The sequence below is a fragment of the Meriones unguiculatus genome (assembly GCF_030254825.1).
Source record: "Meriones unguiculatus strain TT.TT164.6M chromosome 13 unlocalized genomic scaffold, Bangor_MerUng_6.1 Chr13_unordered_Scaffold_40, whole genome shotgun sequence".
NCBI lineage: Eukaryota > Metazoa > Chordata > Mammalia > Rodentia > Muridae > Meriones > Meriones unguiculatus.
This window is the reverse complement of record NW_026843649.1, coordinates 1,593,259-1,665,347: the sequence shown is the minus strand read 5'-3', so window position 1 is coordinate 1,665,347 and position 72,089 is coordinate 1,593,259. Positions and strand designations below refer to the sequence as shown.

At 38.2% G+C, this 72,089-nt stretch overlaps 1 protein-coding gene across 1 annotated transcript; it reads right to left on the bottom strand.

Annotated features, from left to right (window-relative positions):
- Window positions 1-38,652: 38,652 nt before the first annotated feature.
- On the bottom strand, window positions 38,653-57,603 carry LOC132651114 (vomeronasal type-2 receptor 116-like; the record flags this gene model as incomplete). Its single annotated transcript, XM_060376408.1, has 5 exons — window positions 57,319-57,603; window positions 55,755-56,564; window positions 53,579-53,806; window positions 48,865-48,988; window positions 38,653-39,539 (listed from the first exon to the last, which is right to left on the bottom strand). Coding segments are annotated over exons 1-5 (2,334 nt in total), but the record flags the coding sequence as incomplete, so codon positions are not given.
- Window positions 57,604-72,089: the final 14,486 nt, after the last annotated feature.

The window sequence follows — 72,089 nt, the reverse complement described above, 5'->3', positions numbered from 1 at the left end:
GTCATGATATTTTATATAGCAACAAATGAGATGTGTTGATCAGGGGACACTGAACAGATGGGTAACATCAGTCAAAAGACAACATGGTACTGAATATTATGTTTTGACCAGGGCTCAGGGATGTGGCATATCAGTATGTGAAGAGGGGGGCTCATATATTTGTGGAAGGGAAAGTGGACTACAGTGAATACATGGATAAAAATAATGTGAGTGGCAAGCAACAACAATCATAGCCAATAGCACCATATTTCTGAGTGACCAGACAAAAGAAAAGGAATATAACACATGATTATTCTTTGATCATTGTTTTGTACATCCTCCTTACTAAATAATGTAGTATATAGATTAAAAATAAAGATTAAAACTTTTCTATTAAAAAAGAAGTGTTAATGTTATCACTAAGTCATTTTTGAAAACTGAATAACAAAGTTTAACTTGTCAAATCTGAACTTTTTGAATAGGATATAGCTTTGAAATAGTTATGGCAATTAATGTGGACAAAGACAAACAGAGAGGAGAGTGAAATAGAAAGAGAAAGACAGAGAGACACAGAGAGAGAAATTAAGAGATGAACAGTATTAAGTAACACATCAGAGAAATTTATGAACAGTTACTAACGACAAAAAAAATATGATGGACAAGCTGGGTGTATTCTGTCATGCCTTTAATTCCATCACTCAGGAGGTAGAGGCAGGTGTATCTTATTGAATTGGATGCCAGCATGATCTATGCAAACAGTTATAGGACAGCCAGACTTATATAGTAAGACAGAGCCTCCCCTAAAAGTCAATCAAACAAACACAAAAGATTGAAAGAACTCAGAGATCTTTACTGAAACTTCTAGAAGGAATTATACATTCACTCCAGTTGTGTATTAATTTTCCAGAAATCTGCACTGCCCTAGCTTAAATTGTAACTTTTATAAGATCTTACTAAAAGAGAATGCATGTTTAAACAGCTAAAAATAGAAAGATGAAAATATTAGCAATGTAAATGATGATCATAAATAAGCAACATAAGACAGGAGAGATGGCTCAGCAATGAGGAGCTCTTGCTGCTCTTGCAAATAATTTGGCTCAATTGTCAGTGTTTAACTGGGACCCACTACTATCAATTGCTATAAGTTCATGAGTTCTGAACACATCATCATACTACTGTGAGGATCAGGCACACAAGAGGTTCATATTCATGCATACAATCAAAATACTCATATTCAGTAAAATTTAAAAACAGATCCCAAATGGCAGGGATTGATCAGCAGGGTAACAGAGACTGCACCGTGACAAATAGTTGGAACTGTTGGCCTCCAATCACCATTGACTGAGTTTACCAAGTGATAAGAAACCCAATGATGAGAAAAACAATTGGTTTCAGCCTCAGAGCACCCAACTAATCCCTGGAAAATTTCCTGGGCTATTGTGGCAGGAGTAAGTTTTTCAAGCAAACAGACCCAAGAATCATGTCCTGATCACCTTCCCAGGCTGAACTTTGCTCCCCAGGGCACCAGATACTGGGAGTCCCAGTCTCAATAAAACCCCCACATGGAAGGAAACAAGTGGGACTGACCGAATGTCACCCAGTCTATCCCTGGAAAAGGTCCTGCAGACATGTGGGAGCACGGCAGGCAGCACTGGGTGGGGCTCCAGCCATGAGCCCCACACACACGACTATCCATCACAGACAGAACTGTGTGCCCCAGGGCACTAGAGGCTGGGTTTCCCTATTAGAAGAAAACCCCACAGGGAGGGAAACAGCAGGTCCCAGCTTAGAGCATTCAGCTGACCCCACCACCACCACTACCACCACCACTACCACCACCACATATGGGAATATTCTTGGAAAAAGTTCCAAGGTTCCTGTCCAGTCACCAGCTTGGAGCCACCATTCGAAAGCAAGTGCCTATGCACTCTACACGCCCCCCCCAACAGTACAGACTGGGTCTTCCTGTTGGGAGAAAACCCAAAGATGGGGGAAATATCTGGCCCTACCTCAGGACACCTCGCTCCAGAAAAGTTTCTGATTATCCACAGGCTCTAGACTCTAGCCTCTTGCTGCACACATGAGAGTAATGCTCATGTGCCACTGATTACAACTTGGGTACAGGGGAAGAGAGCTCCAAACTCAGACCTCCAGAAGCCTGGGTTCCCTGAGATCAACCCCCAGATACTGCCCCAAGGGACAACCAGTTATCCCTAACTAAACTGACCAAACCCTGGGGCATTCAGGTTACAGCAGCAGCTCACTAAATTTACAGCAAGAAACCCAGCAGCAGGGCAGCTGTCTCCAGAACTTCTCTGGGTGAGAGAATAGCCCCCTTTACTAACAAAGGCCAAAATTATTACTCAGGTCTGTACATCTGAGGTGAGCTGTGGCAATTATTAAAAAACACCTGCCATTCAGTGACCATACCCAAAAAGATGAGGAGGCCTCCTTTGGGAAAAATCATCTTCCTGCCAAGGGGATTCGACCCACCATAGGATTCTAGGAAGTACCAGAAACTAACACCCAACACCCAAGATATTCCAATGGATAGAGGCCAGCGTAAAAGCTCAACCAACAAAAGACAGAACGATATGGCATATCCAGAACCTAGTCATTCAGGAGCAAGCAGCACTGGATACCCCAGCATAAAAACAATTTCAGGCCAATCTCCCTTATGAACATTGATGCAAAAATACTCAACAAAATACTTTGCAAACCCAATACAAGAACACATCAAAGATATCATCCAATACAACCAAGTAGGCTTCATGCCAGGTATGCAGGGGTGGTTCAGTATATGGAAATCCATCGATATGATCCACCATATTAACAAATTGAAAGAAAAATAAACACATGATAATCTCCTTAGATGCTGAAAAAGCATTTGAAAAAATCCAGCATACATTCATGTTTAAAGTATTGGAGAGATCAGGGATACATGGCGCATACCCAAACATAGTAAAGGCAATATGCAGCAAGCCTATAGCCAAGATCAAGATAAATGGAGAGAAACTTAAAGCAATCCCACTGAATTCAGGGACAAGGCAAGGCTGCCCACTCTCTCCATATCTCTTCAACATAGTTCTCAAGTTTTTGCTAGCGCAGTAACACAATTAAAGAAGATTAAGGGGATACAAATGGGAAAGGAAGAAGTCAAATTATCACTATTTTCAGATGGTATGATAGTATACATGAGTGACCCCCAAAATTCTACCAGGGAACCCCTAAAGCTGACAAACACTTTCAGCAATGTGGCTGGATACAAAATCAACTCAAAAAATAAGTAGCCCTCCTATATACAAAAGACAAAAGTGCTGAGAAAGAAATTAGGTAAACAACACCCTTCACAATAGTCAAAAAGGACATAAAGTACATTGGTGTAACCCTAACCAAGCAAGTCAAAGACTTGTATGAAAAAATTTCAAGTCTCTAAAGAAATAAATAGAAGATATCAGAAGATGGAAAGATCTCTCATGCTCATGGCTTAGCAGGATTAACATAGTAAAAATGGTCCTCTTACCAAACACAATCTACAGATTTAATGTAATTCCCATCAAATTACCAACACTATTCTTTACAGACCTTGAAATAAAAATTCCCAACTTCATATGGAATAACAAGAAACCCAGAATTGCTAAAACAATCTTCCATAATAGAAGATCTTCTGGGGGTATCTCCATCCCTGATCTCAAGCTGTACTATAGAGCAACAGTAATAAAAACTGCATGGTACTGGCATAGACACCAAACTAGTGGATCAATGGAATCGGATAGAAGTCCCAGAAATACACCCACACACTATGGACTCCTGATTTTTGACAAAGATGCCAAAACCATACGATGGAAAAATGATAGCATCTACAACAAATGGTGCTGGTCTAACTGGAAGTCTACATGTAGGAAAATGCAAAAAGATCCATATTTATCACTCTTCACAAAACTAAAGTTCAGGTGGATCAAAGACCTCAGTATAAAACCAGACATAATAACTCTGTTAGAAGAAAAAGTGAGGAAGAGCCTTGAAATCATTGGAACAGGAGACAACTTCCTGAACAGAACTTCAACGGTACAGGCTCTAAGAGCAACAAGCAATAAATGGGACCTCATGAACCTGAAAAGCCTCTAGAAGTCAAAGGAAACTGTTGTCAAAACAAAACCACTTCCTGCAGATTGGGAAAGGATCTTCACCAACCCTATATCTGACAGAAGGTTAATATCCAGTATTTATAAAGATTTCAAGAAGTTAAACACCAACAAATCAAGTAACCCAAATTAAAAAATGGGGTACAGAGCTAAACAGAGAATTCTCAATAGAGTAATATAGAATGGCAGAGAAACACTTAAAGAAATGTTCAACATTCTTAGTCATCAGGAAAATGCAAATCAAAACCACCCTGAGATTTCACCTTACACCCATCAAAATGACTGAGACAAATAACTCAAGTGACAACTCATGCTGGATAGGATTTGGAGAAAGGGGAACCCTCCTTCATTGCTGGTGGGAATGTAAACTTATACAACCACTTTACAAATCAACCTGACACTTTGTCAGACAATTAGGAATAGCACCTCCTCAAGATCCAGCTATACCATTCCTAAGCATATATCCAAAAGGTGCTCAAGTATACAACAAGGACATCTGCTCAACTATGTTTGTAATAACTTTATTTGTAATAGCCAGAAGCTGGAAACCACACAGATGCCCTTCAGTTGAGGAATGGAAACAGAAACTGTGGTATATCTATACGATGGAATATTACCCAGCAAGAAAAAAATAAAATTTGCAGGTAAATGGTGGGAAGTGGAAAAGATCATCCTGAGTGAGGTATCCCAGAAGCAGAAAGACTCACAGGGTATATACTCACTCATAAGTGCATATAGGATATAAAATATAGGATAAAAATACTAAAATCTGTACACCTAAGGAAGTTAATCAGGAAGGAGTATGCTGGCTAAGATGCCCAAACCCCATGCAGAAAGGCAAAGAGGATGGACATCAGATGAGGGAGAACAAAGGGACAGGACAGGAGCCTACCACAGAGGGCCTTTGAAAGGCTCTACCCTGTAGGTTGTCAAGGCAGATGCTGAGACTCATAGCCAAAATTTGGGCAGAGTGCAGGGAATCTTATGGAAGAACTGGGAGATAGTAAACCTTGAGATGACAGGAGCTCCACAAGGACAGCAACAGTTCCAAAAATTCTGGGCACAGGGGTCTTTTGTGAAACTGATACGCCAGCCAAGGACCACTCATGGAGATGGCCTGAAACCCCTGCACAATAGGTAGCCTATGGCAGTTCAGTATTCAAGTGGGTTTTATAGTAATGGGAACAGGGACTGTCTCTGACAGGAACTCATTGGCCTGCTCTTTGATTACCTCGCATTGAGGGGGGATCAGCCTTGCCAGGCCACAAAAGAAGACAATGCAGCCACTCCTAATGAGACCTGATAGACTAGGATCAGAGTGAAGGGGAGGAGGACCTCCCTTATCAGTGGACTGGGAAAGGGACAGGGGTGGGAAAGATGGAAGGTGGGATCGGGAGGGGAGGAAGGAGGGAGGTATAGGGGGGATTCAAAGTGAATAAACTCTTATTAATAAAATTTTAAAAAGAACACAATAAAATGTTGAAAGATTTTTTAAAACTATGCTGTTACACATAGTTTCAAACTATGAAAATATTGCCTGATACCAGTTATTGCTCCTAAATAATAAATAAACAAATAAATAAATAAATAAATATGAGGAAGAATACTTCATACACATCAAAGGAAAATTCCACCAAGATGGCATCTGTATTCTGAGCAACAATGCACCAAATACAAGGACACCAACATTTGTAAGAGAAACATTAATAAAACTTAAAAAACATATCAATCACCATACATTAATAGTGGGAGAGGTAAACATGTCACTATCATCAATGGACAGAGCAATGGAAAAGGACTTAAACTGAGAGATAATGACACAAATTGATGTCATGAATCAAATGAACCTAAGTGATATCTAGAGAATTTTTTAACCCAAACAGAAAAGAATCTATCTTCTTTCAGCACCTCACGGACCCTTCTCCAAAACTGAACATACAGTAGGTCACAAACCAGGCCTCAACAGATACAACAAGATTGAAATAATATCTTGTATCCTATCAGACCATGATGGGCTAACGATGGACCTCAACAATAACAGACATAACAAAAGCCTACACACATGTGGGAACTGAACAACTCTCTACACAATGAAATCTAGGTCAGGGAAGAAATAAAGAAAGAACTTCCTACAATTCAATGAAAATGAAGGTACATCATACCCAAACTCATGGGATGCAATGAAAGCAGTCCTAAGAGGAGTTTTAATAGCACTAAAGGCCTTCATAAGCTATTGGAGGCATCCCATACAAGCAACTGAATGGAACACATGAAAGCCCGAGAAAAAAGAAGCAAATACTCTCAACAGGAGTAGACTACTAGGACTAACCAAACTCAGGGTTGAAATCAATAAATTAGAAACAAAGAGAATAATTCAAAGAATCAACAAAACCAAGAGCTAGTTCTTTGAGAAAATCAAATACATAGACAAACTCTTAGTCAAACTAAGTAAATGGCAGAAAGACACTATCCAAATCAACAGTCTGAAAGGAAGAGAGAGATAACAGACACTGAGAAAATCCAGAGAACCATTAGATCTTATGTCAAAAACCTATATGCCGCATAATTTAAAAATCTAAATTAAATATACAATTCTCTTGTTAGATTCCACTTACCAAAGTTGAATCAAAATCAGGTAAAGGTATTAAATAGTCTTTTACTGCCTAAGGGAATAGAAGCAGCCATCTAAATACTTGCAACCAAAAAAGCCAAGAGTGAGATGATTTCAGAGCAGAATTCTACAAGACAGTCAATGAAGAGTCAATATCGATATTCTTCAAATTATTCCACAAAATAGAAATGGACGCAACATGACCAAACTCCTTTTGTAAGACCACAGTCACCTTGGTAAATCCTCAAAGACCCCCAAAAAGAAAGAGAACTTCAGATCAATCTCTTTTAAGAACAATGATGCAAAAATACTCAATAAAATAATTGCAAACCAAATCCAAGAACATATCAAATATATCATCCACCATTACCAAGTAGGCTTAATCCCAGGCATGCAGGGATAGTTCAATATAGGGAATCTTAATCTGTCATATAAACAAATTGAAAAAAAAAACAGGATCATTTCCTTAGATGCTGAAAAAACATTTGACAATATCCAATAGTTATTCTTGTTTAAAGTCTTGGAGAGACTGGGGACAGAGGCACAGATCTAAAAATAGTAAAGACAATATACAGCAATCCTATAGCTAACATCAAACTAAATGGAAAGATAGTTAAATCAATTCCACTGAACTCAAGGACAAGACAAGGCCACACACTCTCTCCTAATCTCTTCAGTACAGTACTCAAAGTCCTATCTAGGGCAATAAGACAACTAAAGGAGATCAAGGGGATACAAATTGATAAGGAAGAAGTCAAAGTATTGCTATTCACATATCTGACAGTATATAAAAGTGACCCCAAATATTCTACTTTAGGGAACTCCTACAGTTGAAAAATACTTTATCAAAGTGGTTGGACATAAAGTTAACTAAAAAAAAATCAGTAGCACTCCTGTATGCAAAAGACGAATGGACTGAAAAAGAATTAGGAGAACAACACCCTTCACAATAGGCAGGAAAAAAAAACGTAATGTACCTTGGAGTTATCCTCAACAAGCAAGTGAAAAACCTGCATGAAAAAAAAAAAAAACTTTAAGCCTATGAAGAAAGAAATTGAAAAAGATACAAGAAGATAGAAATATCTCTCATGCTGATGGGTCAGAAGGATCAACATAGTAAAAAATGTTATCATACCAAAAACAATCTATAGATTAAATGATATTGCCATCAAAATATCAACACAATTCCTTAAGGAATTTGAAAAAAAATTCTCAGCTTCATATGAAAAAGTAAAAAAGCCAGAATAGCTAAAACAGTCCTGTACTATAGCAGATCTTCAGTAGGTATCACCATCCCTGATCTCAAGCTCTAATATAAATCAATAGTAATAAAAAACTGCACAGTAGGGAAATAAAAACAAAATGGTGGATGAACGAAATTGAAGTGAAGACCCATAAATAAACCCACACACCTATGGACACTTGATTTTTGACAAAGAAGCCAAAACCACGCAATGGAAAAAGGACAGCACCTTCAACAAATGTTGCTGGTCTAACTGGAAGTCTACATGTAGAAAAATGAAAATAGATCCATATTTATCACCCTGCATCAAACTACAGTCCAAGTTGTTCAAAGACCTCAAATTAAAACCAGATACACTAAATCTGTTAGAAGAAAAAGTGTGAAAGAGTCTTGATCTCATTGGCATAAAAGGTAACTTCCTCAACAGAACACCAAGAACATTGGCTCTAAGATCAAGAATTAATGAATAGGATCTCATGAAACAAAAAGCTTCTATGAAGCAAAGAACTCTGTCAATAAAACAAAATGACTGCCTACCGACTGACAAAAGATCTTCACCAACCCTTCATACAACTGAAAGAGCTAATAAACAATATATATAAAGAGCTCAAGAAATTAAACTCCAACAATCCAAATAATCCAATTTAAAACTGGGGTACAGAACTAAACAGAGATTTCTCCACAGAGGAATATCAAATGGTGGACATTAAATGCTCAATATCTGTAGTCATCATGGAAATGCAAATGACATTCCATCTTAAACCCATCATGGCTAAGATCAAAACCTGAAGTGACAGCAAGCTAGTGAGAATGTGAAGAAATAGGAATACTCCTCCATTGCTGTGGGAGTGCAAACTTATACAACCATTTTAGAAATTAATCTGATGCTTTCTCAGACAATTGAAAATAGTGTTACTTAAAGACACAGCTCTACCATTCCTGGATATATATCAAAAAGATGCTCCACCATTCAACAAAGATATTCGGTCAACTATGTTCATAGCATCTATATTCATAATAGCCAGAATAGGGAAACAAACTACATGTCTCTCAAACAAACCATTGTTTTACAGAAATTGTGGTACATTTACACAATGGAATGCTACTATGGTATTTAAAAAAAAAAAAAGGAAACCATGAAATTTTCAGACAAGTGGATGGAACTTGAAATGATCAGCCTAAGTGAGTTATTCCAAAACCAGAAAGGCATGCATGGTATATTCTCATTAATAAGTGGATAATGGCCATAATATAGGATAAACATACTACAATCCACAGACCTAAAGGAGCTAAATAAAAAGGAGGACCCTATGGAGAATGGTCAATTCTTATTCAAAGGGGCAAATAGAATTGACACCAGAAGTGACTGAGGAGAGGGAACAGGATGAGAGCCTAACATACATATCCTCCAAAAGACTCTATCCAGCGGGGGTTCAAAGCAGATGCTAAGACTCATAGCCAAACTTTGGGTAGAGCACAAAGAATCATAGGAAAGAGTAAAGGGATAGAAAGTAGAAAGACCCAGACCTGGCAGGACCTCCATAAGAAGACCAACAAGGACAACAAATCTGGGCCCATGGGGACTTGCAGAGATTGATGCCCCCACCAAAGACCATTCATGAAGAGGAACCAGACCCCTGCTCAGATGTAGCTGATAGGCATCTCAGTCTCATGTGGGATCCATATTAAGAAGAGTAGGGGCTGGCTCTGACATGGACTCTGTTGCCTGATCTTTGATCACTTCCCCCTGGTAGAGGGGGCATTGCCACACCACAAAGGAAGAGAATGCACGCAGTCCTAGTGAGCCTTGATAGGCTGGAGTCAGATGGTAGGAGAGGAGGGCTCCCCCTATCTGAGAATTGGAAATGGGCTAAGGGTGAAAGAGGAACAGAGGAGTGAAACCAGGAAGAGACAAGGGAGGGGGCTAAAATTGGGATCTTAAGTGGATAAATTATTTTTAAATTTTATTTATTACAATTTATTCACTTTGTATATCCACTGTAGCCCCCTCCATAATCTCCTCCCAGTCTCACCCACTCTCCTTCTTTTCCCCCTATGCCTTTTCCATACTCTCCTGATAGGGGAGGAACTCGTTTCCTTCTATTTGAACCTGGCTTATTAGGTCTCATCAAGGATGGCTACACCATATTCCTCTGTGGCCTCAAAAGGGTGCACCCCCCAGGAGGAGGTGTTCAAAGAGCTGAGTTCATGTCAGAAAAAAGGTTATAAAAAAACAAATTTAAATTAAAACAAGTTAAGTGTGAATAAAATAAATAAATAAATAAATAAAGTTAAAAAAAAAAAAACAAACACAACAGGTAGAAAGAATGTCACACACCTGCAATTCAATAATTCAGAAAGCTCAAACACTGTTAGTGTCATGAGTACATGCCATTCTAAGAAATTAAGTATACTCTCTGCCAAATTTCAAGTGTAAGATGTGGATGAAGATCAGCACAACATATTCTTGCATATACAAAACAAAACAAAATTAAAAAAACCAAAATTAAAAAAATAAAATTAAAAATTAAAATAAAAAAACAAAATTAAAAAAAAATAAAATTAAAAAAAACAAGGCTCAGCAGCCAATGTTGATATTGATGTTGATGCCAGGCATGTTGGACTAAATTTAAGCCCAACACTAGACTGGAGTTACATCTGTAAGTTGAAAACCTTTTTGGTCTACATACCAACTTTCAGGACAGCCAAGGCTACAAAGAAACTTTTTCTTCAGTGTCAAAAACAGAAACATTATCTTCTCTGGGAGCTTTTTTGATTCAATCAAATAAGTTCTGACCAAATTCACTATAGGCTTATTGTCATTCCATATGAAAATGTAGTCTAACTTCAATGATCCTAAAATTCTGCCATAGCTCATATACTGTTCAAATGTTCACAGTCTCTTCTGATATACAAGAGAATCTCTTGGGTGCCACATCTTGTAACATCAGAAGTAAGTTACATCATTCCAACATAGATGCACAGAATACCCCTTTCCATTCTAGTATTGAGAATGCATATATAGTGAGGGAAGACTGGACCAAGAAAAGAAGTTCAGCAAGGAAAACAACAAATCCTGTTGCTGTTTCAAAAGGCTTAGATGGTCCTATCCCTGCAACATCTCATACATCTCTCAGTTTGGTTACTTCCACTACCTATAGGCAGCACTCTATGGGAGGTGTCTCCTAACTTAGGTATCTCAACAACTTGTAGTGTCAAGATGCAACTCAGGCTTCACCCTCACCACTTCATGCAATGAACCTTTATATTATCTTCACTGGGGATCTGACTCTGCCAAATGCAGATGGCTGGCACTGTGCTCAATTGAAGCTACAAAGAAAGAATCTATTACTTTAAATTTTGCATTTTTTTTTGTTTTTAGAACCAGCACAACATGGGTGAGCCTGTCAAGTTGGATTCTACATTGGGTTGGACAAATTGGGATGGACCATACCACACTTGGACCACTTTTGGAGCAGGTTTTATATGAAGTTCCTTCCTGACACTAGGAATCACTCTGCCTACTCTTTCCATTAACAGAAGAATTAACAGTGAGGAGTATTACTGTATGGACACCATATTTCAAATCCAGACCTATGACCTTTTCTTTGATGTTGATAATCTCCTTGAAAATTACTGTCTCTTTTTCAGCATGTGACTGCCATCTGAACCTACCTAGTGATGCTTTTCTCAACAAACCAAAAACTTTACATTTATTTCTGCTCCACTTGTCTTTTTCTTTCACCGTGGTCCTGAATGTCTCACTAAAAATAACCATTCAACAGATTTAGTATTCCAAGTAAGAAATCCAACCTATTATTTTTTTAATTCTGCCTTACTCAATTTCTCAAGGCATACATAGAGTAAGTATGATTTGCAGTTTAAATATCACACAAATGACCTCTAGCTTAATTTTCCATGGAGTCTGTTGTCCTATGATATGGACTTCCTCTGTCTGCATTATTCTCAACACTCTGATTTTCTAGGTCTTACAAGAACAGCTGATGAAGCTCTGTATACAGTTTTCTAATGCTTTTGATATCTTAAATCATGATGTTTTCCATAAAAAGAGAACATTCCAAGGTTCTGTCCAGCAGTGAAATTAGTCTTTGCATGTAATTTTTTGTTCCAATTTGCCACTTTGTTGCTGTGACTAAATACCCTAACCAAAAGCATGTCAGCTCATGAATGGGTTTATTCATTTAGTTTGGTACTGTCAGATCACAGTCCATCATTTTGGGAGCTTAGCATAGGCAAAGCCTATAAAAAGCAAACCTGTCTGAAAAGAAAATAAAATAATAGAAAATAAAAAACAGAAAGAAAAATGAAATAGCTACATGTGTCAAAGAAAATGTTAAATCTAAAAGTTCCCTACCACAAAACATCCAGGAACTCTGGGACATTATGAAAAGACAAAACATGCTAATGATCAGATTAGCAGAAGAAGGATGAGATCAAAGGTCCACATGATATCTTCAACAAAATCATACAAGAAAAATTTCTTAACCTAAATGTCTATCAAGGCAAAAGAAGCATACAAAACACCAAAGAGACTGGACCAGAAAAGAAATTACTCTTACCAGAGATTAATCAAAACTCTATACATATAGCACAAGGAAAGGATTGGAAAAGTTTCAACAGAAAAAAAAATAAAATAAAATAAAACAGACCACACAAACCAACCAATCAAATAGACAAACAAAAAACAACCAAGAAATAAATAAAGGCAGACCTTTGAAATTAATCTTGTATTCTCAGTAAAGATGCTGGAAGTTGAAGAGCTTAGACAGTGTGCTTCTGACTCTTAATAAACTACAGAAGCCAACACAAATTATTAAGCATGCCCAGAGACTTTCAATCAGCAAATGGAGAAAATAAGATGCTTCATGATAAGGTCAAATTTAAACATATGTATCTATAAATGTAGCCCAACACAGGGTGCTAAATCAACTAACACCACTACCAAAATACTGGGATTTACAATCACTGTTTGTTGATATCTCTTAATACCTTTAACCAAAATTCACCAATAAGAAGACACAGGTTCACAAAATGGATAATAAAACAGAATTCATCCTTCTGCTAAATACAACCAAAACAGCTTCACATCAATCATAGACAGTATCTGAAGGTAAAGGGTTGGAAAAAGATATTCCAAATTAATGGACTGAAGTATCAAGCTGGTATAACAATTTTAATATCTAACAAAACAGACTTCAAACAAAAACTAATCAAAAGATGGCAAAGTACAATACATATTCAAAGATATCCAGCAAGATAACATTTCAATACTTAACATCTATGCCCCAAACATAAGAGCACCCAATTTATAAAAGAAAAACTTCTGCAGCTTGCATCACATCCTGGCCCTGATAAACGGATAGGGGAAGACTTCAGTACACCACTCACACCAAAGACAGTTCCTCCAGCCCAAACTGAACAGAGAAATATTACAGCTAACTAACATCAAAAACTAAATATACCCAAATAATATTTACAGAACATTCCACCCAAACAAAAAGATTATTCCCTCTTCTCAGAAAACTCATATACTGTTCTCCAAAATTGATGAAATACTTGAACAGTGGAAGTATCAAAAGACATAAGAAACTAGAAATAACCTCCTGCATCTTATCAGACCACTATGTTTTAAAGCAGCACATCATCAATAATAAAAACACTAGAAAGCTTACAAACTCATGGGAATTGAACAACTCTCTACTGAATAAAAAAAATAGATCAAGACTGATATAAAGAAATTAAAGACTTTCTAGAAGTCAATGAAATGAATACACAACATATCAAAACTCACAGTACACAATGGAAGTGTTGACCAGAAGACAGGCCATAGCACTATTTTTTACATTCTGAAAAAAAAATCAGAGAGATCTCTTACTAGCAACTTAACACCACACATAAATACTCTAGAACAAAGAAAGTAAGCATAACCAGAAGGAGTAGACACTGAAAAACTATTGAACGGTGTCTTCACTGGTAAAACCGAATGTTTCCACAGGAAAAAAAAATGGTGGATCCTATCAAAATTGATAATGATTAGATTTGAATAGTAGAGATCTCCTGAATAAGCAAGGTAACTGTTCATCACACAGCTTGGTCATTCAGTCCAAACTAACTTAATAAAGACTAAAGTTTTCTTCTTAAATAAAAAAGGATACTTTTGTTATTTCATATTTAAAATAGTTAAAGAGGTTTAAAATGTTTTAAGTAAATTCAATAGTATAAACTTGTTTCAGTTGGAATAATTTGGAGTGAATATAACATATTTGAGCAGCGTGGTGTTAGACCATGCATGTAATCCCAGCAGAGACAAGCAGTTCTATATTACTTAGTTGTTTTCTAAATTCAGGAGTTACAATGACAGGGTGTTAGTGGTTCATAGCCTTAATCCCAGCATTTGGGAGGCACATGCCTTTTATATACCACCTGGGAGGCAGAGGCAGGCACATAGGATTTACAGTGATTTTATTTAAAAGCTGCTTGTAAAAGGCAGGCTGAAAATCAAAGTGAATGCCCTTTATTATCTAGAAATAAATACACTTTAAGGTATATTTGTAAACTTTCAAAGATTTTTTAACTTTGAGATATTATACTTTTCCTATTTCCAAAAAAAACATTTTACCCTATAAAAGATATAACATTCCTAAAAAGGTACAACCCTCATCCCAGAATTAGGGATGGGGCAGGGTTTTGATTTAATAATTTCAGGAGAATAAAATCATCCAACTAAAGAATATGGAGACCACTGGACACATGAAAATTCTGAAGAAAATGACAGATTACCAAAAGAAAATGTCAAAAGAGAAGGAGTAAACTGGCCAACTGGTATCACTCACCTTCATGTTGTCTCTTCTGCCTTCTACAGACATAAGTGCAAATTGTCTTTATGTGATTGTTAAAGAACAATCCAAAATCTCTATATCATATCAGAAAAGCCACCTTGTAAGAAACAGAGGAAAACAGAAAAATAAGGGATGATTCTATTGTCATGAATCTCAAAATTTTCTGGCATGATGTGACTTCTGTACTTACCACAAACTTCAATAATCAAGAATGTGCCAAAAAAAAGCCTAAAATATAGTCAAGTTTACATGAAAAGTTGTAAGGAAACTTTAGCATGAAAAATATGCACTGGACCAGAGATTTTCTAATTAATACAAATTAAATAAACACAGATTTCACAACTGCTACAAGACAAACACAAAGTGACACCCAAACTGTTATATTTCTGACCCTCCATCTACTATTAACCTCCTTTCCAGAGAGCCCTTTTGCTATGGAAGTGGAAAATGGAGGTGATCATAATGATAAGCTATGGCTTGCAGTCCCTCATGCCCCTTGTGGGTTCAGGCACATCCCAGCACTTGCCAACACTCACAAACAAAACAATGTTGGAGAATAGTTTAATATGTTTCCTGATGCATGGATTATGTCACAAGATGCGAAATCTGCCCTATCCACTTACCTAAAACCAGGCTCACCTGACAAAATTCTTCATCTCAGAAATTCATTTTGTACCCTGGAATTGAATTTTTCTAAAGCATGCTATTGTGCCTAGTGGTAGATGCAAAGTACAAAAAAAATCAAAAACAAATAATCAATTATTGCTGAAGGATGATCACTGCCAACTCTTTTCTGCCAGTTTCAAAACTATTTGTAAAATTTGTTACAAAAAAACGTGTGTGGAACACAACATTCATCATTTCTAGAAATGAGACCTTCAGTTTTCCAATCTGTCCACTGCAAAACCAATGCCTGTGTGTGCACACTAGATAGTGATATTATAAGCACCATGACTTTCTACTGCCCAGGCCGCAAAGTCTTCACTTCTCCGGACACTCAAAATTCAGGAAGGATCAGAGGCCAAGGGTCTGCCAAGATCACCACAGAACCACAGCCTGAACTACAGTCAGTCTCATTCAAAGCAATTCAGGCTGAGATATCTCAGCAGCCTGTTCTTCTTGGCCTGGGGACAATGTCCCCACACTCAGCATGACATGGCTTCTGGTCTCTCTCACAGTTCTTTAGAGCTACATCAGAGGAAAATCCCAGAACAAACCCATAAACTACTTCCCACTGTTGCTCCTGACTGCTGGGCCTGCCCAGAGTCCCTCATTAGCTTGAACAATGGAGCTGAGTCTCAGGATAGTAGTAGTTACTCTACCAGTGGATCAAATATCAAATAGTGCAGATAGCATAGGCATTCTAGCTTTGCCCTAACCCCTATGGGCACACAGAACACTAGTGTTTTTATAAAAGAATGAAAATCCCAATTATTTGATTTTAAAACCTGCTATCGCAGAGAGGCAGAGAAAGCACCCATCTGACCCTGTTACTCACCAAGAGGAAAAAGCCCCAAAAGCTCACCAGCTCAGATGACAGCTCAGGGGGGATAGACCAAAGGAACCCAAGGCCAAAGGCTTTCTAGATCAAAGCTCAAAAAGCCAAAAAGCTACCAAGCTAAACCTCCTTCCACTTTTAAACTCTCTCTTAAATACATTTCAGCTGAAAGTTCCTCTTACTCCTTAATCCATGTCAGGTGGTTTCTTGCTTTGCCTCTTGACCTAGGGTTAACATTATTAAATCCTATGCACAGAGAACTTTTGAATTAAAGGTATGTTCTAGGGATGAGGGAACCATACCATAATCACCTGTTTACAATAAACAGAAAGTTCTTGGAACTTTTGTTTGTGTTAGTGCTCAACCACACCAAACAGAGCAATGGTGTTTACAGTTCACAATCTGAGGGATTACACTGGGATCAAATATCCTGCAACATCCTCATCTTGGAAATGTTTTAAAATACAGTCTTCCACTGTACCAGGGCACCTGCTCATTTTCCCAGATACAAGCCATTTATGTTGCACATTCCATTACATGATCAGTGTCCAGTGCAGTCACCTCTACCTCATAGTTGGGAAGTCCTGCAGACAAAGTTCAGTCAAAGTCAAACAGTAACAACCATTAAAGAAACAAATGGCCATGAATTTGAAAGCAAGGAGTAGTTAATGGGAGCTCAATGAAAATGAGAAATAAAACAAAAAGATATGGCTGTACCTCAGAATGTTGGAGTAGAAAGTTTATTATAGATAGACGAGAGAACATAGTCAGACACAGGGAAATCTGGAATAGTCTACAGTTGGCATGACTGTGAGAAATGTGAAACAAGAGGAGAGAGGGAAGTGGAGAGCCAGAACAAAGGGCCAGGAGGATAAATGATAAATGAAAAAGACCAGGTAACCAAAAAGGTTAGAATACATAAGGAAGGACAGCTGGGAGAAGGGCAGCTCAACTCCGAGGCTAGAGAACTGTGTTTGACACCCATACCTTGTAACAGTTAAGGGCTGAGGGATACTGGGAGAATCCGACAGCCACGTCTGCTCTGATTGTTAAGCAGCCACCTTAATGGTTCATCCCAGCATTTGAGACATAAGAGTAGAGAGGAATGAGAAGGCTGAAACAATTTCATTATAATCTCAAAAATTATTTTTAAAAGTTGAAAATGGCTTCATGGTCTAATATTCTTCAGGTACTTCAAGTATATATTAGAGCACACAAAGTATTACTCACACCTCTTCTCTCAGGTTGTACATTTTCAATTGGGGTGTGGGGGAAGGAACCATGCCTGTTAGTCACTACCACAGCAGTTTATCCAGAATTTCTGTGTTGTTTGAACTCGTGCAACTATAGAAATTTGCTGTTTCCAGAAACAAGTTCAGCAACTAATCCACAAGAGATTCCCTTTGTGTATGACTCCCCCAAATGTACAGTTTTCACTTTTATTGACCATCTAAAATTGATTACCTGACTCATTGCCATCTTCCCTCCTCCCCCTCCCTTTCTGTGTTGTGAATACACCAGATTCAAAGTAGGTCAGTGAACTCTATTCTTACACAGGTCCCTCTTTATTTGTAATTGCCCACCTCCCCCCAAAAATCAGGGTGTTCAGTGGACATTCATTCACTGGTCTCTCTCACTTGGCATTCACCAGTCAGGGCCCAACTAAAAAAATCTGCAGGACTATGTTATAGGAACTGGGAAGTAGGGGCAACATTCAATGCTCAAATAAAGTATAAACTACCTAACATGTGAAAGGCTGATCTACAGGAGACATTGCTTTAAACAAAAACAAATATATAATCACTAGGGAAAAAGGAATGAAATTCTTAATGATTGGAGATTATCAGAGAATATTAACTAATAGGAGACTAGAGAAATGATGCATCAACAAAATAAAATGTAATAATACCAAGAACTGACTTTTTTGAAGATTTATTTATTTAGTATGTATACAATTTTCTGCATGCATATACACTTGCACACCAGAAGATCTCATTATAGATGTTGTAAGCCACCATGTGGTTGCTGGGAATTAAACTCATGACCTCTGGAAAAGCAGCCAGTGCTCTTAAACTCTTACTTGAAAAAAACACATAGGCATACTGACTTTGATAAACACTGGCCATTCTGTGGTAGAGGGAAAGCCATTAATAAGATACTGTTTGATGTTGCCCCTGTGTTCAACATTAGCTGCTGAGAACTGTAACCTGACAAACACAGCTTTAGCCAATAGCCTGTGTTCAAATTTGAACTGAAAAACTGTGTCCATGAGGATTGTACATACAGGCATAGGACAGTCCCTTAATTTGAATTTCAATATTCACTGAATCAAGTTACCTGACCCAAATTGTACACCCACCAATCTGGTCTGTTTTCATTGGCATTCGTGAATTAAGAAACACATGTTAGGAAATTACAAATTAAAAAATCCTCACCTTGCCACATTTCTAGATAATCCAAGATCCTAAACTCTAACAGGCCTGGTTAGCATACTACTTATCTGTGGAGTATTTTACAGACAGTCTTCCTTCAGCTAAATTCTAACTGGGACCACTACTTTCTCAGTGATAGTAAATTCTTTTTATATCATCAGTTCTACACTTCTATATCACAGCTTAATATTGGATTGCTCTCTGACACAAGACATACCATTTACAACTCCCACAAAATCCAAATGGATCTTTTAATACTGAGAGAACCTACCTGACACCCCCAAAGGTCAACAGGAACTAAGCTTAAAAAGGTCACCTAAAGGTCACCAGATTACTGACTCTACCATAAGGTCACCAGGAATTGGGCCATGTCGTAAGATTTGCTACCCAAGGAACAGCCTGAGGATAACCACAAGGATGGGAAGATATCTCATCTTAAAGTGGAGCATTTGTGCTGAGCAGCCTACCAACCTTGCTGTAGAACATTGAATGACACAGAAAATACCTAACATTCCTAGAGATAGCTCTTTCAATGTTAGTTATGTTAGCTAGCCAATCATTTTCTAAAAAGCTTGCCCTTGCTCAATGCCACCCAATCCTGTAACAGTTAAACTGGAACTTCATGGTCCTTCCTAAAACCATAATTAAAACCCTGCCGTGCAACTGCTCAGGGTTCACCTCTCTGATCCACTGTGTTGGTGATGTTGGAGAGACTCAGCTTAAGCCCAAACAAAACTCTTTGCTCTTGCATATGTGGTCCACCTCCTGGTGATCTTTGGTGACCCTAAAATCTGGTCATAACATATGGGTTCTCATATTAGATTCCCAAGTCTCCCAAGCACCCCTGGCACATGGGGCTGAATAATAGCCAGTAAGTGAGCACTCTGTCTGTGTCTGTCTCTGTGTTTCTCTAGTTTCCTTTTTAGGGCCTTGGAGCAAAATTTGCAATCTATGTGGGCAGAAAGGTTAGAGCTGATGCTTTGGACAGCTGTGGGCCAGAGGGGGCCTGGATCACTTTCCAGACCCCCCTCAAAGGGGCACGTCTGTAAAGAGTTGAGCACCGAGTTTTCTGTGATATCTGGACCTCAGAGAGGATGAATGTGCCCCTATCTGTAAAGGGTGGTGGAGTACCCAGTTTCCTGTGATCTCTGGATCTTTGGACAAGGACAATGCAGGTAGTTCCTGCATCAGAGATTCACTGATATCCTACTTACATTTTTTCCACTGCAAACACTGCAGGAGTGGTGGGATCTGTTGTCTGGCTCTATGTATTTTTTTGCTGCACAAGCAATGGGATCTAGCTGTTTGTGTCTTGTTTAACTGCTTTGTCTGTCACTGCTAGTATTTGTCTCTGGGACTGACTGAGGACATGGGACAGAATCCTTCTATCTCCCTAGACTTGATTCTTTCCCATTTCAGGGAAGCTTGAGCCATGCTCCACAGGCTCCAGTGAGAGTGCTGAGGAGGTGCCAAGGGATGGATACAATATGTGTAGTTCCAGGCTTGGCACCTCTGCCAATGTACTCTGGTCTCTGGTTAGGCAGAGCTTATCCACTACTCTGGCCTTGGGTCTGGCAGAGCTTGTCCACTGTTCTGGACTCTGATCTGGCAGAGTTTGCTGCTGCTGTGGTCTCTGGTCTGGCAGAGTTTGGCTGGTGCTTTGGCCTCTTGTCTGAAGAGATCAACAGATATGTTGCTGCTCCATTCTCTGGTATGGCTGAATGCAGGTTGCCATTCCAAACTCTGGTGTAGTTGGTTGGAGCCTGATTTGGGGGTAGCCCACCACTAATGGAACAGGATAGAGGGCCCATAGAGAGACAGGCCACTTTTCTAAGTTTTGGTGTTCCTTCTTCTTCCATGCTCTTTGTGCAAATTGTACCCAGTGCATTTTTTATTGTGTTGTTTTTTTTGTGATTTTGTTTGCTTGTATTAGTCTCAGTGGGCCAGTAACCAAACAGCTGTGCTCCATGGTGACTTTGCCTGCCCCATGCTCCCAGTGCTACAAGCTGGGGCACCTCTGGTTGCCAGTAGGAGAACACATTTCCACATTGTTTGCTGGAATTTCTCAGTTGGAGAGCGGTCTGTGTGCAGAAAATCCTGCTGGGCTGGACCTTGTTGCTTCCTTGATTCCTCTTTGAGGAAAGTTGATTACATGAGGTTAGCTCTAGATTGGAACAATGATTATCAAATATGCTCCTAGCCGAAATGTATTGTAGTTATTACTATTATTATTATTTGTTTATAGTCCCCTGTAGCCCAGCCTGGCCAGAAACTAAATAGCTATAAGATGACCCTGAGTTTCTAATACTTCTGCTCTAGCGCTAATCAACTGAGCTACATCCTTATACCTCAAACTTCTTTTTGAGCCATAGGTGGCTTCAACTAGGAAGTGGACTGAACCCAAAAGGAGTCTTGGCTCCACTGATCTCCTGGTCTGTGTCAGTATACTGGCACTGTGCCAAGAATACCCATCTGAGCACCTTGGCACATGACTTAATTGCCTGGCTGCACTTGAGATTGTTGCTTGAGAACCAAGCCAATTATTTTTAAATGAGGTCTCAGTCTGGCAACTAGAAGAATTTTGTTAGAAAATCTTAGAAAGCACATGTATGATTGTGGTTTTCATGGGTGGGTAACCTCTGTCAGTGTGCTTCCAAAAGTGCTAAAGGACATAAGCTGGGGTAGGAGGGAGGGATAGATGAGGAATTCACCATGACTGGGTGTCTACCCCTCCCCCCCCAAGAAAAATCACCCAGTTCAAGAAAAAAAATAGCTAGAATGCATTTTGTGTTCAAGGTCTAGAAGTGAGGCAACAGAGGGCCTTTGGGCAATACTTTCACAGAATTGCATCCATTCAAGTGCAATGTTTGTAAATTCACACTGAGCAAGGAAGAAAGTGAAAGGAAGGGGAAGAGAGGAAGGGAAGGAACATGTTCAAAATCTCCCTGGCAAGAAAACAGAAAGGAAAAAAATCCTGCTTAATGATGTTCTACCTTTTGTCTGTGTGCCCAAGAATTCTTAAATTGTGTTTATGTGTGCATCTTTTCATCATATTTATACACACACACACACACACACACACACACACACACACATAAGTATATACTCTAAAAGCTTGCTGAATGATGGTTTTTCATAGTCTTCCTCACATTTCAACTGAATTATGTTTGGGCCCTAAATCTAAACTTAATTCTTATTAATATTTAGGGGTTTTGATTGCTTTGAATGTGTGGTTTTATTTTCTGAGTTAACAGTGTGTGCACAGTCCCTTACACCAGGGTCATCATGCTTGGATCTATAGAAAAGTAAAGAAAAACAACAAAGAGTACTAATAATGTTAGTGACTAAAATGAAAGTTACTGAATGCATTGTACAGTGATCTCAGATGCTCTTTTCAGACAGGACATTTTATGATGATTTTTTTTCATGAGGCACAAAATGCCTGTTAAGCTTAAGGCATGTTTACAACATTTTGTTGAAAACAAGGTTCAAGATGCATCCTGAAGTCATAACATCAAATGATGTACAAAGAGGACATAATCAGCTTTCCAGATATGGTCTCCTAGGGATAAGTATGGTAGGATTCAAAGCCTAGGACATTTTCTGAGGATATGACCTCTCATAAAACCTAATAAAATATATTCTTCCAAGGAAATGAATATGTACATAAAACCAACTACATATAAAGCACTTACAGAGTGAATGTCAGGAGAGTGACCAGGTTAAAAACTAACACCAAATAAGTGGCACTGTTGCTGTATCTGAAATTTCTATCTTGTTTGGAAGGCAGAGACAGGAAGACTGTTAACCCCTGTATTTAAGGCAGTGCATCTGCATAAAGAAAAGCAATGCTTTGCTTCTCCTGTTGCTTTTTTTCTCCTCCCCTTCCTCCTCCTTCCTTACCTCCTATATGTGAAGCAAATGTTCTACCTCTGAGCTATATTCCTGGCTTTTGTACGAAACAGGCAGAAACAGATAGTCTTTAGATATAATAAAGCCAGATGCTAAAGCTCACTAAATCTTGAAGGAAGCATCTTGCTATGGGATAAATGAAAGAGAACACAGAGAAGGCAACAGGCATAGATGAGGCTGTCCTAGTAACAGCAGTAACAGAACAAGATAAAAAGACTTCAGGAAAAGTTTTTTTTTTTTTACAGAAATCACAATGGCTGGCATTAACAAATAAAATGCTATGTGCTTCCATCCTTTAGGTGGGAATTCTTTATTACTATCAGATTATGAAGACTTTATTAAAGGAATTTACTGTTTAAAAGGTTATTTGTCCTTCCACAGATAGTTAGGTATCTGTGAATTAGATACCCAATACTGTGCTAAATCCTGAACACACAGAAAATGATTCATGAAAACACCATTCTTTCTCTATAAGCTTACAGCCTTATGGGGTAATCCACCATAAACAAACCTATAGACCATGCAAAGAAATGTATACATCATTATAAATTCTACTATGAAACCTAGCGGAAAGCAAGAGGTACCTAACACCCCAGAAAAGATAAAGAACTTACATATTCAAAGGCTGAGAGATGAGAACATTTTAGTTCAGTATGGTAAATGAAAGAAGGTGAATTTGTTTGCAGTATACTAGGGAAGAAGAAAGGAATGATGATGATGATAATAATAATAATAATAATAATAATAATAATAATAAAAGATTAAAGAGGGATGGTAGCCATCCCTCTCTGCTGCTGCTGTTCTTTTCATCCTTGCACCCTCTCATGTGCCTCTATGCCCTCTAGTGGTCATGAGAGGCAACTTCTCCATCATTTCTCTCTGGAACTGTTGATCAGCAGAGCTTGCAGGGCTGGTGGCCCCCAGGGAGAGCCCAGGATGGGGAGGCTCTGTCAGGGTGACTCCAGGAAGTGACCATGCTTCCTCAGCCCGGTTCCCGATGGAACTCGGAACCCCGGTTGCCAGGTAACGGGAGGCCAGCAGCAGCAACAGCAGTCTGGACAGACCAGCCGGTCCAGAGGAGCTGGAGAGATGAGTCTGTTCTGCTTCCAGACCTCCAGGGGCTCAGGTCTCAGAGAAGACAGCGGTGGTCGCCTGTGCAGCTGCTGGAGACACGTGGTGCTCACCCTGACACATTTCTGGCCTGTTCCTCCCTAGGAGACCAAGGTAACCAGGGCCGCCCTGCAGCAGGGAAGCTTTCTGGTCCACCCCAACCCCGTCTACCATGGTCGCAGCCTGGGAGAGTGTTCCTGTTGGGACACTGAGGGGTGCTTATCATGTCCGCTTCCCGCTTCGGTGTAGGGAAAGGGGTCGTTGGTGCCCCTGGGGGTTTGCACACTTAAAGCCTCCCTCCTGCCCTGGTCCTACCTCATAGCGAAAAGGAGTGAGCCTTCCTGCATGGCATCCCCATGCTCAGCAATGATGGCTTGGACTATGTGGAGCAGATGATTCCCTGTTTGCCCGCGGCTGTGCAGAGGGACAACAGGGTATCCCTCTGCTTCTTTTTGGCCCTTTATCCAAAGTTTACCATTATCTGGATGGTTTTGGACCTGATCCTGAAAAGGTAGGAGAGCAACAGCAGCCTGGACAGACCAGCCAGGGATCTAGCCAGCCCTCAGATCTTCTCCTGCTGTTTCCCAGGGCCCGTGCCCTGTGTCCTCACAGAACTGGACATCTGAGTCCCGGACTCAGACTTTAAGGCCTGGCCCCTTAAAGTGACATGGCGATTGGGGCAGGGGTGGGACTCTAACATGTGCCATTCCCCTTCCCTAGGGAGTGTCACACACTACCCTTTCTCACTCCCTGAGCGTCCTTTCCCTGTTTGTGTAAAAGGTTCTGGACCCCATCTGCAGTGTTTGTTATGGATGGAGCCCCCAGCACCCCCAAACCCCTCCCTGGGAAGATTCTAATAGTTCCTTCTAGATGTCTGGGTGGGTTGGGGACACGGGGCCTTAGGGGTGACATCCCCGTGGACTGTCACAGGTAGATCCTTCAGGCCCAACTGTGAGGAGGATTAGCAGACGAAAACATGAGTGGGCTTGAGGTGGAGGGAAAGGTGAGAGGGGAGCGTTGTTTGGGGCGGCCAGGGTTGAGGACCAATAATGGCCAGGAGCCTCGCCTTTGGGGTTCTCTCCCTAGGGACTGTCCCCGCGACCTTGCCTGCTGGTAGAGGACAGAGGTTTCCCACAGGGATCCTGGGTTTTGAGCAGCAGAGGGAGGGACAGGAGAGGTAGGGCCTTGGGGGACACCCATGCCCTGCCCCGCAGCCCTGAAGTGAGGCCAGGCTCCCGACCCCATGTCCCTCTGCCCTGCTCTTACCCACAGGGCCAGGTTATCATTCTTGTCCCAGTGGCTGCAGAAATTCCCCCAGTTTTTCTGTGGGGCCCCGGACCTGGCCATCATGAGGTGGCTGCTAGACTATGCCAGGATCCATGTGCCCACTGCAGAGTTGGACTGCCAATCTGGGGAGATCCTCCGGGCAATGGATAAGCCTGGGATAAGCTGAAGCCCGAGAAGGAGAAGAAGGATTAGGAGGAGGAAGAAGACTCGGGGGAGGCACCTGGTGAGGCAGCAGCTGATTCCAGCCCAGTGTCCCACAGGGAAAGTTTCCTGAAGCTCTGGCCAATGAAGCAGAGGAGGACGTCTGTCAACTCGACTGTCCTGCAGGTAGGAGAGGGGACTGTGCATTCCCTGGCATGGAGAGGCCATCTTAATTTACCTCACCCCATTCTTTGTGCCTTCAGGCTGCTCCTTTATCCCGGATGATGGCTCACCCCTTTCTTTGCTCAGATTCTGAGCCACTTGGGGCCTCAACTGAAGAGCTGCCCATGCAAGACGCCTTGGTGGCACAGGAGAAACGGAGCCTGGCTTCGGGGTCAGATGCTAAGCCCCAAGAGGATGCTGAGCTCCTGAATCTCATAGCTGCGGGATATCCAGTCTTGCCAGAAGTTGGACCAGTGCAACCTCTGGCTTTAGTATCAGAGGACACACAGGCCCTTGTAGACTTGGCAGATGAGCTACTATTTCTCTTCACTGTGGTGTACTTGGGGGCACCCAATCCCATGTCCTCGCTGCCAGAGGTAGACATACAGTTGGTACAATTGCCAGCTGAGCTGCACCCAGTGCCTGCTCCCCTTAAAGTAAAGATTCCATTCATTTTGTGTATTTTTAAATTGCTGTTTTTCACTGTTGCATTATTGTTATTGGTTTCATATTATTCTTAAAAAGGTATTGCTTAAAAAAGGTATTGCTTAAAAAAGGTATTGCTTACTCATCTTAAGTGATGTATTTGGAGATGGGGCCTCCCCATCCGCCCACAGTGGGTGGAGCCACTCCTGGGCTGTGTTCCTGACTGAGCTAAGAGGTATGGAGCCTGTTTTTGTCAAGAGTTTCCTGCGAGTTGGACATGTGCATCCTTCTATAGAAGATGCTGCCAGGTTGTAGTTGGTGCCCAGGGGGTCTACTGGGATACATTGAGTCCCAGAGAGAAAGTCCAACAGAGTCAGCATTTGACAGCAGACTTTTGGGGCCACAGCTGAGCCTAGGGCTAGGCTCTGAGGTCAAGCACCAGGAACAGTACCAGGATCCAGCTCTGTGGACACTATCCCTGGGGGGAACCTATAATTTGAGATATAGAGTACATTTTGGGGGATCATTTAAATACATGATATTTCTACATAGCACACCTGTTTTAGAGCTCAATCTTTGGAGCTGGGCATGGTGGCACACACCTGTAATCCCAGCACTTAGGGAGGAAGAGGCCTGAATTTGAGTCCAGCCAGGTCTACAAAGTGAGTCTAGGACAGCCAAGGCTACACAAGGACATTTTGTCTAAAAAACAAACAAATGAATGAATGAACGAACAAACACAAAAGAGAACTCACTTTGTTGACCAAGCTGACCACAGTCTCAGAAAGAGTGGCTTACCATGGACTCCCAGGTCTAGGATGACAGGGATGCACCGTTGAGCCAAGCTAAGGTATTTTAATGACCTATTCTTGAATCAAGGAATGAAAGGATAAAATAAGATGTACAAAGGTACCATTTTTCTTTTAAGAAACAGTAATAAGTCTTCAATATCTACATTTATTGGCAATTGCAAATCATTTCTGATGTTGTCAATAAGTGAGCTTTCTCCTTTGCTTTAATTTTATACATTGAAAAATTTTTGAGTATGTACGTGCCAGTGAGAGGACAACTTATTGCTGTTTACTATCTGTTTATATCCATATATGAGTTCTCAACATGAAACCTAAAGAGTCTTTTGACCAGTGAACAAACTGGCCCTTATTTAGGTTTAAATATGTTTTTGTATGTGCTGGTGTGTGAATTTGTATATACAATAGCCCAAGTATAGAAATATTAGAAAAATCTATAGGAGTAATATGTGCTACCCAGAAATTGAACTCAAATCATCAGGCTTAAACAACCAACTATGCTCACTGAGACAATTCTGTGACATTCACTTTTAGATCTGAGACAGTGTTATGAACAAGTCTTTACTCCTAATAATGAACTAACACATTCAAAAAAAAATCGACAGCACTATATCATTTTAATTTGGAAATAGTATGTATTATTCAAATTATTTCATGTTCTTCCATCCTTATAGGACAATAGGTTTATAATCTGGATAGAAGACAATATTTTACTGATGTAATATTTCAATAAAGTTTATTTGAGTATCAATGAACTCAGTGGTGAATGTCTGTGGTAAGCAAAACTGGCAACATGACATTGAACATCATATAAAAATTACCAAAATAAACCCCACAAAGCTATCACCAAGTCTTCACACATCTGTCATGGCCTAAGAACACATAGTAACATTACACACACACAACATGCTTTTTTGAAATAAATATCATTGCTGTTACAGTATTCAGCACCTCTAGATAATTCTCTCAGAAGGTAGTACTTCAGCATTATGTGTCATGTAGTACATAATGGAACCATGAAGAATGGAACATCAAACAATACATACATACATATAGATATAGATATAGATATAGATACATACAGTCATACAGACCTACATACACACTATTAAGCATTTTAACAATAATGTTGGTAAAAATAGAACACATTGGGGGAACATCTTCCACCCGTGGACTTGTACTGAGAAGGCTGACATATGATAATCAAGACTTCAAATGTAGCTTCGCCTAACTACTGACATCCAAATCAGGCTTGAAAACAAACATCTTAAAGGTATTTGTGAAAATGAAAAACAAAAGCAACGTGCTTTCTCAGAGACCCTTCATTGAAAAGCATGATCACACCCTACCTGATATAAATAAGCAATGGATCACATAGATGATGGAGATCCCATTCTATATTTTGCAGCAGAAAAATACCTATCACCAAGGGGAAATGCATTAGATCAACAGAAGCCATAGAAAAAATAACAGAATGACCTAATAAACTTCTGTGATTGGATTAGATACACATACAGCAAACTTCAATACCTACTCCAATGTTTCAAAATATAGAACACAACCACAATTGGTGACCATTACATTATAAGTGAACCTGGTAAATAATTTACTTCCTCCAAGGTTATGATGAAAAACAGATTAAAATGTTTATTTTGTGATTAGATTCTTAGGGTATACAGATATTAGTATATTTTATCCTGTATTATGTCTAGTACCCACTTATGTGTCTTTCTGCTTCTGGGATACCTCACTCAGAATGATCTTTTCTAGATCCCACCATTTGCCTGCCAGTTTCATGATTTCCTTTTTAAATGCTGAGTAGTATTCCATTGTGTAAATGTACCACAATTCCTGTATCCATTCCTCAATGGAGGGGCACCTGGGTTGTTTCAAGCTTCTGGCTATTACAAATAAAGCAGCTACAAACATGGTTGAGTAAATGTCCTCATTGTGTACTTGAGCCTCTTTTGAGTATATGCCTAGGAGTGGTATAGTGGATTTTGAGGTAACACTATTCCTAATTTTCTGAGAAAGTTCAAATTGATTTTCAAAGTGGTTGTACAAGTTTACATTCCCACCAGCAGTGAGAAGTGTTCCCCTTTCTGCACATCTTCTCCAGCATGTGTTGTCACTTGAGTTTTTGATCTTATCCATTCTAATGGGTGTAATGTAAAATCTCGGGTTCATTTTGATTTGCATTTCCCTGACGATTAAGGAATACTTTTGAGTGGACAGGAGTTCCATAAGGAGAGCAACAGATGAAAAAATACTGGGTACAGTGCTCTTTTCTGAGACTGATACTCCAACCGAGGACAATGCATGGAAATAATCTAGAACCCCTACAACCCGTGCCCAGTGAGTTCCCTAGTAATGTGAACAGGAACTGTCTTTGACATGAATTCAGTGGTTGGCTCTTTGATCACCTCCCCCCTGAGGGGGGAGCAGGCCACAGAGCAGGACAATGCATCCAATTCGGATAAGACCTGATAGGCTAGGGTCAGATGGAAGTGGAGGAGGACCTGCCCTATCAATGGACTTGGGAGTGGGAATGGGAGGAAGTTTGGAGGGAGGGTAAAGGAGAGGATGAAGGATGGGGCTACAGTGATACAATGTGAATAAACTGTAATTTATAAAAATATAAATAAAAATTTAAAAAGTAAAAAAAGGAAATGATTTTCCGTTATTAGAAGGTTTTTGTTTATATCCCAGGATGTTGTTTTTTGAGAAAGAGATTCTCTGTATGGCCTTGACTGACCTGTCCTGCTTTCTAGACCAGGCAGGCTTTGAACTAACACAGATCCATCTCCCTCTGCCAGTCATAATGCTGGTATTAGAGGCATCTGCCAACAGTCCAGGCTTTGATTTTTTTCTTTTAATTTAATATTTAATTTAATGTGATTTAATTTTGAGGCATAGTGTCTCAGTGCATTGCTGCCAGTCCAGGACTCTCTTTTTAAACCAGGCTGACCTTGAACTCACAGAGACCCACCTTCATCTGCCACCAATGTGCTGGGACTAAGGATGTGTGCCACCATGCATGGCAAGACTTTCTCATAGCCTACGCACACTATGTGATTTCAGACATATCTAGTCGTGGGGGTGCAAAGGAACCTGTTTTTTAGACAAGGATTTTCTTGGTAGCCGTGATGTCCTGGCCTTGTTTTGTGGACCCCAGTGACATTGAACTCACATAGCAGCATGCTTGTGTTTCCTGGAGAGATGGGATTAGAGACATGTGCCAACATGCCTGGCTCAGATTTTTTGTTTTAATTTTATTTTTGCTTTGTTTTTTAAGACCGAGATTCATTGTGTAGGCCTGTCTATCCTGGATTCTCTTTGTCAACCAGACATACATTCAAGTCACAGAGATTGGTCTGTGTTTGCCTCTTATGTGCCTGTATTAAAGGCTTGTGCAAGCATACCAGGCAGGACCTTAGACATTTAAGGATTTGTTTAAGGGAGGGATTCATATATCCTAATCTTTTTTATAAGGTTTCTGAGTGTGTGAATGAGGGGACCTCTGATTATTATTATCAGTGTGTGTGTCTGTGGGTGCATAGTTGTTAAATCAGTCATTGCTGCCTTTCTCACAGTCCTTCTCAGAGCAGAGCTTTTATTCTCATGACTAAGAAATTTTATTTTATATTTTTAGAAAAAAATATCTCTCAGCCTTCCTGTTTGTGTGAGGGTGTGATATACCCTGGATCTGGATTCACAGACAGTGGTAGGTGTTAGCGATTGAACCTAGGTTCACCTCGAAGAGTAGACACTGCTTTATCCACTGTTCATTATGTAATTTTAAAAATATAGTACAATCACTGTCAAACAAAATGGTACAATTCATCAGATAGTGAAATTTTTGCAGTGAATAAAATTCAGAGACGCTCCTCCCATTGCCTGTAGGAATGCTGGGACGACAGGCGTGTGCCGCCTCATACATCTTTTATTTTTTTTTAATATTTGAAAGAGAATTATTATCTGTGTCTGACTCCCAATGACGTAATTAAAGGAGACCCAAGGACTCCTTCTCCAGCTACGAGGGCCTGGGCCTTTTTTACTGTAGTATCAGGAGCAGCAGAAGCAGAAACAGCAGCTAAGTGTGTTAACTTCCGGGACATGGGGCGGGGCGATGACATCACATCGCTCGAGGTGTTCTGGGATTTGTAGGCGGTACCCTGGCAACGGTGTAAGGGGGAGAAAGGGAGAGACGTTGATGCTTGACTGCAAGTAATCCCGGTAGTCATCGCGCGTTCCAGGCGCCATTTTGTAGTTCTCAGATACAATCCCAGAAGACCTTGCTCCGAAGCCATGTTTGTAGTTCTCAGGCTGGTGAGCCTCTGCCCCGATGCATCTTGGGACTGTTGGTACTTCGCTGACCAGCGAGCGCTCCCAAGTGGGAAACCAATGATAATGGTCGGTCTGTGACTAGAAGCTTTGTGTTTACGAACCCGTGTCAGGGAGGTGGCGGGAGTGGAAAGGGGGTGGGGGAGGGGACTCAGCCGTCAAGCCCTGAAGTCTCTGCTCTCTGCAGGGCAGATTCGGAATCAAAGGCAACAGGTGCGTCAGTAGCTTTGTGAGGTTCCTAGGTCAGCATCTTTCTTATTCAAGCTCTCCACCAGAATTTCACACAGGGGCAAGCTACGGGGTTCCCTGTCCACCACCCGCCTGCCTGGGGTCCTCGAGTGGCTCATGCGTGGGACCTACCGCAGGAAGGGGGATGTCGGAAAGAGAGAGGCACAAGCCTCCTCTCCCACTCTACCTGCGTGCATCCTGGGGAGATGGCTTTACCCCTCCCTGGCATGAGGTTGTGCAAGACCAGATACAGGGTGTTCTGGCGCCCTCTGCTGGCTTTCAGGTGCATGAGCAGGCAGGACATTGTAAATAATGCTTAGGGTGTTGGAGCCTGAGTAGATAAGGTGGTCTGAGCTTACTGGTTAGGGTGCTGGGGACTTGGTACACAAAGATCGGGCCATATCTGCTCGCCTGAATCATACACATTTGGGCAAAGAGAAAAACTAACAGGTGGAGGAGAAGGAAGAAGAGGAAAGGAAGATTTGAAAGACAAATGTCTGCGTGGGTTTTACAGAAAAATTCCCAGCTAATTAAAATGTGGGTATTATTTGGTGTTGATTTGCTGAACTTCAACATACACAGGAAAATGTACAGGTATTCTATAGTGATATTAATACCTGATGTTTTTCCACATGGTAAATATAATAGTTTCGGCCAGAAGGAAGGTGTGGAACACGGCAGAGCAACACATTATATTTAGAGTCTGTATCAAATAAGAATGATTTGATGAACGTTTTCAGAGGAAGCTTCTAATATTCAAAGACAAGAACTATCCCTGGATTAATGAATTTTCTCTAGTCACCTAGACCCTCCCAGTACCCAGGAGATTCTTACTTCCACAAATTCCAGATTGACAATTTTGATTGTTCACCTCCTGCTTTGCTGTTTGGAAATAATAAACCATACCCAGGAAATATTTCTATAAAGATTAAACCGGAAAAAATGATGTGATGACCATTTCTGAGCCTAGCTATTCCATATGGTGTGCAGTGTATGCAGTGGTGCTTGCCCTCTATAAAATGCTGTTGAGCAAAACAGAAATGAGATCTGAAGAAGATACAAATACCGACTGACTTTAACCATGGCAGGGGAGCATTACTTGTAGGCCAGGGAAGCGTTGGGATCTTACATCATTGGTAAGTAATTTATGTGGTGAAGCCAATAAAACATTTTCATCTTATAAGTAAAAGTATAAGTTAAAATGGAAAAGGGTTCTGTCACAGAGTACATACGTATGTCTGTAGTTTTCTTCATGATTTTTTTACATTTTAATGTTTAGTTGAATGAAGACTATTAAAATGATTCGCTGCTTTCCTCAGTGCATGTTGTAGTGTGTTAGATCAAGATTGATGCGGTTGACATGAAATTAAAAGAATGAAGACAGTTTCTGGCTTTAGTCCAGCCTCTGAGGTTTCATTCAGTAATTGTGTATGCCCACAATTATTCTTGAGCATGGGGTAGATTTGAGCAAAAATTTCCAGTCTTGAGGTATTTTCTTTAGTGCCTGTCTTTGTGAGGGTTTCTATAGCTCTGATCAAATACTGTGTGTGTGTTCATAAAATAACAATAAAATAAACACCATAGTTTTGCAAAGGAGCAATGAGTGGTGTGTGGGAGTGTTTGGAAGGAGGAATGAGAAGAGGATTATGATGAAATCATGCTTGAAATTACATCATAATTGGAAAATAAAAGAAATAATAAAAATGGTAAATAAAATCACTATCATTGATGTATTAAACGTTCCTTGAAGGCAGCAAAATTCTCATTGAAATTTTGTCTAGCATCTTTGCCACTTTTTTAATAAAATTGAGTCTCGTACTACTGACCTTTGTCTGAAAGATATTTCTAAATTTCCATTATTTTGTTGTTTTTTTAGTGTTTACTTAGATTTTTTTAATTTGATTATTATAGGTTACTTTCATTTCTCTGTTTACCTATAACCTAACTACAGTCACTTAGAACATTTAGTTTTCCTATAAAAGGAAATGTTGTTCAGCCCTGAAAACATACATATAGCATTATAAAAACATGCAGTTTATATTTCAAAGTACATGTGTATATAACACATGAAATAACAATAAAGAAAGAAGCCATAAATTTGAAGGTGAGCTGGAGGGGGGGGAGTATGTGGGAAGGCCTGGAGGGAGAAGAGGGAAGGAAGAAATTTTGTAATGAAATTATAGCCTCAAAACAGTTTATAATTGTAATATCCAGAAGTGAATACCCAGGGTGAAAAGACTGAGACTGATGAATTTAAGGTCAGGGACTGATATTTGTATCTTTCTGTATACCTAAACTTAATCTGTTTAGGCATCTTGATGAGGTATTCAAAGGTTTTATTTAGGCGTAAATCCCCAATTTCCAGATTTGGAGCCTGGTGCTTTACCATCTGAGCTACTGAAGGCTTTCTGGTCTCTCAGCCACAAAAATCACTATTTAAATACTTTCTGTTACTTAACAACAGGAAGTCTTAATTAGACTGACAAAGAGCTCCAGGCTTGTTTACTCAGAGACTTTGTTCAGGCCTCTAGGGGTTCAGTGGCAATCCTCTGTCCTCTCTCTGGGGCAGGGTCCCTGGGATGGTGGAGGTTTAGGGGCCCATTAACCCTCTGCAAATGAAAATGGAGAGAAAAGAAAGGATAAGGTCACATCCACTGAAAAAAAGTGGATGAAACAAGAAATTTTACCAACACATTCCCACAAGCTTACATATGATGATGATGTTGATGTCAGCTAGCATCTCCTCTGCAGAAACTGCAGCATGTTCAGGGTGCCCTTGGGGAAAACATCTTCCCTGACCAGCTGTAATGGCTGGTTCACACATACATCCACACACATACGCAAATGATCAGACATATGAAGCTGTACATATTTATGCACCTATTTCATGGATGTTACAAAAGGAGCACCTTACAGCCAGAGAATTGACATATTCTCATGTAACATCTATAAAACACAGACATATTTCATGCAAACACATCGATATACATATTCACATATTTACAACTTATTCATGAGGCAAATTCCAGTAGGCTTCAACCTGGTTTATTGTCTGGTCATAGCTTTTATATTTCTGATACAAAAGAATTACTTGTCACAGATAATGATGAATTTGAAAATGCAACAGGTTACATGTATTTACATTAAAACTAAAAATTGTGTATGTTTGTATTGATTACACAAGTTTGTAGCGAGTTCAGAATGACAAAGGGAGACAAGAATTAGAGATTAACAGGGTACAAGAAGATACATGCCTGTTCAATTAGGACTTAACTAGCTACATATTCTCCAGCTATCTCATTTTATAGTGAGTTCAGGACAGAAATTTTATCTGTCTTTCATTCCAAGATACAAAGTGAATTTAGACTGACAGTATTTTATGCCATAAGCTGACAAGACATGAGGAATTACAGTGAAACAATTTGTATATCTTGACATTAAGTTTTGTATTTAAATTAGACATTTTTGGTAGCCCCATTATAATTTGCATTTTGGGAAGAATAAAGTTGCCTATATTTGTGGTATATACAAGAATTAGTAGAGCCATTCCTCGAGTGAGAGCTTATCTGAAGTAACAAATCTGTCTTAAACCCTTTTCTTAGTGAGGTATCTGGAAATCCACAAAAGTATTTATTGCAGCCATAAGACTGTAAAATTGTTTTAGAAGTTCTAAAACAAGTTACCTTCTAAAATTGTTTTAATCAAATCAGGAATTACATGATGAGGAATTAATTCATCTGAACAGCAGAGAATCTTCAAAAAGATCCGATAGTTTATTGAATCTTAGTGGGTAAAAACCCAGAAAGTGAGTGTTCGCATAAAACCAGAATTTTTTATAATATTTTACTTTTATTAATTACGGTTTGTTCCCTTTGTATCCCACCTGTAGCTCCCTCTCTCTTCCCCTTCCAATCTCACCCTCCTTCCCTCTTCTCCACCCATGCCCCTCCCCCAGTCCATTGATACGGGAGGTCACTCCCCTTCCATCTGATCCTAGTCTATCAGGTCTCATCAGGAGTGGCTGTATTGTCTTCTTCTGTAGGCTTCTGTCTTCTTCTGTAAGGCTGCTCCCTTCTGAGGGGGAAGTGTTCAAAGAGCAGGCCAATCAGTTTATGTCACAGACAGTACCTATTCCCATTACTATGGAACCCACTTGGACACTGAGTTGCCATGGGCTACATCTGTGCAGGGAACTTTTGAAGAGACACAGTAGCACAGAATAAAGGGTTGTCAGAGTCTGGAAGCGATTTTAGGGTATGTTGAGGTACAGACCTTGCAAAATACCAGCTCTCCAGTCCAGAAAGCCAACATGACTATTGAACATGAATGGCTCTTAGTATATACTCTCAAAAATTAAATAAATAAATAAAAGTCTCATAAAAGAATTTTGGGCTAAGTAAGCACTGCAAAGGGAGAGCATACTAAATTATTCTTTCAGCTCCTCATTTTTAGAAAGACAGGGACTATATTTTTTTCCTTTCTTTGCCATGAAATTTTATTTAATCCCATCAACCAAAGATATAAGCAAAGAAACATTAATGATTTTATTTATTCTTTTAATATTTCTTCTGTTTATCAGTCATGATATAATTTCATTATTACACCTACTCTTTCTTTCTTCCAGACACTCCCATACACATATTTTTCCAGTGTAACTGTATCTTTTATGAGGAAATGAAATCTTATATCCAAATACCTGATCCTCGGTCTCTTAAACGTTTATACTCCCTCCCTCTCAATTACAAAAAAAAATCCTAAAGTTGCTGGATGAAGATCATGCTTATCTGTGAGTATAAAGATATATGCATAAAGGATGAGGTTAGGAATTGTGTAGGTTAGTTACTGCCAAGGTATGCGTGCCACTACTTCATCCTTATGGTTATCAAGTGATGCTGATCATTCTTGTGGTTCATAGGCATCATAGCAAGGTAGGACTGTTGCTTATTTCCTCTTTTGGAACTGTGCATAAGACCTTCTGATACATGATGCTATTCTTCCAGGAGGGTGTGTTCAAGACAGTTTCAGCTCAGATGTCTCTGAGCTAGTGTGTGAAGTGCTGCAATAGGGATATCCCTTCCAAGTTTGGGACAAAAAGGGAAATAGCAGTAGCATATAATGTTTGAGGAATCTGAGACAATCCCCACCAATAACACAAAAATAGACTTCTCATGCCTGGTGTTGGGAGTTTTTGTTAGGTGGAGGGACAGTTGTCATCAAAGATGGCAAAGTTTCATTTAAACTAAATTTTAGTTTTATGCAACAGCTTACATGGATTATAAATGTTTTAGGTAGATAGATACTAGTATGATTCCATATTACTCTTTCAGAAATCTTTATTGTTATTTTACCACCCTCTCTTTAGTATTTCTCTCAGTCTCACCTCCCTAATTATTATAACACCTCTTGTTTTCCCATTTTCTCTTTGAAATCACTTGTAACCTTCTACAACATACTGCCCCCACAATAACTCCATTTCACCTTGGAAATAATCCCTTTTCCATTTCAGGTTTTTGCAATTACTGCCAGATATGGACTCACATTTCAGTGCATAAATACTCAGTTTTGAGCTAGGAAGCATAGAAGAGAGAAAATGTGAAGTTTGTTTTTCTGTGCTTGGATTACCTCAGATAACATGTTTTTTTTTTCTAGTTCCACCCATTTACCTGAAAATTTTATTTTTAAACTACTGAATAGTAATTCATTTTAAAATCAGGAACGAATGAACCGATATTTAGTTCATTTTCAGTGTATAATATAATTACATAATTTTCTGTTTTCTCTTTCTTCTCTCTAAACCTTCCCAAACACTCCTCCTCTCCCTTTTTTATTAATTCATATTATGTGCATATATGTATGATGTAGACTTCTACACCATAAATTGCAAAGCTTAATAGTGTGATTTCTATGCATGTTTTCAGGGCTGATTGTTTGGGGTTAGATGACTGATTTTATGTTCTTTCCTGGGAAGAATATTTAACCCACTCTCAGCCTTTCTTAGTTCACTGTAGATTTTTGCATAGGATTGAGGCCAATGGTTTGTTTCTGGAGGAAATTTGCATATCTATTAGCATTTTCCAACTTTCAGTTCAAGGTTATGCAGTTATATTGGTAAGTTTTTTTCCTTATTTTTTATCTTGGTAATTCTTAGGGCTGTAGCTTCTGGTATTATTAGGAGACACATTACCAGAACATACTTCTGATGCTATGCCTTATATATTTTCTTTTACCACCTGTTCTGCATCATCTCTGAGCCTTAGATCTGAGAATCGTTTTGTAGATGTATCAGGTGTGACTGTTCTCCAGAATTTTGCCTTATGATTGGTTGTGGATTTCAGTCATAATTATTGTTGCCAAGAAAAGCTTCTTTGGTCAGTGGTGAAGTATACATAACTGTGTGCATTATTAAAAATATTTGGGTTGCATCATGTTTATATTCATGCATGGACTTACATGTATTATAAGGATTTTATATAGATGATTCACAGTGTAATTGCTTAAAACTCATAAATATTTACTGTTATTTCATTCACTTCCTTATTTTATATTTATCCACCTTCATATTTAGAATAACTCCCACACATTATTCCAATCAGATGACCTTTTCCCTGCCATTGTACTGCTTGCTTACCATGTTTTCTTATATCTATAGTTATTCCATGGTGAATACACACATCTGAACATTTGGAGTTAGATTCCCCAGAGTAGAGAATGAGATATATTTGTCTTCTGGGTATGGATTACCTTAATTATAATTTTTCTGCTTACATCTATTATGTGTATGATATTTTATTATCCATTTATTATGTTAAAGATATTTATGAGGTTCTATTTCTTATCTATTGTGAATAGAATAGCAATGAAGGTGATTGAGAGCATATATCTAGAGTGAGATATCGAGTCATTTTTACATATGTCTAGGAAAAGAGAGCATAATCAGGTAGTAGATTTAATTTTTACTTTTAGAAAATTTTCTACACTGATACCTGGAATGTCTCAACCTGTTTAAAAGCCCTCCCTTTTCTAGAGAATGATTTTCTTGCCTGTTCTATAAAAGAACCCCAAATGCCACACAAAGCCTTGCTATACTCCCTAAAAAAACAGAGAACAAGTAATTAGTTCATGTACTCTTTATCTCAATTACTATCATGTAATTGCATTTTGAATATGTATAGTTTCTACAAATTAATAATTAATTTGCATAACTTACTAAAATGTGTTTTTAGCAGCAGCTTCTTTTCTGAAATAGAATGTCTGTGATTGTTCTACAAAGTGAGGGACTCTTATTTTTGTTTAAAAATACATTTCAGAAAAAGTTACTTAAAAGTGGTTAAATAATTTAATTTCTGTATACTAATAGAGTTTATTAGAAAACTAGTGTATCAATTTTTATTTGCTATTTTTTGTTTTTAATACATCTCAAAGAGTTTTTATCAGGTCTTAAGAGAATAATGTAGCACTTTGGGAAAAAGATGCATCCCAGCAGCCCTGCACTGGAGGCCAAGATGGAGAAAACCTCCACAGCTACCATGGCTTTGCCCTTGGTGCTCTGGTAGACAGGGATGAAGGTGACCCAGACACTGCAGAACACCAGCATGCTGAATGTCAGGAACTTGGCCTCATTGAATGTGTCATGCAGGTTCCTCACCAGAAATGCCATAGTGAAGCTACCTAGAGCTAGGGTCCCCAAGTAAGCCAACACACAGTAGAAAGATGTAACTGAACCCTTGTTGCATAAAATGATGACATGAGAATATTCAGAGTGTACATCTGTGTCAATATAGGGAGGTGAAGTTCCCAGCCAGACTCCAGAGAGAATAAGTTGGATCAGGACACAGATGGGGATAACAGCATTATACACAACTGAGACAAACAATCTTCTCATTGTTCTCCCAGGTTTCATGACTCTAAAGGCCAGAATTACAGTTAGAGTTTTTGCCAAAACAGTGGAAATAGCCAAGGTGAAGACAAGTGCAAATGTTATTTGTTGCAGTATGCAAGAGGCTGTGTTTGGGTGTCCAATGAAGAGAAAGGAGCAGATGGAACAGAAGAGGATGGAGATGAGCAGAATGTAGCTGAGAGTTCTGTTATTGGCCTTAACAATGGGTGATTCTCGGTGTTTGAGAAAGATCCCCAAAACTGCAGTTGTGATAACAGAGCAGAACAGGGCTGTGCAGGCCAGAGCCATGCCAAGAGGATCCTCAAAGGACAAGAAGGTCACTGTCTTGGGCAGACACTTGATTCTCCCAGGGTTTGGGTACTGTTGACTTGAGCAAGATATGCACTCCTGCTGATCTGTTGGAAAGAAGTGAATCAACATTTCACCTAATGTAATTATTTAGTCATTGCACATTTAATTCATGAGAGTGCTTTCCAATGAAGCCTTGCATATTCTGCTTTCTGATACTGCCAAGATCATGAACTCTATAATTTCCATTTCTACTGTTTATCTTGTATACTTAATAATAATCTTTCTGCTTAACAATTTATCACTGTTTCTCGGGGGCATTGAAATCTATATTACTCATATTCAGATGAAGTAAAACTGTCAAGTAATCCTTCAAATGCTTTTTTTTTAATACGTTGAGTTTCTAACTACATATATACATTGTATTTTGAACAAAAATACATTTTCGTGTTTCCACTATCATGGGATCTTCTCATTTTTCTTGTTTCTCACAGTTTCAGTGGATATTTTTTACCCCACATTTATATAATTTTTCTCAGGGAACATGGAATAAGTTAGATACCACCTCCATGACCTATGGATCAATTCTGATTTGGTAGTAAATACACCACAGTTGCATCAACAATTGCAGCTACAGGGTCAGATCAACTGCTGTGGAAGTTGCCCATAAAATCTATAGTTTTGACATCCTTTGACTCAGGACAGACCCTTTGTCTTTCATCATTAATTTCAGACTAATCTTGGGAATTGTTCTAATCTTCATTCTTGTTGTTCTAGTCATCTTTTGAAGAATAAAAATGCCCTACATGTCACACAATAGGTTTATACATGTTAATCTTAAATCAGATAAGGGGAAATTCAGAGCCATATTCACTGGAATGGTGAGGCTGATGAAGCCACCTCAGCTGCTTGACGAAATTCCAGCAAAGCTGAGCAGAATAATAATAATAATTAAATCTGTTCTGTTTGTATTTTTTAAGTGTAACTGAATTTGTAACCCTTATATAAATTTTATAATCACTGTTTTTCTATCTCTTTTTTTTCTGTATGTTGCATTACTGGCGACTTTCTGCACTGATTCATTTTCTGTTTTTAGTTTTGTTTTGTTTTCTACAGAAAAGTTATGTTTTAGTCTTTTTTTTGGAAATCCTATACTTAACTATACCTTTATACAGTTTGGAAATCTTTATGCCATGGAGATCATTAAGCACAGATAAGAAGATAGAAAGATGAGGCCAATATTTCAGGAATTTTCTTGGGGTATCTGCCTGTAAACAGTACATTTCAGGTTTAGCAGAGACAATATGCAAACCACTGCAGGCCAGGATATTTGATTATAGATTTAAGACATCCTTTTATTATAGGCTTAGAGATCCCTGAAAATGTAGTTTAAAGATAAGAGGCCATAGATAGTACACTCTTGATGGAATAAAATTCAGTTAATATGATAGATTGACTAAAATAAAATTTCCTACTTCATAGCATAGATGATGATACATATAATAAAGGGAGTTATTTATTAGTATTTGCTATTCATAAAAAGATCAGTTCAGGTATTATCTGTTTATATGGACTGTGGTCATACTAAAAACACTGCCAGCCTAAAAGCAGGCTTTCATATATTAAATGTGTTTTCTTGAAGGAGGCATTCTTTAGATTCCTTAAATTAGAGTTATAGGGGTAATAATAATAATTAAATCTGTTCTGTTTGTATTTTTTAAGTGTAAGTGAATTTGTAACCCTGGGTATGTGATGAAAAAAAATTAAACACCCACTCTGTATCACTTGTATAATCATTAGACTGTGCTGTGAAACTTATATAAATAAACAAGAGCCTTGTTGATAGTAAGTTAGAGCCACAGAAAGTCCTGAATTTTAGAGTTGGCAGTGAGATTCCCCTGACTACTCTAACTAACTCACTCCCTTCCCTCATAGTCCCCTCTTCTGCTCTGTGGAGCAACCTATATGTAAAGACCCTCCAACTCTTCTTTCCCTGCTGAGGGTGGCCCCACAGAAAGGCTCCTGATATAATCTCATAGTAATGAACTGCTAGCAAGAGAGCATGCATGAAACAGATCTGGGCTTTCTGCAAATATGTAATAGTTGTTCTACTTGGTCTTCATGGGGGACATCTTACAACAAGACCAAGGCAATCTCTATCTTTTTTGCCTGTCATTGGCATTGGATCCTTGTCCCATAATTATACTGCCTTGTATAACCTCAAAGCAGAAACTGTGTATAATCTTATATCAACTTTATATGCCAAGGCTGGTTGATATCCATTGGAGGCTTCCTATTTTTTTCATAAATAAAGGGAGGAATGGCACATGGGTTGGGCGGGAAGGTTAGAAGGAAAGACTGGGAGGAGAGGTGTGAGCAGATGCTGCACTATTACATAAACAAAATAAATAATATATTTAAACAGAAATAAAAAGTTTGTAATAGAAATCAATGAAATAGAAACAAAGAAAACAATGCACAGAATTAACCAAAGGAAGAGCTGCCTCTTTCTGAAGATAAACAAAATTAACAGATCCTTGTTTCAAGTAGATCAAAGAAAGAAATAGAGGACTCACAGAATCAGAAATAACAGAAAAAGATTACTATAGAAACCAAAGAAATTCAGAATATTCAAAGGAAACATTAAAAAATACTGTATTCCAGTAAGCTTAAAAATGTACATGAAATGGATAAGTTATAGATATACTGAAACAATCATGATTCAAACATGAATTCAACAATAATTCAACAACCAAATAGACCTAAACAGACCCTTGAGGAAATTGAAAAGCTCGTAAAAAGGCTTCCAACATAAAAGAAAGGAAGGATGAAAGATCAACAAAAGGAGAATCCAAGATGGTGGAAACCAGTGTGCACTGCATATGAGGGGCAGATGATCTCAGTCTGAGACCAGTGAGTGGACAAGTGGCTAGATTCAGAGCATCATGTTTGGTGCTCCCTTTCCCGGACAGGACATTCAGGAATTGGAGTCGATCATATTCAGGCCCTCTGTGGCCATCTCACAGATCCAGGAGTATCAAATATTGGGACACCTGCCCTTCCACATACTATAGTGAGTTTGGACTCCCAGATCCAAGGACTCCTGCTCTAGCAGGCAGACTTTGTATCCCTCCTGCTCACACTGTGGACACCAGGTGAATAATAGAATAACACGTATCCCGGATCTGAGATGGCAGATATCAGAGGAATCAGAGTACAAGGAGCACAGTTTTGGGCAAGTCTGTAAGCCTCAGCCCAGCTTTCTTTTAAGGAACCCTACAGATGCCACCTGAGCCTGGAGCCCTTTGGAGCACCTACACCTGCACCATGCTCATGACCAGCACCAGTACCTGCACCCTGTACTTCAGGGCTCCAGTGCATGCACACCCTCTGATCTTCAATTCACCAGCCCACCTGTTTGTGTGCCCACTCACAGGCCTTCAAGAAACTGGTATCTAAATAGCCACTACCCATTTTTTAGCCACTGCACATTTTTCATCCCCTGAAAACTACTCTAGACTCCAAAGACAGGTGAATCCAGTCTTTGGTCTGTGTCCCAGGAAGAAACAGCTAAGGCTACAGACAGCCAGATGCTTAAAGTCCAGCATAAAAACATAGTCAACAAAAACCGTGACATCATTGCTCCACTAGAACCTCTCCCCACCAAAAAAGAAAACCAATGGCTATTCTAATGCAAGTACAACACAGGAAAATGACCTTATGTTTGTATTTATGCAGTAGGTATAGGCATATAAAGAGGAAAAGAAAAAATCTCTCCAATAAGTTCAGGCAAATACAATCATACAAAGAGAGGCCATCATAGAGAGGAAAACACAACCAAATAGGTGAAGAAAATTAATAAAGTTATTCAAGACCTAAAAATGGAATTAGAATCAATAAAGAAAACACAAACCAAGAAATCCATGGAGAATGAGTATTTAGAGAAGGGATCAAGCACCACAAAGATAAGCATCACCAACAATACACAAGTGAGAGAATCTCATGCATTGAAGATACAATTGAAGAAACTGATACATCCCGGAAAGAAAAAATAACAATGTAAAACATCGAAGAAATCAAGGACTCTATGAAATGATGAAGCCTAAGAATAATAAGAATAGACTAAAAAGATGATTCCAGGATACAAGGTCCAGAATATATTTTCAATAAAATCATAAAAGAAAAATTCTCCAAACTGAAGAAAGAGCTGCCCAGAAACATATAGGAGGCATACAGAACACCAAATAGACCAGACCAGAAAAGAAAATTCTCACAATAATCAAAACACTAAATCTACACAATGAAGAAAAGATATTAAAAGCAGCAAGGGAAAAAGATCAAGTAACATATAAAGGCAGACCTATCAGAATCAAACATAATTCTCAATAGAGATTATGAGAGCCAAAGGCCTTGGGAGGATGTCATGCAGACATAAAGAGACCGCAGATACCAACCCAGACTATTATACCCAGTAAACAGTACATTCAAAATAGATGAAGAAAACAAGATATTCTACGATAAAACTAAGTTTAAACAATATCTATGCAGCACCCATGACATAATGAAGCTGCTAGCAGGAAAACTCCAACCAAATGAAATCAACTAAACCCAAGAAACATAGGTTATAGATAAGATCACAACAAAAAAAATCAAAAGAAAAAAGCACACAAACACACTATCCACATCAACTCCACAGTACAAGGAACTGACATTCATTGGTCAATAATATCTAACAAAATCAATGTACTCAACAATCCAACCAACAAAAAGACACATCCTAACAGTACGCTTACAGAAACAGTATCCAGCATTCTGCTGCCTACAAGAAACACATATAAGCCACAAAGATAGACACTTCCTTAGAGTAAAGGGCTAGAAATGGTTATCTCATCAAATGGACCCAAGGAGAAAGTGGCAGTACCCTCCTAATATCTAATAAAAGAGACTTCCAACCAAAATTAATCAAGAGATGAGGAAGGACACTTCATCCTCATCAAAGAAAAATTCACGGTGAGGACATCAATATCTTGAACAACTATGCCTCAAATACAAGGGCACCTGCACTTGTAAAAGAAACATTCTTAAACCTTAAATCACACATCAGTCCCAACATATTAATAGAGGGAGATTTCAAAACCCCACTCTCACTAAGGGACAGATCATTGAGATGGAAGGTAAATCGAGTCATAAATTAATGAAGCTTACACAGGTCATGAGGCAAATAGACCTAATAGATGTCTACAGAACTTTTCACCCAGACATGAAAGAGTATAAATTATTCTTAGCACTCCATGGAAACTTATCCAAAATTGACCATATAGTCAGGCACAAAGCAAATCTTCATGGATACAAGAATCTGAAATAATCCCCTGAATCCAATGACACAACCATGTTTTAAAGCTCTATCTCAATTATGACAGAAATAGCAAAACACGTATACACACATGGAACCCAAACAACTCTCTACTCAACAACAGTTGTCAGGGAAGAAATAAAGAAAGTAATTAAAGATTTCCTACAATTCAATGAAAGTGAAGGCACAACATGCCCACATTTATGGTACACAATGAAAGCAGTGCTTAGAAGACAGTTCATAGCACTCAGTGCTATGGAAATTTGAGATGCCTCATACAAGCAATCTAATAACTCAACTGAAGACCTAGAATAAAAAAAGATGTAAACACACCCAAGAGGAGTAGATGGCTGGAAATAACCAAACTCAGTGCTGAAATCAATATACTAAACCAAAACATTTTAAAGAGTCAACAAAACCAAGAGCTGGTTCTTTGAGAATATCGACAACATAGACAAACCCTTAGATAAAATAACTAAAAGACAGAAAAACACTATCCAAATGACAAAATGAAAAGGGGGACATAAGAACAGATACCAAGGAAATCAAAGAATCTTTAAGTTGTACTTCAAAAGCCTATATGTCACAAAAATTTTAAATCTATATGGAATGGACAATTTTCTTGATAGATACCACTTACCAAAGTGAAATAAAGATCATGTAAATAAAGTAAATAGGCCTATCTCCTTTAAGAAAATAGAAGCAGTCATCAAAAATACCCTTCCTAAAAAACCCAGGGCCAGATGGTTTCAGTGAAGAGTTCTACCAGACCTTCAAAGAACTGCTAACTTCACAACTCTGCATACCATTCCACAAAATAGAAACAGAAGGAACATTATCAACCTCATTCTATGAGACCACAGTCATCTTGATACCTAACCTGCACAAATAGCCAACAAAGAAAGAGAACTTCAGACCAATTTCCCTAAAGAACATTGATGCAAAAATATTAAAAAAAAATACTCGCAAACAGAATCCAAGAACTCATTAAAGGTATCATCTGCTACCACTAAGTAGGCTTCATTCCAGGCATATACTGATGCTTCAACCTACGGAAATCCACCAATGAAATGCATCATAGAAACACACTGAAAGAAAAACATAGCAACAACCTATATCATCTCCTTAGATGCCTAAAACTTTTTGACAAAATTCAACACCCGATCACGTTTAAAGTCTTGGAGATATCAGGAATACAAGGCACATACCTAAACATAGTAGAGACAGTATTCATCAAGGCTACAGCCAACACCAAACTAAATGGACAGAAACTTAAACCAATCCCACTGAAATCAGGTACAAGGCAAGGATGCCCACTCTCTCCTTATCTCTTCAACATAGTACTTGAATTCATATAGCACACTGCAAGAAATTTATCCCACGGTAGCATTAGATTGTAGAATATAAAGAATTTTTAATTAATCTTTCAACATTTTATTGTTTTTAATAAAAGATAAAAAGTTCTGTTTCATATAAAATTACCTAAGGGTTGGCTTTTTGAGTATAATAAATAATAATAGATTCTCATCATTATAATAATGCTTATTCCTCTGACTTCTTATTTTTTATAAAAATAATCCTCTTGCTTGTTTCTTGACACACAAACAAAGCATATGAAGGACATATTTTAAATTAACGAGATGCTTTGAAAGTAAAGAGCAGAATCACTTCAAATAAAAAAGGGCTTCAACTTTGATAATGTCCCTTACAGGGCAGGAGCCTACCATGGAGGGCCTCTGAAAGACTCTACCTAACATTGTATCAAAGCAGATACTGAGACTCATAACCAAACTTTGGGCAGAGTTGCAGGAAATCTTAGGAAAGAAAGGGGAGATACTAAGGCCTGGAGAGGACAGGAACTCCACAAGGATAGAAACAGAACCAAACTATCAGGGCACAGGGGTATTTTTTGAGACTGGTACCCCACCCAAGGACCATTCATGTATATAACTACAATGCCTGCTCAGATGTAGCCCATGGCAGCTCAGTATCCAAGTGTGTACCCTAGTAAGGGTAACAGGGATTGTCTCTCATCTGACCACCTCCCCTGGATGGGGCATCTGCCTTGCCAGGTCACAGAGGAGGACAATGCAACCAGTTCTGACGAGACCTGATAAGCTAGGGTCAGATGGAAGGGGAGGAGGACCTCTCTTATCAGTGGACTTGGAGAGGGGCATAGGAGGAAATGTGGGAGAAAGAATGGGATTGGGAGGGGAGGAAGGAGCAGACTACAGCTAGGATACCAAACCTCCTGCGGAATGCAGGGAATCAGACTTATTTTCAAAGCAGCTGCTCTACATGGGTTCCTTACTCATACAGATGTTGGCATCACAAAAAAATTTGTTTTCATTCATTTCCTTAATGATGATTTTTCTCAGGTGATATGAGATTTTAGGGTAGTCTAAAGATGCAGTCCTGGATGCTCAAGGATATTTAACAACGTTAAAAATGTTTCCTACCTGATGCGTCTAAAACAAAAAGGGGGAACTGTAGAGAGCTGCGGAATGCTATGCCTTAAAGATGGAGCTGGTTTCCGCCTTCCACCTTCCCGATGGTGAGTGCTCTCTGTCACGAACAACTCCACATTTGGCTAAGGCCGAGGATCTGGCTTGCTTCCATGTATGTGGACCTATCTGCATTGCCCCCGTGGCACGCCTGGGTTGGCTACCCAGAGGCTATTTAAGCTGTGGGCTGGCTTTCCCCGGGGTCCGAGGATTGTTCAATGTTCCTGAATAAACTGCATTGAAAAAAAAATGTTTCCTACCTATTTGTTTTTGTTTGTTTCGAGAAATTTCTTTAAAACTCTACCTAGCTGGATGATTTATTTCATGTAATTGAAGAGAACTGAGAAATCTAAGGCTACCTTATGGTTTAATTTCCTAGGCCTTTTTTCCATATCGACTTTTAATTGGAAACAAAAGAAGGATGGAATGTCATAATGCATGAATACATTGTTGACACTTGTTACAATTTTCCTCCCAAATAATCTCCTGTAATTGAATGCAAGTTAGTTGGTCAAAGACCTTAACAAATCTTTTATCCTAACAGATTTTCTTGAGAATGAGTTCTTTCAGGTTCTTAAAGACTACTGTGATATGCAAAGGCTTTAAGATGTTGCTCACACACCAAACTTTTGCTCTTCTATAACGGTAGCATGAAGTGCAAAAATTTACCATACTGACTACATTCATAGGGTTTCTCTAGAGCTTGACTTTTTCTTCTATTTTCAAAGACAACTCCATGAAAAGGATTAACCACATTGCTTATCCATAGGGTCTTGCTGAAGTATGTGTTCTTCTACGTATGTGGAGATAACTGCATTAATAAAAGGCTTTATCAGATTGAAAAAAAATTCATTTTTAAATTAACATAATTGCCTCACTATATCTCTTGTCCTTCTTTCTAGACCTTATCCTGGACCCACATTATATTTATTTTCTCTCAAATTCATGGACTCTTTCTCATTAAATGTTGTATTTGTGTCTTTGTGTATGTGTCTTTGTATTCATAAATACTATTTCCTCATTTCATGTGATGTTACATGTATATGTTATCACATGTTTGACCACAACCTTAAACAGGCAGCCATACTTTCATTTACACAGATTGGCTTTTTCTGCTATTGTTGATACTGGAAATGTCAACTATTAGTGTTTTAAATGCAGTTCAATTTCTTGTACATTGAAGAAACAACTACACATCTACTTTTTCTGGAGTTACTTTCAGGCACCAATCATTACATTTGTTTATTACAGAAATATAATTCGATCTTGGACAACTGTATATCTCACATTCAATAGGTAGCCTATAGCATGGATCACTGCAAGAGTTGAGATGGCCATTCCATGAACCAAAAGAAAGGATTTTTAGGTAGGTTAATTTTGACACAACAGCAAGAGAACTGCCACTCAAACCTCACACAATGTGTGCATTGCGTGGAATCAGTAGTGGTTACTTATGGATTCAGGGATGAGTGAAAGAGACATAGAGAAGAGAACTACATTATGATACCATGGTCACTTCTTAGCTTTCCCATTCTACATTCCCAAGAAGTTTGAGGAAAGATATTATTTTTATACCTGTCTGGTTGGAAATGTGCTGCTCTGGACAAAATACACAAGAAAAACAGCAGATAGGTCTTTCTTCTTGTGGAACTTTCCAGAATCCTGGACCACAGCTCTGTGAACATACAGATTGAGGAGTCTGAGGGAAACAGAGAAAAACTGGTTATAATATCATACATTAATTTAAAATAATTTAGGCTAAATAGCTTAAATGCACATATCCTATGGAAATTCTATGTGTTTATGAGGAACTCAGAGGGTTTATTATGGGAGTGTAGAATGGAGATTTGAAGTTAGCACATTTCCCAATGCTAAATGCTTAAATCCTTTTATGGTGGCTAATGTGTGACACACTTCTTCCTAGCCTTTGTGAAATGTGTATGATGTCCATATATTCTCTTCTGTGAGGCAGCAAGTCAGAACTCATTTTCCATATGAATTCAGGAACAGTTGGATTGTCAGACAGAAACCCAGTCTCTCTTTCCTCGTCTATTTCTACCTTTACATTTTCAGTCATGTAGTAATACCCATACATTCTGATTCACCTGCAAAAGGAAGTTTAGTTTTCTCATGAAAGATGGTTTGGCCATTGGTAAAATAAGATCTATTACTGTGACTTTTACCCTTAATTTCCAATGGTAGGAATAGTTTCTTCTTTTTAAACATTAGTGATATTGTTACATAGGGTTTCCACCAGTTGCACAATAGTTAATCACATTAACTACTAACCTAGCAAAACTTTAGTTTGTTATATGTTAAAAAACATGTAGGACAGGAACAAACATTTCTATCTATTCTTAGACCTCTTTTCTGCCTTTGTTGGGATTCATTTTCTGTCTCATAAATTTTAATATATGAACAGGAATATACTTCTGTATAACTGGCTCAGCAGTTAAGAGCTCATACTGTTCTTGCAGAGAAATATGAGTTCAGTTCCTGGCACACATATCTGGCAGCTCATATACATTTGTTACAGAAATGTGTTGTATCAAAATCCATAGTTTATTTCCTGTTCATGCTAATTCACAAACTTGTAAAGTTATTGATATACTTGAGTATGAGTTGTGTTAATGAAAGGATGCTTGAGCATGATCATGCATGCTATATTAAAATTATATGAATATGTACATACATTTGTATGCATGTGTGTGTACACATAGAAACCCACACACCTACACACCTATAAAACCATGAACACTCATTCAGTGACTGCAAAACAAATGAACACACATTGAAAATCAGTTTATCTAATTCTATCTGCAGGAAGTAGTTAACATTAAGAGTTTGTTTGTGTGTATGTTTGTATACATATACATAATTCTGAAATATACATAATATATAATATATATTATATATATTATAATATATATAATATACATAATTCTGAAATGCTAGTTTATTTCTGAAAATAATGAAATTGGACTGAAGAAATGATTTAGTGTTTAACATTCTTGTCACATGAACATGAATACCTGAACTGATCATGCTGATGGGATAGAAAGAAAAGTTGAGTGTAGAAAATATTCCTGTAATAGAAATTTTGTGGTCATGAAGACAAGAGAAAGTCAAAGAAATGTTTTCCACTGAATATGGCAAAAACAATAAGCATAGGTTTCAGAGAGATAACCAGTTTAAAAATAAAAGGGAAAGCAACTGAGGAAGATAACCAGTGTTGAGTGTGGCCCTAACAAGTACATGTGCTCAGTCACACACAAACTCACAATCACAATAGAGCTAAGAATATAGAATATAAGAATCATTTTAAATTTTCAAAGAGAGATCATACAATCAGGGAGGCAAGACACATACTAAACACAATAAAGGCAATAGCCAACATCAAGTTAAATGGACAAAAACTTCAAGCATTCCTGCTAAAATTATGGACAAGACAAGGCTGCCAATTGCATCATAACTCCTCAATACAGTGCTTGAATTTCTACCGAAGGTGATAAAACAAAGGAGATCAAAGGGATGGGATAAGGGCAGGAAGAGAAGAACTAAAAGTATCATTATTTGCAGATGATAAATGACTCCCAAGATTCTACCAGTGAAATCCTACAGCTACTAAATAATTTCAGTGAAGTGTCTGGATACAAAATTAACTCAAAAAAAATCAGTAGACTTTCTGTACAGAAGCACAATAAAGCTGAGAAAGAAACTAGGTAAAAAAACACACTTCATAATAGCCACAAATACTATAAAATTTCTTAGCATAACTCCACCCAAGCAATTGAAAGACCTGTATGATAAGAACTTCAAGTCTTTGAAATAGAAACTGAAGATTTTAGAAGTTGGAAAGAACTCCCATGATCATAGATTGTTAGGATTAACATACTACAAATGGTCATCCTGCCAAAAGCCATCCACAGATTCAATGCAATTCCCTTTAAATTCCAACATATTTCTTTACAGACCTTGAAAGTTCAACCATTAACTTCATATGGAAAAATAAAAGACCCAGGATAACCAAAATAATTCTGTACAATAAAAACTTCTGGCAGTACCAACATCCCTGATTCAAACTATATTACATAACAATAAAAATAAAACCTGCATGGTATTGGCACAGAAGCAGACTGGTTGATTAGTAGAACCAAACTGAAGGTCTAACTAGATGTCTGCATGTAGATAAATGCAAATACACCTGTATGTACCAAGCAGCACATACTCAAGTCCAAGTGGATCAAAGACCTTGAGGTAAAACCAAAGACTCTAAATGTATCAGAAGATAAAATGGAAGAAAAGTCTGGAACTCATTAGCATAGAAGACAATAGAATGACAATAGGCTCTGAGATCAACAATTAATAAATGGGATCTCATGAAACTCTAAAGCTTCTGTAAATCAAAGAACACTGTCTATAGAACAAAATGGCAGCTTACAGATTGGGAAAAGATCTTCACCAACCCTACATCACAGAGAGGGCTGATATACAAAATACATAAAGAACTTAAAAAATCAAACATCAGCAAATCAAATAATCCAATTAAAACATGAGGTACAAAGATAAACTGAGAATTCACAGCAGGAATCACAAATGGCAGAGAAGCACTTAAATGCTCAATGTCTTTACCCATCAGAGAATTGCAAATCACAATGACTTTAAGATTCTATTTTACTCCAGTCAGAATGGCTAAGATCAAAAACTCATGTGACAACACATACTAGCAAGGATGTGGAGAAAGGGGAAGACTCCTTCTTTGCTGATGGGAATGGAAACTTGTACATCCTCTCTGGAAATCAAGCTGGCATTTTCTCAGAAAACTAGGAATAGTTCACCTCAAGACCTTGATATATCATCCCTAGACATATATCCAAAAGATGCTCTACCATATAACAAGGGCATTTGCTCAGCTATAGTCATAGTGACTATATTTTTAATAACCAGAAACTGGAAAAAACTTAGATGTCCCTCAGCCAAAGAATAGGTAAAAAAAAAAAAAAAAAAAAAAAAAAAAAAAAAAAAAATGCTGCATTTACACAATGGAATTTTACTCAGCTATTAAAAACAAGGAAATCATGAAATTTGCAGGCAACTGATGGGAACTAGAAAAAAATCATCCAGAGTGAGGTAATCCAGAAGCAGAAAGAGACACATTGTATATACTGGCTTATTAGCAGATATTAGTCCTATAGTACCGGATAAACATACCACAATCTACAGTCGCAAAGAAGCTAAGTAAGAAAGAGGGTGCAAAGGAGGGATGTCACTGGAATGTCACTAAGAAGGGGAAATAGATTAGACAGCAGACAAGGATGAAGAGGAGGAACTGGCAAGAGATGTAAATGTGATAGAAAAAATGGGTGGGGATCAAATGTAAGGACAATGTGGTGGAAGGTTCTAGGGCTGGGAACAAGAAGGGAACACAAAGGGAGTCATCTCTTTGTTAAGATGGAGGCCAGTTACAGTGCAGGCTCCTGGGAGGATATGGGTGTGCTCTAGCTGAGACCCCTAACAGAGGGAGACATGAAGCCTGATGTGACCACTTCCTAGCCAGGCAGGAATAGTGAAGGGAGTGGAAAACAACCCATAACCAAACCCTTGATCCAAAAATTATCCTGCCTTCAAGAAGTGCAGGAATAAAGATGGAGCAAAGATTGAAGCAAAGTCCAACCAGTAATTGGCCTAACCTGAGACCCACCACACAGTAGAGAGCCTTACAGGTCAGTTGTCTGGGAGGCTCCACTTGGAAGGGACAGAAACTCTACAAGAAGACAAACAGAGACAACTAACTGAGATCCATGGAGGCTTACAGGGACTGAATCATCAACTAAGGAGCATACATGGTGTGGACCTAGGCCTTCTTCACATATATAGACAATGAGTAGTTTGGTATTCATGTGGATCACCCAGAAAGTGTAGTTGGGGGCCCTGTTTCTAACCTGGACTCTATTGCTTGCTTTTGGACCACTTCCCCCTAGCAGGATTGCCTTGGTTGGCCTCAGTAGATAATGATGTGCTCAGTCTCAATGTGACTTGATGTACTAGAGAGGGTTGATATGGGGGGAGTGGAGATCCCCTTTTCTGACAGTATAGGGAGAAGGAGAGAGGCAAAGAGGAGAAGGGGGAAGCTGGAGGTGAGGAAGGAGGGACCATTTCAGGATATAAAGAAAATAAACTAAAATTTAAAAAACAATTATTTTAAAATCTCAAAGAGACATCACACCATCAATTTTAATAACTCTTTATAAACATTTCTCTGCATATTAATTATTGAACAATTCCAGACCTGATTGAAGTTGCTTGGCCATTTAATCATAACCTCACTGATGAAAAAGGCTTGATCTTGTGGACTCTTGAAGACAAACTCTCCCACTTTAAACAATAATGAAATATGCTTTGTATATTCCACAAAATTTAGTATATCATAGGTTTCCATAATTTTCTTGTTCTCATCAAAGCTTATTTCATCTCCAGCAGCATTTGCCACTTTAATTTTCTTCAGAAATGGATGCAGCTGAAGAGAGATGTCACTTGATATGAATGGCCCATACAAATTACTAGTTGATTATCTTTAAGAGAAATCCATTCTCTCTTTCTCTAACACGGCTTTGTTTTTAAAAAGGCTTAGTTTTTTTGGTGCCCCCCACCTTGTTTTAGTGAGGTGAACAGTTCTCCCCATGAAAGAAAGGCAAGAGTTACTGAACACAGGTAGAAATGTTGTCTAAGATATGGAAAATGTGGAGCATATTCTTAGAGGGAACAATGCCCTGTGTCTTTCCCCAGCACCAGCAAAATATTTCCAATTAGAAAATGCAAATTTTTGTAGAGAAAATTTTGAGTAAAATGTAAACATAATTTAGTGGGTTCATATGTATTAAGATATGTCCATTTTTTTTGTGCCACACAATGAATATGAGCGTGTCTCAATTAGGTAAATAGGTATACAGATTTCCTTAATGAGATAATATTAGTAGGAGTTTATACAAAGCTCCAGGTTCATTTAAAATGTATATTAAATAATACAAAATTTATGTCAGTTATAGCTCAGGAAATAAAAAAAAAGACACACTGCCTTCCTTCATTCCTCTTTGGGTCACAACATTTGACTTTCAGCTTTGATATGAACACTGTGTGGGACAATGTGCACTACAAATGTGTCTGGTGTCTCTGAAAGCCAGAGGAAGGTGTTGAGTCTCCCAGAAGTGGAGTTACAGACAGTTATAAGCTTTTATCTAGATACCAGGACCCGAGTGTGGTCTTCTCAAAAGCAAAAAGTATTTCTAAACACTGAGCTACCTCAGGCCTGAGGTGCATGCCTGATGTATGCAGAGAGCAAAATTTTGTGTCAGATTCCTTGGAGCTGAAGTTAAAGAAAGTTCTGAGCCACCATATGTGTGCTAACAATTAAACTGGAGTACTCTGTATGAGCAGCAACTGATTATAACTGCTGAGTCATTCCTTGACCATCATTTAATTACATATCTAGCAAACACAATAGGTTAATACTTCAACTTATGATATTCAATGTTGTGTTACCTAAGTCCAACCCATGTTATAAAGAACTGTTGCTTAGTCATTCTGTTATCTATAAAAGAGTTATACTAACTGACCTAATATAACTTCTCTGGAAAGCTATGTTCACAAACTGTGTCAAATATTATTGTTTTCCATGATACTAAGGATTATATAGTACACTATACATTCAGAATTTTTTATTTATCTATCTTTGATAGAATTTATAGTTAAATTGAGACATTCAACAATCTTCTTGATGATACCCTCTTTGAAGGTGATCATCAAGGCTCATATGTTTGCATGAGTTCTGATTTTATCTTGTTGGTTTAAAGCCTGAACACATCTATTTATCACTAATGCATGGAGATATAGCCTCAGCTTATGAACACTGTGCTCTAACCTTTAAGATGGAAGCACAGTTTGGTTTTAACTCCATTTTACTCAAATAAGAATAAAGAATTTATACAAGCAATTAATTTTTAGTTACTTATGATTCTAGGACAGGCAATTTATTTTCCACAAAATGTTCTTCCTATGGTCTTGTGTTATTAAAATAAATTGCATTTTATGTGGAATAACAGCTTTGGATATGATCACTGTGGCTAAAACTTATGGCACTGGACATATTCCATGAAAACACATATATTTTTATTTTTGGAATAGCTTTATTTTTACATGGATTGCATTCATATCTTACAGAATTTCATCTCACACTAGGAAAACATTTGTTGAAAGACATTTAAACTTACTGTCTTCAAATCAGTCCTTTTAGTCCCAAAATCATGAGATAATTACACTCATATACATATACACTGTGACAGAAACCTTTTCCATTTTAACTTATACTATTATTTATAAGATAAAAACATTGTAGTGGCTTGACCACAGCAAATTGCTTACTAATAATGTTATATCCTGAGCTTCCCTTGCTTATGAACGAGGCTTACCTGCCATGGTAGAAGCCAGTCTGTGTTTCTGTCTTGCTTAGATTCAATTTCAGTTTTGGTTAACAGCATTTTATGGAGTGCATGGGCCACTGCATACACTGCATTCCATATGGAATAGCTGGGCTCAGAAATGGTCATCAGATCAAGTTTTTTATGCTTAATGTTTAGGGAAGTATTTGCTGGGCAGGGTTTAGGATATTTACATTGCATCACAGGAGGTGAACAAGAATAGTTGTCAATCCAGAATTTATAGAAGTTAAAATCTCCTGGGTACCGGTTTGGTGTAAGATCCTCAAGAAAGTTCTTCAAGCCATGGATAGTTCTTTTCTTTGAAAATGATATACTTCCTCTGAAAAACTTTAACAAATAATAGTCCCCTGCTGCAGACTCTAAATATATGAAGTGTTGCTTTGCCATGATCCACACCTTCCCTCTGGCTAAAAGGATTTCATTATTAATGCAGAATAACAACTCGTTTATATCACCATAAAATACTTGTACACTTACTTGTGTATGTTGGTTCAAGTCCACCAAACCAGCAACATATTTTAACCCTTCTTTCCAATACACTGGGAATTTTTGTGTAAAAGCCACACAGATATCTTCTGATGTCATCTCTGCTTTCAGGTGAGAGAGGACCTCTTCTCCTTTTAGATTATCAACTACAAAGATCCCCACCCAAGTCCAGCCAAAGTGTAGCAACAAAGAGATCACCCCATGGGCTAGACCTCTGTCTTTAGGAGACATCTGGTAAAGGGATGGTAATGTAACTTTGTCACTTAGCTCAATATCAAAAGGTCCATATGTGACCTGAAGAAGCAAAGAATAAAAGGGATGATTCTGATGTTCTAGGTATTTGGGTTCATTACCCTAAGAGAGAAAATGGGTTCATTATTTACATATGAATTGTTTAACTGAGTGATAACAATCAGAGTTACAATGTGGGTTTTGTAATCTTGATTATTCCTAACCCTTACACTCACTCAATGGATTCATGTTTGTGCTAATGCCCTCTGATGGATGTGTTGCTTTAGTATAGGCTGGTGATAGTCAGTAGTGGGAATATACTGTAGTGGGTATTCTCTGACTGCTCTTCTGAGATCTGCTATCCTGAATGAGATCATAAAAATTTTATGGAACATTTTCACTGGTGATGGTCTTTAGGATTGTTCCAAATTTAGTTACATGTCCTGTACTTTCTATTTTCTTATGTCAGATATTGACCTCTCTATGAATTATAAGATGTTTATATGCTAAATTGGGTAGTTAGGTATCTGTGTTGTAGAATTTGACTTTTGAGCAAATAAAGCTTGAGTATCTACATTAGACCTTGCCAGCATTTAGAGACAGAATCATGAATACTGCTAAATGATCTGTTTCAAAATGATCAGAATGTACTGCTCATGCTTTTCACCACACTCTTTCCACGGTTAGTCATTGTGAGAAAAAGGTAATTCATTCACTGCTGTTTGAAATCTGCCAACAGTAAACATAAATCACTTGTTTGTTTTCTTTTGGTAAGATTTTCCTATGTGATTGGGCACTAAATACTTTCCTAACTTACTTGTGGGACTTTGTAGAGCTCCAAATATGTTCCAATAGCAGTAGAAAATTCTGGTCTGGTTCCTGAAATTATTCCAAGAGCTTTGTGTTGAGTTTTGCATTGGCAGTTAGGGATATAATCACTCTTTCCAGAGACCAACATCAGAGGGCCCTCCAAGGTTCTTTTGTTAGAATTAAAGGCATTGTATACTTGGAAACCCAAACTCACATTGGGAAGCAGTTGTAAGTCCCTATTGATCTCTTCAATGGCAAAGTATAAGGTCAGCAAAATTTGATAGTTTTTCATTTTCCCTCTAAACACATAGGGATAGAGCAATGAGTATAGTCAGTTCATTCTTCTGAGTGCTTTTTTGTTTGTTTGTTTGTTTGTTTGTTGTTGTTTTTTATCAAATTCAGGAACCTAGAGAGGACTTAGGCCTTGTCTTTTCTTGTGACATGTAAAGCTGTTATGAATAAGCCCCTGACGACTCAGGAACATCATGGAATGGCTCCTAAACCTTCAGAAATTAAACTGTATCTAGTAATTAATTTCTTGCTGTGCACTATGTGGATAAAGTGTTACTTGTCTGTTTCCTATGACTGCTGAATGCATAGGTGCTTATGATGTTTCTGTTCATGGAAGCACTGGGTTATGGAAGAGTCACTAAGGGGTTCACTAGGAATGTGGATAAGAGCTTAATGTCTTTTCATTTTGAAGTTAATAATTTAACTTCAAACTCACTTAAACATTGTAAGAAGTTTGTTTGTATGTACTCCTAGTTTTAAAGTGTCTCTTTGGGATGCCTGGCCCTTTGAATAAATCTAGCATTAATTCTCAGGGCCCACAGGATGGCCTTCGAAACATGTGTAGCTCCAGATCATAAGATCTCTTCTGACATCTTTAGGCACCATGCACACCCGTGGTATTGACACATATACAAGAAAGTAAACCCTCAAGAACATGAAATAAAAATAATTTAACCTGTGTAAAATAATTTAACCTGTAAAAAATAATTTAACCTGTGTTCTTGGGGCATTAGAAACGACTGAGTTATTATGACTACTCACTGCTCTTGTGAAGGACACTGATTCAAGCCACAATAGCCAGTTTTAGGTTCCAATAATATGTATCACCATTTCTAGGGGATCCATGTCCTCCATAGGCCTTTAAAGGGACCATGCACACAAGTAACACACACACAAACATGTAGGCAAAACACTTGTAAATATAATGCAAAAATTAATAAATCTTTACAAAAATTCAAAAGGTAGTAAAAAATAATAAAGGAAAGTTGTTTCTCTAAGCTTGCAGATTAAATGAATGTGTAGAGTTTCCCGGGTAAGGCAGCAGGGAGAGTAAGTTAAAGTAGCATATAAAATAGAGGAAAACTCCAAGTACAATAAGACAGTACAAAAGTGCTCACAATGGGAGAAAGTGGAACTTTGTTGCAGGTAGGTGGGTTGAACAGTGTCACACACAGCCTTCAGTGCTTGGGTATGAGTCATCAGAAGCTTGTTTCAAAACCTGTGGTAGATAAGAGTGTGGGTGCCCCTAATAGAGGGAGCTTAACAGAAATCATGAGCCTGAAGTCCACTGGGTTCTACCAAAGGAAGGATTCTGCCTTCTGTCCTGCCATCTCCAGGAAGTGATTAATGTAGTACAACCAAATTAAGAGAGAATCTACTGGGCAAAAGCAGGCAATTAACAATAACTGAGAGAAAGAGAATTACTCTTCCCCAAGGTTTTTCCCACATTAAATATTGAACTGTATGAATATATACATGTATCAATGAGGAGTCCTAAAAAGAGCTGTGTCTGCAAAGAATGGCTATAAAAACTTCATTGATGTGGAAAGACTGCAAGGTTGTAGTTTGAGAGGCTCATTACCATAGCCCAGGCTACCCATAGCACCCTGAATAGACATTTCTTGGACATCTCTGTGGTTAAGAGGATCTCTTATATCTGATGAATAAAATAATTTTAGAATGTAGTTAAAATTATTATTACATTATTTTTTTATTTAATATTATTATTTAAAATTATTATTATTATTGCAGCACACTACTGGCTTTTGCCAATCTAAAAGACAAGAATGACATCACGTAGCCATCTTGGGCCTGTATGATACCTTGCCCCATTTTGCTGTTAACATCCTCTCTTAGGTTTCCAGTGCTGTATTGGATTTACAATTTTCTTTATTCTGTTACTATGCACGAAGCTGATTCCACATTGTATCATGGAATTTGGGATAACTTAAATTATGTTCACAGACTCTCAAATTTGTTCAATAAATATTCCTTTTTTTTTTCCATTTGAGCTGAGGGCTTATGTTTTTCCAATCACATAAAAGCAATAGTCAATGACTAAAGTCAATTCAGTTGGTTATATCTGTATACTTATTCATTTATATTTGTGTGACAGGAACTCCACAAGAAGATCATTAGGGCCGATCAACCAGGGATCAGAGGGACCCATGGATTCTGAAGCACCCACCAAGGACAATGCATGTCCTCAGCCTAGGTCCTGTACATATAAGTAGCTGATGTGCTGAGTAGGCTTCATGTGGTCCCACTAGTTAGTGGAGTGGACATGGACTACGTTTTCTGTTTTTGATCACTTTCCCCTGATGGAACTGCCCTAACAGACCATAGGGGAAGAACACAAACTCAGTCATCATAAGGCTACAGGGGCTGGGGTGTGTATGTAGGGGACAGAATAGTGGAGGAGGATGTGGGAGACAGAGTGGGATTTGGAGGATTGGGTGGGGCCTATGACCAAGATGTAAATTGAATTAATAAAAAAATATTCAAGTGAAAAATATGGTAATAAATTACATGCTCTACCTCAAAGCCCTCAGAGAGTATTGCTCTGTATAGATTTAAGGAATTTAATGAAAAAGTAATTTTCTAACAGATTTCTGGAGTCGGTTGCTATGCCTATCCACAGATAGGACAGGCAGAAATGGCCTTTTCTTTGATCATATTTCAACTGTGGTAATGCTGACAACTGAGCCATGGATTGCCACATGTTTCAGCCAACAATAAATCCATGCCCAACCTATGGACATTTTTTAATTAAATCCTCTACTCTGCCTGGCCAAGGCAGGTTATTTTTCCCAAGTTCCTGCTCCATAAAAAAAAAAAATCTCTCAGGCCTCACAAGTCTGATATTTGGAGGCTCATGATGCCTTGTGTGACAGCGGAAGAAAATGTTGTTTTGTGTGGCATCCAAAGACTGTTGACCTCTGCTCCCTACATAGTATTTGAAAATGCCATTGAGGATCACAGCCTGGGTGCTCAGGTATCCATTAAATCTCTGTCATTTTTTCTGGTATAGAGGTCATTTGGATTATACTTCCTGCTCAAATTTACCCATCTCAGATCTCTTGTCATTTTTATAGGGAGTTGTCACTATAAAAGTTTAACAGAGGTTATGAAACTTTAGGCAGCTCCTCTGAACAATGCTGCAGCTGCATGCTCAGTCCATATCATGCATGAAAGCCAGGCCTTGTTCTTTTCTACAGATACTAGATTCCCTGCTGAAGAAGACATTATCTTGCTGGCTTCACACTGAAAAATCTAATCTCACAAAATTAGATTTAAATGAAATTCAAACTTAGGCTACCAATACCTAACAGTTTACATTTTATGGTTCTTTCATTTAAAAGAACTTGCTTGTCAATCAATTCTCCCAGTTATCAATCAAATATGTCTCCTGGTAAATGCATCGATGGAGGAAAATAAATACTTTAAAGTTGATGGAGATTTTGAATGTCTAAGAAAGAGATTTAAGGTATGTAAATACAAGTTGTAAATGTCAGAGAAAGTGGTTTAAAGTATGTGAAAATGAGACTTAAAGAGTATAAAATTTCAGAATTTTAAAATATTAATCAGCGGAGTTTTGATATGCTATGAAAACCACCAGGTGAAAACACTGGCTAGTCTTCTCATAGTTACATGATCAAACTTTTAATGTCTTTTCATTTTTGCTGAAGATATACTTCAATGATTCTCATTGTGTTGAAATCTTATCTGTCATTACATATTCAGAGAGAGGAAAGGTTGTTTGTTTTTTAACCCAGAACTATCTTTTGGTGCCCAAGCTTGTCTGTAAAGCATCAGTCTACTCCAACTGTTTACAGATACTTGTTACCTGCTTTTCCTACAGTGAGAGTTTCACTGTAGATTATAGATTGTGGTCTTGTTAATATATTTAGAACTTGTATATCTGTGTGTAATCTTTAAAGAACTATGATTTAAACTTCAAGGTGTTGAGACTTGATCCACCTATCACAAGTCAAACATAATCTAGATTAAGACTTGTCAGTTAACAATCCAGTCTTTTTTGTCTTTTATCTACCTCTGAGGATGGGCTCTTTTCTTCCTCCTGTGTTGGGATTCCTTCTTTCTCTGGCTGCAGTGGGCTACTGAACTATGGTTTCTCTATCTTGTGAAAACATTCCTAAGATTCTTCCAGAATAAATTAGACATCCTGGGCTTGTTTTTCCTATTCGAGTACTCCATAACAATACAACTACCAGGACCTTAGGCTAGTTATAATAAGATATATAATATAATGCAAATCAAAATTTGATATCTAACTTATGTAAAATCCATTCATGAAAATGCAGATATTAAATTTCAAGAGGCTTTGAAAGTAGGAAAGTGAAAAAATGATGTAATGTTAATTCTTATATATAAGCAAACAAAAGAATTAATTGATGCCTCCTATGTATAATTTTGCAAAATTTTGATTACTGGAATTTAAAAATATATATACAGATCACACACACAAACAATATCTATCTGTCTATGTATCTATCTATGTATCTATCTATCTAACTATCAATCTAGATATAGATAAATATACCAATATAATGCAATTTCTATATAGGCACCAGCTTAATTTCTCTATGTTCAGTGAGTTGTGTGAGCGATAGCAACTTGCTATGGAGAGCAAATTATAATCTTGACAAATGTGTGCATTGTTTGGGCATTCCAATAAGATTCCTTTAGCCACCTCCTCAAGTAGATATAACCCGGTCTTCATTTGATGATGAGTGACATCCTGTTGGGACTCTCGTATTATTTCATTTGGATCACCTCAAGATATGTATATATTTTAGGAAGCTTCTGCTGTATTAAGTTACTACAGTAACATTAACATAACACTTATTTTTAGCTGTCTCTCTTCATATTACTTTCCTTAATGTCTTCTTCCCTTCCCACATCCAACCGATTCTCCTTTCTGAGACCATCTTCCATCTATAAATCACTATTTTATTGCCTTATCTTTGGGAGATCTATTTACTTCTTCTCAAACACGAGTCCCTCATTCTGTGTGTATCCTACATGGTTATACATACTGTAGGTTGCTTATCATTCACTTTACAAGTAATATTAACATGTAAGTAGATACATGCCATATTTGCATTTTTGAACTTGTGTTACTATACTCAGACTGATTTTTTCTAGTTTACCTGTAGATATACATTTACTTTGAAATTTCATGATTTATTTTGTAAAAGGACTGAGTAATATTTTGTTATATAAATGTCCACGTTTTCTTTATCTATTCTTCCCTTGATGGACATCTGGGCTATACCCAATTTCTGGAAGTGTTGATTAGAGCAGTCATAAACATGTTGGCACAAATGTTTACATAGAAGGATGAAACATTCTTTGGATATATGCCCAAGACTGGTATAGCTGGATCTTGAGGCATAACAACTCCCATCTTGCTGAGGAAGAGCCATAAATATGTCCTTAGCGGCTGAAAATGTTTGTACTCCTACTAGCGATGTCTGAATATTCTTAACCATTGTGACTCTCTTTAGACCATATCTCAAACCACTTTTGGTTTCCATTTCCCTGATGACTATGGATCTTACACAGATTTTTAAATGCTTCTCAGCCATTTGAATTATTTCTTTCAAGAATTCTCTTCTGGTATCTTCTTCTATTTCTTTCTTCAGAGACTGAAAGTTTTTTTTTTCATACACATCTTTGACTTGCTTGATTAGAGTTACATCAAGGTACTTTATGTCCTTTGTGGCTATTAAGAAGCTACATTCAGTGCAATTCTCTTAAAAATTCCAGACTATTCTTGACAGATTTTTAAAGGACAATTTTCTGCTTCAATAGAAGCACAAACAAACCATGACAGCTAAACAATCCTAAATAAGAACTGCTAGAGGTATCAGCCATTCAAATATTAAATTGAACTACAAAACTATAGCAGAAAGTAACAGCATGTTATTGGAAAAGTAACAAACACTTTGGTCAATGATGATATTGAAGACCCAGGCAGAAATTCACATACCTGTGGACACTTGATAGTTTTAAAATAAGAAATATTGAAATCAACACTGGAAAAAGGCAGCATTTTCAACACATTGTTGTTTTCAAACTGGAAGTATGCATATAAAATAATTCAAATAGATCCCTATCTATCACGCTGCACAAAACTCACCAAAAAAATAGATTGAAGAACTCAGTAAAATCAAGAAATAGAAAATCTGATGGATGAGAAATTAAGAATAACCTTGAATTCACTCTCTGAAATGAAAAAGACGTGCTAAACACAATAGCATTTGATCTCCTCTTGAGAGTGCCTTTTTCATGTTTTGGACTGTGTTGGAGAGCCTTATCACTTGAGTTTTTGCTTGACCTCTTCAGTTTTGTTTTTTTTTTTAATTTCTATGTTTATCTCAGTTTTAATTTTATTGAATAATTTTCTAACTGTATCTCAGACTCAAGAAGCAAGATGGAGTTGCCATTTTCGTATCTTATAAAATAGGTTTTCAATCAAAATTAATCAAAAGAGATGGGGAAGAAAACTTTATACTCATCAAAGGAAAAATCCACCACAATAGCCACTCAATATAATGAACATCTACAGTGCAAATGCAAGGGCAGGCTCATTCATAAAAGAAATATTACTAAAGCTTAAATCACACATTGAATCCTACACATTAATAGTAGGAGACTTTAACACCGACTTTCTCCAAAGGACAGATCATCAAGACAGAAACTAAATGGGGAAATAAAGAAACTAACAGACATCTTGAATCAAATGGGCCAAACAGATACCTCCAGAATATTTCTCAGAATATTTCTCATGGAAACATCTCCAAATTTGACCATATAATCAGTCACAAAACACGCCTCAGCAGATATAAGAAGATTGAAATAACTCTGTGAATCTCATCAGACAACCATAGGTTAACTTCAACAACAAGAGAAATGCCATTGGGTCAGGGAAGAAACATAGACAGAAGTTAAAGCCTTTCTAGTTTTCAATGAAAATTAAGGTACAACATACTCAAACTTATGAGACACAATGAAAGCAGTGCTAACAGAAAAGCTCACAGCATTTTAAATAATGGCGTGCCTGTATGAAAAAAATGGAGAGATCCCATGCTAGTAATTTAGCAGCACACTTGAAAGTTCCTAACAGAGGGAGGTAAATACACCAACATAGAGTAGGTGACAGGAAATATTCAAACTTGGAGCTGAAATCAATACATTGGAAACAAAGAGATTGATAAAAAAAAGTCAATAAAATAAAAAACTGTTTCTTTGAAAAAAAAAATCAACAACATAAATAAACCATTACCCAAACTAACTTAAAGGCAGAGGGAGCTTATCCAGATCAACAACAACAGAAACTAAAGGGGGACATAACTAAAGACAATGAGGAATTCCAAAAAAATCATTAGGTCTTACTTCAAAATCCTGTATTCCATAAAATTCCAAAAATCTAAAGTAAACAAATTATTTTCTGGATAGATTTCACCTACCAAAGCTAAGTCAAGATCAGAAAAAAAGTTTAAACATTCCAATAACCACTAAGAAAATAGAAGGAATCATCAAAAATCCCCCCTCCCCCGCCCCACAAACACACAAAAACCTGCCCAGGTCCAGATGGTTTTAGCACAAAATTCTGCCAGACATTAAAAAAGAGCTAATACAAATATTCTTCAAACTGTTCCGTAAAATAGAAACAGAAGGAACATTGCCAAATTCATTATATGAAGCCACAGTCACCCTGACACCTAAACCACACAAAGACACAACAAAGAACGTGGATTTCAGACCAATTCCATTCAAGGACTTCGATGCAAAAAATTCTCAATAAAATACAAACTGAATCAGAGAACACATCATAACCATCATTCCAGGGATGAAGGATGGTTAAACATACAAAACATCATCACCGTAATCTATCATATTAACAAACTCAAAGAAAAATATCACATGATCAGATGCAGAAAATGTCTGCATCTGATCCAACTACCCCATTATGATGAAATTCTTAGAGATATCAATAATACAAGGTCTATATTTAAACATAATAAAGGCTATATACACCAAGCTTATTGCAAGCATCAAACTAAATGTAGAAAACTCAAAGCAATTCCACTAAAATCCGGGACAGAAGAAGGATGCCCACTCTCTCCATACCTCTTCAATATAGTACTTTTAAGTTCTAGCTAGATTAATAAGACAACTAAGGGCATCAAGGGCACAATAAAACCAGCAAGGAAGAAGTAAAAATATTGCTATTTCCAGGTGAGGTGGTAGTGTATGTAAGAGACCCCAAACATTCCACCAGAGAACTCCTATAGATGATAAACAGCTTCAGCCAAGTAGCTGGATACAGGATTTATTTAAAAACAAAAACAGTAACTCTTCTGTATGCAAGGGCATATGTGCAGAGAAAGAAATTAGGGAAACTATACCATTCATAATAGCCACAATTACTATAATGTATTTTGATGTGACTCTAACCAAATAAGGGAAAGAGTGTAGAGAACTTCAAGTCTCTGATGAAATAAACTGAAAATGATGTCAGAAAATGGACAGATCTCTCTAACTCCTGGATCTGTAGTATTAACATAGTGAAAATGACCATTTAACCAAAGGCAATCTACAGATTCAATGCAATCTCCATCAAAATACCAGCACAGTTCTTTTCGAAAGAACAGTTCTCGAAAGAACAATTCTAACCTTCATATAGAAGAACAAAATACCCCTAACAGCTTAAACAATCCTATACAATAAAAGAACTTCTGGAATTATCTCAATCCCTGACTTAAAGTTATACTACACAGCAATAGTAATAAAAACTGCATGGTACTGTTAGAGAGATTGACAAGTTGGTTTTTCAGTGGAATTGAATCAAAGACACAGAAATAAACCCTTATACCTTTGGTCAATTGATTTTTGACAAAGAAGCCAAACTGTACAAAGGAAAAAAGACAGCATCTTCAGAAGTGTCTGCATGTAGAAAAAATGCAAATAGATACATATTTATCTCCCTGCAAAAAAACCCTTTCAAATCCAAGTGGGTCAGAAACCTCAATATAACAGCAGATACACTAAATCTGTTAGAAGAGAAAGTTGGGAAGAGCCTTGAACTCATTGGTGCAAGAGACAACTTCCTGAACAGAACACCAACAGATCAGGCACTAAGATCAACAATTAATAAATGGGACCTCATGAAACTGAGAACTTCTATAAGGAAAAAAAAACACTATTAATGGAACTAAATGTCATTCTATACATTAGGAAGAGAAGATCAGTCCTATTTTCAACAAAGTGTTAATATCCAAACTATACAAAGGACCCAAGAAATCAAACACCAATAAAAAATGACCCAATTAAATAATTTGCACAGAATTAAACAGAATTTTCAACAGGGAAATCTTGAATGGCTTAGAAGCACTTAAAGAAATGTTCACCTTCCCTCAGCATCAGAGAAATGCATGTCAAAATGACTCTGAGATTCCATCTCATACCAGTCTGAACAGCTAAGATCAAATTCTCAAGTTACAGCACATCCTGGCTAGGATGAAGACAAAGGGGAACATGCCTTCCTTGCTGGTGTGAGTGTAAACTTTTACAAGCACTGGTGCTTTTTCAGAAAATTGGGAGGAGATTACATCAAGACCCATCTACACCACTACTGCATATATACCCAAAAGATGCTCAACAAGAAGGACAACCTAATCAACTACTTTCATAGAAGATTTATTTGTAGTAGCCAGAATCTGGAAACAACCTAGATATCCCACAACTGAAGAATGGATAAAGAAACCGTGGCACATTTACACAACGGACTACTACTCAACCATTAAAAACAAAGCAATCACAACATTTCTAGGAAAATGGGTGGAACTGGAAAAGATCATCCTGAGTGAGGTAACACAGATCCAGAATGACACACACGGTGTGTACTCACTTACATGTGGATTTTAGCTACATCATATAGGATAAGTATACTATGAGGCACAGACCCATAGGAGATAAGCAACATGGAGGATCCAAGGAGGATGCATAAATCTCACTTGGTTGTAGAGTCAGCATGGACACAAGTAGTGGTTGAAGAGAGGGAACAAAGCAGGAGAGGGGGTGTAGATAGTTAAGAGAGTGGAGATCAGAAATGGAGAAAAAGGACAGAAGGCTTTTAGGGAAATGTCCTGAGGGTGTTGTATCTCTATGACAAGCTGGAGATCTAACTCAGAATAGACTCCTGGGAGGATATGAGGGAAATTCAAGCAGAGACTCCTAATAGCAGAGGCCATAGAGACTGAAGAGTGCACCCTCTAACTAGAGCAGTCTCCTAGTACAGGGAGGGGAACACCAACACACCCTCAATAAATTCAATCCCAAATTTACCCTGCCTTCAGGATGTGTAGGAAAAATGATAGAGCAGTTAGAGCCGAGAGTGAAGGAATACCCAACCAATGCCTGACCCAAATAAATACCCACACTATGGGATAGGGCCCACCTCCGTTACTATAAATGATACTCTGCTAAGGTTCCTGACAGGAGCCTGTGAGATGTCCTCTGAGAGACTCTATGTAGTAGTGTCTCAAAACATATCTTGAAACTCATAGGTCAACATATGACAATGAGTAGGAAGTCTTGTGGAAAAGTGATAAAAAGTCTTGTGGAGGAAAGAGATAAGGACCTGGAGGTGACAGGAGCTCCACAGGAAGACCAACAGAGCCAACCAACCATGCCCCAGGGATGCTAGCTGAGACTGATGCATCAACCAAGATCCATGCAGCAACTGCACCTAGGCCCCTACTAAGATGTAGCAGATGGGAAGTTTAGGAATTTTGTGAGTCCTCTAGTAAGGAAAGTGAGGTCTGCATTGAACGCTGACTAACTTGACAGCGTTTTGATCACTTTCCTCTGGTGGGACTTCCTTGCCAGACTAAAGTGAAGAGGACATGGTATTTCCTAATGCAAATTGATGAACTGGGTTGTATGGGAAAGGGAGTTTCCCTTTACTGAGGAACAAGCAAGGGTAGAAGTATCAGGGAGAAAGGTAGGAAAGGTGAGACTGAGAGGGGAGGAGGGATGGGGCTACAATCATGATGTAAAGTTAATGAAAAATAAACTTAAAAACAGAAGGACTATAGGAACAATAGGAAAAATGGTAGATTATTGAATCTATTCTTATAGATGTTTGGATACTGACACCAAAATTAAGCTCATAATTGGTTACATTGTTATATATCATTTGTATAATGATACAAAATTAAGGTTATGTTTTGAGCTTTCTGTGAACAGCATTTGACAAAGTTAACCATAGGTCAAGAGGCAGGCCTAAAACAAGCTGACAGAGATTAAAGAGGAGGAGGGACTTTGAGTTGAGGTGTATTAAAGACAGTTTGGAGAAGAAGAAAGGGGTTATCTTAAACTCTGGCTTTAGCTTTAGCTTATGCTTCAACCCTTAGCTCCCTGGTTTTGGGGACTTTGACCTAGCAAGCCTTCAGCCTCTAGGTTTTTGGCCTTTTCGTCCTGGGTGTTTGTTGACCTAGTGAACCTATTGGGATTTTTTTTTCCATCTGGACCTGAGCTGAGAAGTAATGTCAGCTGGGTGCTTTCTCTTCTTCTCTGAGTTAGAATGTTTTCACTACAGCATATGGTCCCTGACTCTTTATTGGTAAAATTGAATGTTTGGGATTTTCATTTTTGTTTATAACATTTGCCATTCAAAACATTCACCCAACATTCTGCCTGAACTGTTACAACATAAAAAATTCATCCGATCATGGTAATTCTGGGAGAAAAAAAAGGTTTATATTTAAAAGATAATGTCATGTTCACCTACTATGACTAGATCATGAGATGCCCCCCCAAGAGACCACCAGGACTACGAGTATGATGCAAACACACAAGGGTTTTTATTCAAGCTTGAGATTAAGCCATCAATCATCCCTGACACAGTAATTCAGAAAGAGAGTCCAGAGCCTAGAGAGGGTAGAGTTTTTAAGGAAAACCATAAGCAGGGAATTCCAAGCCTTGGCATTACACAGTTGGGTAAGAAGTTTGTAGGTAGACTGAGGTAGATTGACCTTTAAGCTGATTGTTTTCGGCCAGTTGGCCAATCCTTAAGGAGGAAACAGGTGATTGAAAAAGGAATTTTGACCTGGCAATGCCCTGAACTATGTTCGTAGTTTTTTTTCACTGGTTGGCTCCAGGTGCGGGGGCCTAATTATTCTTGCCAAGTTCATCCTGTGGGCCTACTTGCTGTTGCCAAGTTTCCCCTGGCATTTTTCACTTGCCAGTTTCCTTCTGTAAGTATTTTTATTTGCTAAGATCTTTGTGGGAGAACTTGGGTAACCTAAAGGTCAGGGACATTCAAAATGGTTTCTGAAAAACAAGATAGTGTTAGTTCTGCCCTTGCTCTCTCACCTATTGTATTTCAGTTGGTGTAGCCATTTAAAGATTTGTGTAGTTGTGTTAAAGGAGGGTCTCTTGTAGCCAGGTTGAAGTCAGAGTATAGAATTGAGGCTAACCTTGAATCTCTGATCTTCTGGCCTCTGCCTCTCAGATACTGAGATCACAGGAAGGGACCAACATACATAGTATATGTGGTGCTAGAGATGAAAACCAGGGCTTTCTATATGCCAGACAAATCCTATACTAACTTAAATTCATCCGCAGGCCTACAACATATTGTTTAAAGAACACAGTTAAGTCCATAAGAGAGCTTTCAGGCTGTTTCCTGGGGAATGGGTTTCCAGCTTGAGTCAGTTTAGTGGGAGTCACATGTCTCCACAGGGAAAATGCAAAGTTCCTTCTCCCTTGAGTGAGTGACCAGAAGTGCTGTGAGAACAAAAACAGAAATATAAAAGAAAGGAACCTGATAGGTACAGGTATGGAGGAGAAGAAAGTTATTGTAGATGTGGGGAAGAATGCAAACAGAGCAGGGCAGGGACACCTGGACGAATTCAAAGTGAACGTGACCCTGGGCCATGTGAATAAAAATAAAAAATAAAAATAAAAAATAAAGGAATGACTGGGGTAGTTTTCCAGTTCAGCAGGCCTCTGTCCTCAGCTCCAACCACAGCCCCCAGAAATGATTAAAGCAGTGGCCTTCCATTATTAGAAGTTATTTGTTTACATACCAGGGTGCTATTTTTTGAGACAGATTCTCGGAATGGACTTGACTTACCTGACATACTTTCTACACAAGGCAGGCCTTGACCTCACATAGATCAACCTCCTACTTCTAGACAGAGTACTCGTATTACAGGCATGTGTCAACCTGCTAGGCTCTGATTTTTTGTTTTAATTTAATTTAATTTAAGTTAAGTTAATGTGTGTGGGAGGTTGTTTTGTTTTGTTTTGATTTTTGAGACGCGGTGTCTCTGTGCATCATTGCCAATCCAGGAATATCACTGTAAATCACGCTAACCTTGAATTTATAGAGATTCACCTTCATCAGCCTCTCAAGTGCTGAGACTAAGGATCTGTGCTACCATGCCTGACATGACTTTCTAATAGCTTAGTTGAAGTCACAGTATGTGATTTCAGACATATCTAGACATGTGGGTATGAAAGCCCTTGTTTTATTCAGCAAGGTTTCTCTCTGTAGTCTTGCATACCCTGGACTTGCTTTATAGACCAGGGTGATGTTTAACTCACACAAAACAGCATAGTTGTGCCTCCTGGAGATCTGGGATTATAGACATGTACAACCGTGCCTGGCTCAGATTTTATATATATATGATTAAAACAGTATTTATTAAATATATATTAATTACATTATGTATTTATTAAATATTTTATATAAATATATTAAAATATAGATTGAATAAATATATATTTACATACAGGTTAAAATATATTTATATACATTAATGATTTGGTATTTTTGAGACAGTGTTTCTCCTTTTACCCGTCACTGTCTTAGACAAGATGTGTAGAATAACCTGATCTTGTACTGACAAACACTGGCCTGCTGCTGCCTGCCAGAGTGCTGGTCCTAAAGGCCTGTGCCACCAAACCTGGCTCAGATTTTTGTTTGAATCTTATTTTTTGTTTTGCTTTGTTTTGAATAGTGGGTTTCTCTGTGTAGGCCTGTCTGTCCTGGACTCTCTTTGTCAACCAGGCTGACATTGAACTCACAGAGATCGGCCTGTGTCTGATTCTCGTGTGCCTGGATTAAAGGCTTGTGCAATCACGTCTGGCAAGACCTTAGACTGTTATGAATTTTTGGAGGAGCGTTCCTTATATACCAAACTTTTTATAAGATTTATGAGTGGGTGAATGAGGGGACCTCTGATTATATTACCTGTGTGTGCATGTGTGTTTGTGCATGCACAGACATTAAATCAGACATCGCTGACATCCTCACAGTCCTTTTTGATCAGAGCTTTTGGTCTCCTTATTAAATTTTATTTTATTTTTTTAGAAAAGTATCTCTTAGCCTTCTTGTGTGTAAGAGGGAGTCAGATGCACTGGAACTGGATTCACAGACAGTGGTAG